We start from the raw sequence: 72,089 nt of genomic DNA on the forward strand, positions 1-72,089 counted from the left end.
AGATATTAACACCCATGAACTTGAAATTGCTCACTCTCTCCACTTCTGATCCCTCTATGAGGATTGGTTTGTGCTCCTTCGCCTCACCCTTCACAATCAGCTCTCTGGTCTCGGTGATGTTGAGTGAAATGTTGTTGCTAACTGGTATACCTCACTCCTGTACACCCTCATCTCCATCTGAAATTCTGCCAACAATGGTTGTATCATCAGTAAATTTAGAATGCTGTTTGAGCTATGCTAGCCACACTGTCATGGGTGTAGAGAGAGTAGAGCAGTGGGCCAAGAAACATTTTCCTGTGTAAACTGTCAGTGAGGTGGAGATGTCACTTCCAATCAGCACAGATGTGGCCTTTCATAGGAAGTCGAGAATCCAGTTGCACAGGGAGGTACAGAGGCCGAGGTCTTGTAGCTTTTCGATCGGGACTGTAGGAATGATGGTGTTAAATGCTGAGCTACAGTCAATGAACAGCATTCTGACAGTAGTATTTGCATTGTCCAGGACATCCAAGGCTGCCTGGAGAGCCATTCAGATCACATCTGTTGTTGGCCTGTTGTGGCTGTAGGCAAATTGCAGTGGGTCCAGGTTTTTCCTGAGCCAGGTGCTGATTCTAGCCGTGACCAACCTCTCAAAGTATTTCATAACCATACATGCACATGTGAGCTCTACTGGACAATAGTCATTGAGGCATCTCACACAGCCCTTCTTGGACACTGGTATAATTGTTGCCCTTTTGCAGCATGTGGGAAATTCTGACCGTAACAATGAAGGATTGAAAATGTCTTTGAGCACTCCTGCCAGTTGTTGGCTCAGGTTTTCAGAGCCTGGCCTGGGACTCCATTGGGCCCTGCTTCCTTGTGAGGGTTCACCCTCTTTAAAGACAGCCTGATGCCAGCCTCTGAGACAGACATCACAGTGGCATCGGATGCTGCGGGTTTTCTCATAGCTGTGGTTTTATTTTCATTTTCAAAGCGAGCATAAAAGGTGTTGAGCTCGTCTGGTACTGAAGCATCACAGCCATTCATAATGTTGGGTTTTGCTTTGTAGGAAGTAATATCCTGCAGCCCCTGCCAGAGTTGACATGTATCTAATGTCACCTCCAACCTCTCCCGGAATTGTTTCTTGGCTCTTGAAATAGTTCTTTGTAAGTCATACCTGATTTTCTTGTACAGACCTGAGTCACCAGACTTAAATGCCACTGATGTAGCCCTCAGCAGACTACAAATCTCCTGGTTCACCCACAGCTTTTGGTTTGAGAATGTACAGTAAGCTTTCATAGGCACACACTCGTCCACACGGGTTTTAATGAAGTCGGTGACAAGTGTGGCATACTCATCCAGGCTTGAAGATAACTCCCTGTACACAGTGCAAAGCAGTCCTGTAGGGGCTCCTGTGTCTTCCTGGTCCATACCTTCTTGGTCCTCATTATTGGTGCTGCAGTCTTTAGTGTCTGCCTATACTCAGGGAGTAGAAGTACAACCAGATGATTAGACTTCCCAAAGTGCAGGTGTGGGACACGATTGCACTTAGTGTAATAGTGGTTCAGTGTGTTATTTCCTCTATACTAGTTACTCAGGTGATTCAATCAAGACTATTATTAAATTACCAATGAATTGATTTTCGATTTAAGTAGGGAGTGCTTAGAGAAAGAGTTGCATTTATGGGTTACAGTGATTAAGGGGCACATTGCACAGAGTCAGAAACAGAATGAGAAGGTCTCAGGATAGAGAGTACTCTCTGAAGTCAAGGAGAGTCAGAGAATAGACAATATCTAGAGATGGAAGGTAGCTTACAAGGCACCTGAAAACAGGATTAACTACATGCAGGGAGAGAGAGGCCAGCAAGTGCATTTAAACACAGAAAGGACAGTATAAATCTGGCATTTCATCCAGTTTTAATGAACTACGTGAATGAGTTCTGAGCTGTGCTGTTTGAGCCTTACCTCATTTCCCCTGATGTAGAAGTTCCAACCAAACTTAGAAAGAGAATCATTGTGGGAGAAACCACCTACGTACCACTGATCACCTTCAGAGAATCTCCAAATTATAGAGCAGAGTTTGCACCAATCCAGACCTCAATCCATCCATGTTCAACAAAAGCCAGACTTGAAGGATTCAGAATGCAAGTTGAAGGAAGTTGTGGAGAAGTGGACGGGCACATTTAAGGTTCAATGTACTGTATTACAGAGAGATAATGCAGACGCGCATGGTGAAAGATGGAATGAGAGTGGGACTTGCCCATGACATCCAGGGAAAACTGGCATATTAGATTCTGAACTGGCACGTGTGGATGATGAAGTGGTTGGTTTTGTGGTTGGAAGCTTGTGACCTGTGGTATACCACAGGAATCGCTGCTGGCATTCCTACCTTCTGCTATAAGTATGAACTTGGAGGTGAATGCAGTTGGTTAGTGTGCAGATGAGACGAATGTTGACTGTTTTGTTGACAGGAGTGTTATTGGCTGCTGGATGATATTGATGAGTTGGTAATGTGGGCAGAGCCATGACTGATGGAATTTAATCTCAGTTGGCATGAACACAGTGGCCAATGGGAACATCTCTGTGTTGTGTCACTCTGTGACCAACTTACTACTGAACAGGACAAGGGCCATGACTACTTTCAAGGCAATCCAGGAGTAACAGATTTTAACTGGAGGACGTGACTCAACAAAGAACTTAATGTGGCTGAGTTGATGAAGACCAGAGACTGGTGTCTAGAGAGATTGATGGGGGTAGTGCAGTGGATGTTGTCTCCATGGATTTTAGTAAGGAATTTGACCAAGTCTCTCATGGGAGGCTAATCCAGGAGATTAAGATGCATGGGGTCCACAGCAAATTGGCTGTTTGGATTCAGAACTGGCTTTCCCATAGAATTCAGAGGGTAGTGGTTGAAGAGACTTATTTGAACTGGAGGTCTGTGTGTGGTGGAGTTCCGCAGGGATCTGTGCCCAGTATTACTCTGATTAGGCCACATCTGGAGAATTACCTACCGTTCTGGTTGCCCCACGATATGAAGGATGTTGAGGCTTTGAAGAGGCTGCAGAAGAGGTTTACCAGGATGCTGCCTGGTTCAGAGGGCATGTGCTATCAAGACAGGCTGGATAAACTTGGGTTGCTTTTACTGGATTGCCCACGGCTAAGGGGTAGTCTGATAGAGAAGTACAAGAGAGGCAGACATAGGGTGGACAAACAGTATCTGTTTTCCGGGGTTGAAACATCTAGTGCCAGACGGGTGGCATTGAATGTGAGAGGGGACAGGTTCCAGGTGGATGTGAGGGGTCAGTTTTTACACAGAGTGGTGAATGCCTGGTATGGTGGTAGATGCAAATACATTAGAGGTTTTGAAGAGACGTTTGAATAGGCACATGGATGTAAGGAAGATGGAGGAGGAATATGGACGTGGTGTAGATCGGAGGAATGGACGTTTGGGTGTTTTTGATTTGCTTTTTATGTGGTTCAGGCCAAATGGCCAGTTCCTGTGCTGTTGCTTCTATGTTCTATGAAGCACTGGGTGGCTGGTTCTGGTGCACAGTCTTGAGGGGACCACAATGGCCTAGCGGTTGGCACAACGCTATTACAGATCGGGGCATCAGGAGTTCAGTCCTAACGTCCTCTGTAAGGCGTCTGTACGTCCTCCCCGTGGAGTGCATGGGTTTTCCCCGGGTGCTCTGGTTTCCTCCCACAGTCCAAACGTGTACTGGTTATGAGGTTAATTGTTCTTTGTAAACTGTCCCGTGATGAGGCTAGGATTAAATGGGTGGGTTGCTGGTTATGAGGTTAATTGGTCATTGTAAACTGTCCCGTGATGAGGCTAGGATTAAATCGGTAGGTTGCTGGTGGTGTGGCTCGAAGGGCCAGATGAGCCTGTTCTGTACTGTATCGTCTGCAGAACCCTGTGGGTGTTGGCCATTGTGCCTGATGTGTGATCAAGCACACCCGAGTGAGACATGGCTTCAGTTACTTCCAACACCAGCCATGGTGTGAAAAGATTCTTTTTACCAACATTGTTGTTTAATCGTGCTTCACTGACAAAACACATTTTCTTCAAAATACACATTCATTTCATTAAAATTTACTTATACAAACGTGTTGACTAGAAACACCCTTTTATATCAATATCGACAATGTTGCTGAGTGGTAGGAACAGGAACAGCAGTGCTGAAAATATTGTCTGCACAAGACATGGTTTATGGGTGTCTATGTAATGAAACACACAGTAAATATCCAGTCACCGGCTGCAACAAAAGCTTAAAGATATGACAGTGAAACACGTACTGATATACCTGTAATGCTGTAACAGAAACTGTTTATAATACAGTATAAAGTATTTGCAGTTCGATTGAGTCCACAATGTAGTTATGTAAAAACAGTAAGCTCCAGGCAGTGAGCCTGATTATTTCGAAAACAGAACTGGGTGAATCCAAAACTGAGGCAGAAATGAGATGAATTTAACACGAAAAGTAATTCAGCAAAAGTTAGGAGATACAGGAATAAAATGGACATCTGACAGTTAATGTATCACACTCGGGTACAGTAATGGTGAGAAAGTGTATGTAATTGTGTAATATGGGTACAGTACAGGTGGGGAATGGTCTGTAATTGTGTAATGCTGGGGTACAGAAACAGTGGGGATGGGTCTGTAATTGTTTAATATTGGAGTACAGTACTGGTGAGGACAGCTATGTAATTGTTTAACACTGGGGTACAATACCGGTGGGGCAGGTCTGTAATTGTGTAACACTGGGGTACAGTAATGATGGGGAAGAGACTGCAATTCTCTAACACTGGGATACAGTACTGTTGGAGAAGGGTCTGTAATTGTGTGATGCTAGGGTACAGTACTGGTGGGGACAGGTCAGTAATTGTGTAACACTCTGGGGTACAGTAATAGTGGAGAAGGGTATGTAATTTTGTAACACAGGGGTAAAGTAATAATGGAGAAGGGTCTGTCATTGTGTAACATTGGGGTATAGTATTAGTGCAGACAGGTCTGTAATTGTGTAACACTGGGGTACAGTAATGGTGGGGACAGGTCTGTAATTGTGTAATACTGGGTACAGTAATGGTGGGGATGTGTTTGTCACTGTATAACACTGGTGTAGAGCATTCCACACTCTGCCAGATTCTGCTCTAACTCCACTCATACCAGTGGTTCCCAGCTGGGGGTTCACGGACCCCTCAGTTAATGGTAGGGGTCTATGGCATCAAAAAGTTTGGGAACACCTGACTAATAGGTTGCATAGTGGGCTGTATCTCACTGAGTCAGTGTACAGGAAGGAGACAGAGAGAGAAATAACTGAATCAGCATACAGGAAGGAGACAGATAGACAAATAACTGCATCAGTGTACAGGAAGGAGACAGATAGACAAATAACAGCATCAGTGTACAGGAAGGAGACAGATAGACAAACAACTGAGTCAGTGTACAGGAAGGAGACAGATAGACAACAACCCTTCCCAGTGCAGGCAACACCAAAGAGCTGGTCATTGACTTCAGGAGGTCTGGGTGGGAGTTGGCCGGTGGAGGGTGGTGGGGTGCACACGCACCTGTCTGCATAACCTGTGGTTGAGACTGTTAAGGACTTGAAGTTCCCAGCAGCGTGGATGAGTCTGTCCTTGCCCATCCTCACAGATCCCATGGCCAGGAAATGTCACCAATGCCTCTACTTCCCCAGGAGGCTAAGGAAAGTAGATTTGTCCCTGTTGATGCTGACCGATTTTTAATATGGTGCAGCATGGGAAACAGCCTCTCTTGGCTTGGTACGACAACTGCTCTGCCCATGAACACAAGAAACTGCAAAGGGCGTTGTCATGTGATTGGCAACAATGAATATATTGAGTCAGGATTTATAAACAAACAAACATTTATTAAACCCTGATAAACAATGAAAAAGAAAACGAAAACCCTAACCGGAAGTAAACGGCAATGCGGCCATTCGGTAAGTCACTACTCAGTACTAGTTCTTAAAGCGATAAATTCAAACACAGTTCTTTGAATGGTAAATTTTAAAGTCCAAGAGATTTATGCAGTCAATTATGAGAGACTTCCATGAAGTAACGAGTTCCTCGCAGACATGACATCACTGCCACTCCCAGTCGGATCCTGCCTTTTCCACAGGATTCATGATGACGGAAATAAAACAGTTTTAAAGGCACTGACCTTTCTCCTTCGTAGAATAAATCTTGCACAGCCTTTCTGCCACTTTTAGCAGAGGCTATCTCATGCAGATCACTCTTTCTTGAACGAATTCAATAATGGTCGATCCTTTCCAAACCCGTCAAACGTCTCCTTCAGGGTCCCGTCTTCACTCTCCAATGTTACTGAAAAGATACTTTAACAAACCGGGCAGTGATTGTCAGACTGCCGGTCCAGACTTCTGTACCTTACATTAGAACATAAAACTCCATTTAAAATCAAAACTGCGTCATACTGCAAATACACAGCGGAGCGGAGTATCTCCTTGACTTTCTAACTGGAAAACTAACTGCATCACCAGGGGTCTTCCCCTTTTATACCTGTGGTGAACATGTCATCACGTAACCTCACATCGGCAGGAAAATTACATCAGGTGACCTCCAAAAAAAAATCATTACATCATTCTCACAAGAAAGTCACAAGATCTCCTAGAGGTATGTAACACCTCCCACCAAAAAAAATTGGTCTCTTAAAGAACAAAATTTTAACAATTGACAATTTACAAAAAAAATACAAAGGTATAAAATTTACAATGTACACAATATACACAGTATTATCTTTCAGCATTTTACAAACTAATATACAGTAGGAGTCTTACAAATGTTAAAATACCACTCCATAAAAAAAATTACATTGTACATTTAACATCTAGATAGACAATCAGCAATTACATTATCTTTACCTTTAATATGAGTGGTCAAAATATTGTACTCCCGTAACATTAAACTCCAATTTAGTAATCTTCTATTTTTGTTTTTCATCTTACTCAAAAGCACTAACGGATTATGATTGGTATAAACTGTGAGTGGTTTATGAGTAGTACTGACATACACTTTAAAATGTTGTAAAGCCAAAACAAGAGATAATAATTCCTTTTCTATTGTTGAATAATTTCTTTGATGGACATGAAATTTCTTAGAAAAATAAGCTACCGGACGATCAACTTCATCACCCTCATCTCTTTGAAGTAACACTGCTTCTGCAGCTTCATCACTAGCATCTACAGCTAATGAAAATGGTTTTTCAAAGTCAGGAGATTTGAGCACAGGTTGAAAACATACAATAGTTTTGAATTTATCAAAGGCCTCTTGATAAAGCTCTGTCCAAACAAATTTTTCATTTTTCTTCAAGAGGTTAGTTAATAGAAGAGCAATGTTCGCAAAATCCTTACAAAATTTTCTGTAATATCCTATCATACCCAAGAATCTTCTGAGAGTTTTTCTACCAGTTGGACTGGGTACTTCTAAAATTGCCTGAACTTTCGCCTGAACAGGTGCTAATTTTCCCTGACCCACAACATAATCAAGGTAGGTCACTGTGGCATGACCAAATTCACTTTTAGCTAAGTTAATAGTTAAGTTAGCTTTTGAAAGTCTTTCAAATAGTTTCTCCACCACCGCAGTACTATGTGTTTTCCATGTATTATTTCCCGTAACTAAATAATCAATATAGGCATCTGTATCTTTTATCCCATGAATCACCTTATTAATCATCCTCTGGAAAGTACCTGGTGCATTCTTCATCCCAAATGGAAGAACATTATATTCATATAACCCAGATGGAGTTACAAATGCAGAAACCTCCCTACCTCTATCCATCAATGGAACACACCAAAAACCTTTTAACAAATCAATCTTTGTAAGGAACTTGGCTTGTCCAACCTTATCCACACAATCATCTACCCTAGGGACTGGTTATGCATCAGTCTTTGTCACAGCATTCACCTTCCTGTAATCTGTACAAAACCTAATACTATTGTCTGGCTTAGGCACCATAACACATAGTGAACTCCCATTCGAATTTGAAGGTCCAGTAATATTATTCTCTAACATATACTTAATTTCTTGTTCAGCAAGTTCACATTTTCCCTATTCATTCTATATGGATGTTGTTTTATAGGCTTTGAATCTCCCACATCTACATGATGTGTAGCTATGGTGGTTCTTCTAGGAACATCTTGAAATAAATCCCTGTATTTAAAAATTAATTGTTTCATCTGCTCTCTCTGCTCTGGCTGGCAATGAGCTAATTTTTCATCAATATTTTCCAGAACTTCTGAGTTTGGTAATCCAGCTGAAATAACGTTGGGTTTAAAATGAATTTCAGATGAATCATCCATTAAGTTTTCAGTGGGATCAAATTCATTATTATTGACCACAACAGTCATAGTAGCATTTTGTTTCTCATAATACAGTTTTATCATATTTATATGACACAGCTGTGTTGGTTTTCTTCAATCTGGAGTTTTTAATCACGTAATCTACATCATTTACTTGGGATTTAATCTCATAAGGACCATGAAATTTAGCTTGTAATGGGTTTGTTTGCACTAGGAAAAGAACCAACACTTTATCTCCAGGTTTAAATGACCTCATCCTAGCTTCCTTATCATACCAAGTCTTCATCTTTTCTTGAATTGATTTTAAATTTTCTTTGGCCAACCTACAAACTTTATGTAATCTTTCTTTAAATTTTAAAACATAATCCAGCAAATTAGTGTGTACCTCTTTATTAATCCACTGTTCCTTCAACAAGGCCAAAGGTCCTCGAACTCTGTGCCCAAACACAAGTTAAAAAGGACTAAAACCTAATGATTCCTGCACTGCCTCTCGTACTGCAAAAAGTAATAAATGTACGCCTTCATCCCAATCCTTTTCATTTTCCACACAATATGTCCTCATCATATTTTTAAGGGTAGAATTTAATCTCTCCAAGGCTCCTTGTGATTCTGGATGATATGCAGATGAGGCAATCTGTTTTGCTCCCAGTTTATAAACTATCTGCTGAAACAATCCAGACATAAAATTACTACCTTGATCCGATTGTATTTCCTTAGGCAACCCAAAATAAGTGAAGAATTTTATAAGAACCTTTTTCACAGTTTTGGCTGTTATATTCCTAAGAGGTACTGCCTCTGGAAACCTAGACTCTGTGCACATAATAGTTAATAAATATTGATGTCTAATTTTAGCTTTTGGCAAAGGACCTACACAGTCTACAATGATTTTTGAGAATGGCTCACCAAATGCTGGAACTGGTTGCAGTGGGGCCACTGGAGTAACCTGATTAGGTTTACCCACAAGTTGACATGTATGACACGTTCTACAAAATGTCGCTACATCTTTTCTTAAACTAGGCCAGTAAAAATGTTCAGAAACCTTGTTCATAGTTTTCTTCCCTTTTTATACCCATGGTGAACATGTCATCACATGACCTCACATCGGCAGGAAATTACCTCAGGTGATCTCCAAAAAAAACCCATTACATCATTCTCACAAGAAAGTCACAAGATCTCCTTGAGGGACGTAACAGTGTGGACACAGCCCAGCACATCATGGAAACCAGCCTCCCTTTCAGAGACTCTGTCTACACGTCTCACTGCCTGAGTACAGCAACTTGCATCGTCAAAGACCCCTCCCACCCCGGACATTCTCTCTTCACCCCTCTCCGTATGGGCAGGAGATACAAGAGTCTGAAAGCACATAGCACAGGCTCAGGGACTGCTTCTACCCTGCTGTTTCAGTACAATAGACTCTTGACCTCACAACCTGTCTCGTTATGCTCTTGTACCTTATTTTCTGCCTGCACTACACCCTCTGTCACTGTTACACCTAACTCTGCGTTCTGATATTGTTTTTCCTCGTACTGCCTCAGTGCATTGTGTGATGAATTGATCTGTATGTACAGTAACCAAGACAAGCTTTTCACTGTATCTCTGTACATACGACGATAATGCACTCATTCCAATTCCAGTTCCAGAGCACAAGCTCCTCTGGCAGTAACCACAATTTCAATGGACTCTCAGAACTATTCTGGCTGCAAGATTATTGGAATTACTCTCCCTCCCAGATCCGACCTTGTTCTAAATGCAGAGCATGAATGGTAGTCAAGTGTTTAACAAAGCTAGACAAATATATGCCAATATTTATGCATATTTGACACCATATCTCTACTTTGAACTTTAATTTTATATTAGTTTTTACTATTGTTGTTTTTGTTGCAGGTCACACCAACACACAGAAAATTCCTAATTGTATATGGCAAATAAAATTGATTCTCTCTTTATTAAGATATTTCTTTAAAATGAATATTGCTTTGTCCTTGGCTTTTCACACCTGCCTATCACCTCCCCCTGGTGCTCCTCCTCTCTCCCTTTCTCCTCTGGTCAACGAACCTGTCCTATCGGATTCCTCCTTCTCCAGCCCTATACCATTCCCACCCACCTGGCTTCACCTCTCATCTTCTAAATATTTTCCTTCCCCTCACCCTATGTTTAATTCTGCTCCTCCCAGAACCAGACACCGATCGACACCAGGGGATGATTAAAAAGCAAGAGAGAGACACCTTGTGGTCTGGGAAGGGAACTGCAGAGTTTAACACTGAAGGCAGCTGCAGGCACAGCTCCCCCTAGTGCAGGGATGAATCAGCAATGGGCAGTCAGAAAGTCCTCGGGGAGTTGTGTAACTGGAGGAGATTACAGGGATAGAAAGCAATCCAATATCGACTATTTAAACCAGAGGATGAGAATGTTGCGAAAGGTGTTGCCTCACATTTTATCCACTTGTAACATAATATAAAGACAATATTTGTGTCATTTAAGCAAATAGTTACCACAGAAGTAGATGATTGCAACACGTGAACAAGTCTGTGATCCAACGGTAATTTCCATGAGTGGGACGGAAGGTTGTCAGGCTCAGATGGCCTTACTGCTAAAATAGCCTTGATGCCCATGTTCAGGGGGTGACTCCGTGTTCGTAGAAATCCAAATCAACTTTTGAATGAATTGATTTAAAACAGCCCGGAAATCAACACTCTTGGGAATGTCCCTGCATTTAGCACAGTATATGTTGCCGGTAGACTGTAGTATTAGAATCAGTAGTCTCCCTCAGTAACAATATTCATTAAATTATTGTTTTATCTGTGCAGAATTGATCGGTGTAACATCATGTATATTAGTTTATGAGTGGTTATTGTTTAGAACTCCGTCTGAATTCACTTCTGTTAAAGGAAAAGATTCCTGATCAATCCCAGAAGGGGTTTCCTGATTGTTATGGGGTGCTGCATTCTGGACCACATAATGCCCTGTTTTCTGAGCTCTGTTTCTTAGGATGCAGACGATGACCAGCACGACTAACAGTATTAGGATGAGTACCAAGATTACCAGCACCACCTTCCAAACATTATCTGGGGAACCTGCACAAAAGCCATTACACAATCATTAACCATCTCAGGCAAATACATCAATTGTCAAACCACTAATCCTTCTGAGAATCCCGGAATCTTGCAGATTGCATGTACCTTACTGTTTACTCTCCCATGCTTTCTCAGATTTTCTAAAAAACACATACTACACATGAAACATTTTGACATGGTACTTCACAACCAATGAAAATCATTTCTGAGGAGTAATGACTGTGAAGGCCAAATTTCACCCAGCAAGACCAGAAACAAACATGTGGCAACGCCATAATCTGCTTTAATAATGCTGATTGAGGGGCAAGTAGTGACCAGGATTCCATTGGAAACCATCTGCTGTTCTTTGCGTTTGTCATTTTGTTTTAGCTACGAGCCTGAGAAAGCAGGCTGTTTAATCCCTCAGCTGGAAGGCAGCACCTCGGAGAGTGCTCCCTCAGGTTGGAAGCCCGTGATGAGCTGTGTGCCCAGGGTTCAGAGCTAGGCCCATTGCTGTTTGGTCAAGAACATACAGGGACATGTTTAGGAAGTTTGCAGATGACAAGAAGAATAGGTGGCATTATGGACAGTGAAGATGGTTATTGGGAATTACAGGGAAATCTTGATCAGCTACGTAAGTAGACAGAGGAATAGCAAATGGAGTTTAATTCAGATACGGAGGCAGGGTAACATTGTGGTTAGCACAGCGCTTTACAGGACCAGCAACCCAGGTTCAGTTCCTGCCGCTGTCTGTAAGGAGTTTGCATGATCCCACTGTGACCGTGTGTGTTTCCTCTGAGTTCCTCCCACAGTCCAAAGACGTACCAGCTGGTAGGTTAACTGGTCATTGTAAATTGTCCTGTGATTAGGCTAGGGTTCAATCAGGGGTTGCTAGGCACCGCGGCTCAAAAGGCCGGAAAGGGCTGCTTCGTGCTGGAACTCAATCAATCAATAAGTGTGAGGTGTTGCATTTTGGAAAGTGAAGTTAGTGTAGGACTTTTCACAGTGAACGGCAGAGCCTTGCAGTGTGTTGTGGAACAGAGAGATCGAGGGATCTCAGTTCCTTAAAGTGGTGTCACAGGCAGACAGTATGGTGACAAAGGCTTTTGGCACACTGACCTTCATCAGTCAGAGTATCGAGGGTGGCGGGTGTACAGGATGTCAGTGGGGCCACATTTGGAATAGTTTTCCGTTCTGCTTGTCCTTCCATAGGAAAGATGTTGTCACCTTCACCCACATCTCCTGCATTTCCCGAACATCTCCATCATCTCACCACCTTAACAGTGATCAGATCCGCTTGTCCTTACCCACAACGCCATGAGCCTCTGCATCCAACACATCATTCCCCTCAACATCCGCCATCTCCAAAACGACCCTACTGCTAAACATATCGTTACCTCCTCACTCTCTCTGCAGAGATCAATCCCTCAGTGATTCCCTTCTCCATTTGTCCCTCCCCACTAAACTTTCTCCTGGCACATATCCCTGCAAGTGGCCAAAGTGCTACACCTGCCCATTCACATCCCCGCTCACCTCCATTCAGGGCCACAAACAGTCCTTCCAGGTGAGGCAACACGTCCCCTGTGAATCTGCTGGGTTGTCTATTCTGTCCGGGGCTCCCAATGTGACCTCTCCCACACTGATGAGATCCATCGTTCATTGGGGGACAGCTTTGTCGAGCACCTCCGCTCCATCTGTCAAGACCTTTTAATTCTGATTCCCATTCCCATTCATGTCCATCCATGGTCTCCATTGTTCCAAGATGAGGCCGCCCTCAGAGTGAAGGAGCATCACCTGGGTAGCCATTCCTCCTGGGTAGCCTCCAACCTGATGGCATGAATCTCGATTTCTCCTTCCGGTTCAAAAACATTCACTCCCACTTTCCTCTTTTGCTATTCCCTCCTGAGAGCCATTACCTCTTCTCACTTGCCTATCAGCTCCCCCTGGGTCTCCTCCTCGTTCCCTTTCTCCTGTGGTCCACCGTCTTCTATCGGATTCCTTCTTCCCCAGTCCTTCATCTTTCCCATCCACTTAGAATCACCTTTCACCATCTCTATTATCCCTCCCCTCCACCCACCTTTTTAGTCTGGTTTCTTCCCCTTCCTTTTCAGGCCTGAAGAAGGGTGTCAGCCCGAAACGTAGACTGGTATGAACAGTGAAGAGGCCATTTACAAAGCAACACTGTTTGAGGCACAGATCTCAAAGCAAAACACTGCAGATGCTGAAAATCTGAAATAAATACACTAGAATGGGAATACTTAGAAGTAAACAGGGTTAACCTTCCAGACCTTTCATTTGATCCAACTTGAAGCTCTGTTTCTCTGTTCCAAGATGCTGTTGGACCTGCTGAGTATCCCAACATTTTCTGTCTTCATTACTCTTAAAGGTAGTTTGCCCATTTCAACACACACAAAATGCAGGAGGAACTCAGCAGGCCAGGCAGAATCTGTGGAAGAGAGTAAACAGTCGATGTTTTGGACCGAGACCCTTCAATAGGACTCACGAAGGGACCTGATGAAGAGTCTCAGCCTGAAACATCGACTGTGTACTCTGTTCCACAGATGCTGCCTGGCCTGCTGAGTTCCTCCAGCACTTTGTGTTGTTGCTTTGGGTTTCCAGCATCTACAGACTTTCTCACGTTTGCCCATTTGCTCCTTTGCTGTTGGTGTGCAGAGGAATAGGGGAAAATAATGAATAACAGGATGTCAATCTCAGGAATCAGACAGAAGCTCAGTTTAACACCCCATCTGACAGCTGGTATGTCTGAGACTGCTTTCTCAGTACTGCTCAGGACACTAGCCTGGTTTTAATGCCCAAGATACTCAAGAGAGATTGAACCGCCAATCTCCCGACTCGAGGCAGGAGTACCATCCGACAAGTCACACGCAGTCTGATGTAGAGAGAGATTGTACACCTTTGTTTATCCTGGGCATGTCATAACTCTCAGCATTTACTGGTGATCACTCAGGGATGATATCTTGGCTCTGAAAGGGTTATTTATTTTCTCATCAATGCACTGTGACAAAGGTAACTTACTGACCTTCCAGCTTGATTTCCACTTGCTTCTCATCTGTTCCAAGTTTATTCCTGGCTCTACACTTGTAAATTCCTTGATGTTCTGATGTTGCCTGGGGAATGTGGAGAACCCCAGGAAGGTCGGTTTCCCCTGCGACTCCCTGACCGGGTCTTTCCCACGTCAGTGTTACCTGGGGGTTTCCACTGGAGTCACAGGTGATTGTAACTTCATCATCTACTCTGATGAAGACTGAAAACCCGGACACGGTTTTGTTATTTACTGATATAGTTGTGTTTTGTGGTTTATCTGGAAAAGAGTGAAAAGAGTGAAATTAACCAGCCCCTCCCATAGGACATAGAACAGTACAGCACGGGGTGGGCCCTTTGTCCCATGATGTTGTACCGACCTTTATAAACCTATTCCATCGACAACCCAACCCCTCCCTCCTGCACAGCCCATCGTCCTCCATTCTTCTTTCATTCACGTGCCTATCTAAGTCTCTTAAATGTCCCTTATATATCCGTCTCAACACCCACCCCTGACAGTGCAGTCCAGACACTTCCTACTGACTATGTAAAAACTTGCCTCTGACTCCGTGGCTCATCATAAAAGGATGTCCTCTGCTATAGTCATTACCCCCGGGGAATTACGTGCTGGCTGTCCACTCTTCCTACGTCTCTTACAATCTTACACAATCATCCTCCTTGGCTCCAAAGAGCTCACTCAACCTTTCCACAGAAGACATGCTCTCTAATCCAGGCAGCGTCCTGGTAAATCTCCCCTGCACCATTTCTAAAGCTTCTTCATTTTTCCTATAATGAGGTGACTGGACTTCACTACACTGTGACTCCAAAAGGCTGGAAAATCGAATTTGACTGTGTGCTGAGCTCACTTCAGAGCAGCTGTGGTCAAAGTCCCGAGAGCCTTCAATCCAGAGTTCACTCTCAGTAAACAAACCATCTCGCTCTGCAATGAGCCCAGAACTCTCGTTGTCGTCAGGCTGAGAAACAACAGATTCTTTCGAGCCGCATGAGCTCCTTTTAACCAGAAGCATTTTAAGAGAGCCTTGTGCAGGGAGCAGTCCCACTGTCTGCTTCTCTGGTAGGGGGTGGGGGTGTGATTCACCACCAGGCCACAGTTTTCTCCAGGAAACACCAACCCTCATTCATGCCACAAGGTGAAGTATCTCAGCACTAACTCACTGTGTCCACTGTGGCTCATGGGAGCACCACCAGTCTTGTTTCAAACCGTTCTGGATTGAAGTTGTACGCCAGAGACTGGAGCACAATATCGAGGCCGGAGTGGTGGTGAACCTGTGGCATGTGTGCCCAGGATGGCACAGGAAGAAACTTTGTTGGCATGCAGCAATGCCCCTCGATTCTTCTGATTTTTTCATTTATTTCAATGTCTCTGTTATACTTTTATTAATAGTAACTTAATGAATGCACAAATTGTTACTTATGTGTAAATAACAATTACACATTGTAATAGAGTCAGAGAAAAGTACAGCACAGGAATAGGCCCTTCGGCCCATCTAGTCCATGCCAAAACTTTGTAAACGGCCTTCTCCCATCGACCTGCACCAGGACCATAGCCCTCCATATCCCTACCATCCATGAACTGATCCAAACTTTGCATAAACATTGAAGTCAAGCTTGTAAACATCACTTGTGCTGGCAGCTTGATCCACACCATCACGTCCCTCTAAGTGAAGAAAGTTCCCCTCATGTTTGCATTAAACCTCACCTTTTACGCTAACCCCATGACCTCTGGTTGTAATCACTCCAACTTCAGTGGAAAAAGCCTGCTTGCATTTACCCTATCGACCCTTCATAACTTTGGATTCCTCCATACAATCTCTTCTCAACCTTCTATCTACAGAGTAATAAAGTCCCAGTCATAAATAAAGGTATTGACTCTAGAAAATAGGACTCATCCTTTTTCTTTCGTAGAGTTCATAACTATTTTAACTGATTTAGTAATCAATGATATCTATTAACCCCATCATGTCACTGCACTGAAAACACTTTAAGCCATTTTTGATAATGCTGTTCACATTGTAAATCCATGATTGTATTTAAATATTTATGCATGTTTTATTCCACATTCATGCTTTAAACTTTATCTTTGATATTATTCTCTTGTAGTGTTGAATGCTGTTGTACTTTGTCACAGTCACTCACTCACCAACACACCAGAGCAAATTCCTAATCCATATTGTGTATATGGTGAATGAAATTGATCCCTGATAATCTCGGCACAAAATTACCATGGCACCCAACAGACATTTTTCAGAAGATCATCACCAGTTTAGACAGACGACCCCAAAAGGGTTTGTCACCCCTCATTTCGGCTGACTTTACAGTGATGTTCTCAGGAGGTCCCACATTGACACAGTGCCGTCCTTTAACTCAGATATTAAGCTGAAGTTTCATTTTGTAGAGTTGCCATTCTGAAGAGGAACAGAATTCACCCTTGTGCCCTGGGCATATTTTGCTTCTGTTTTTGATCTGACTGTGTAATGATATTGTACAGACAGGGAATAAAGCAACTTATTCTGATCTCATGTCTTATGGTCTTATGGTCTATTCCACAAAGAAACCTCCTATACTTACACAAAATCTCTGCACGATGAGAGGAGTTGGTGGAACCAATATCATTGCGGACTCTGCACATGTACTGACCACTGTCTCCCAGTTGGACTGAGTGGATGTGCAGTGTCTCACCACTACTGATCGTTTTTCCATCTTTGATCCAGCGCACCTCCGGAACTGGGTTGGCATCTGCGCGACAGGTTAAAATCTGGGATTTCCCTTCAATCCAGTCCTGCTTTCCAGAGATCTGTGCTTTCCTTGGAGAATCTGTAAAGTTGGTTAGAAATAGAAATTAAAAGCTGAAAGTTAAGAGCACAGAATCATTTCTTGGTGATTTTTGGTGCTGACCAAGTTCCACTTCTCAGAGTAGAGAGACTTTTACTTTAATAGCCTGTGCTACCACCAAGCACAGCAAGTCAAACACACTCGGTGGCCACTTTATTAGGTATACCTGAAGACCCCAGTTTGGTCTTCTGCTGCTGTAGCCCATCCTCTTCACAGTTCAACATGTTGTGCATTCAGAGATGCTCTTCTGCACACCACTGTTGTAACACCTGGTTATTTGAGTTCCTGTCACTTTCCTGTCAGCTTGAACCAGTCTGGCACTCTCCTCTGACCTCTCCTGTTAACAAGGTGATTTTGACCACTGAAGCACCGCCTACTGGATAGTTTTTGTTTTTTGCACCAATCTCTGCAACTCCTTGTGCATGAAAATCTCTGGAGGTTGGCAGCTTGAGATACTCAAACCACCCTGTCTGGCACCAACAATCATTCCATAGTCAATGTCACTTACATGCTAATGTTTGATCTAAATGTGACTAAACCTTTCCTATCCATGGACCTGCCCAAGTGCCTTTCAGACCATTTTGAGAGGACTCAAATATCAAAGCAAAGAGGTAATGTTAAGGCTTTATGAAGCACTGGTGAGGCCTCACGGAGTATTATGAGCAGTTTTAGGCCCCTTATCTGAGAAAGGATGTACTGAAACTGGAGAAGGTACAAAGGAGGTTCACGAAAATGATTCCTGCGTTGAAAGGCTTGTCAGATGAGGAGCTTTTGATGGGTCTGAACTCACTGGAATTCAATAAGATGAGGGGAATCTCATTGAAACCCATCGTATGTTGAACGGTCTCGATAGAGTGGATTTGGAGAGGAGAGTGGCAGAGTCCAGGGCCAGAGGACACGGCCACAGAATAGAGGGGTGTCCTTTTCGAATGGGGATAAGGAAGAACTTCTTCAGCCAGAGAGAGGTGAATCTGTTGAATTTGTTGCCACAGACAGTTGTGGAGGCCAAGTCACTGGGTATATTTAAGGCGAAGGTTGATAGATTCTTGATTAGTTGCGGCGTGAAGGGATAAGGGGAGAAGGCAGGAGATTGAGGCTGAGAGGCAAAATGGATCAGCCATGATGAAATGACGGAGCAGACACAATGGGCCAAATGGCCTAATTCTGCTCCTATATCTTATGGTTTTTTAATTGTTATCAACATAGTTACTGAGGCTCTGTGATTTATCGACTCTTTTCCGTTTTATGTCTTTCATAATCTGTGTTTTTGCACGATCTTTCTTTATGCCGTATAAGTGATTTAATTTTGATGTTTGATCATCTTGTTGCCACTGTGCAACTTAAATTTGGCCCGATTTGTAAGTTTTTCATTGCGAGGGGGGTTGATGTTCTGGCAGTTCAGTGATTTGTTTTTCTGCATGGGGGAGGGAGGATTTGATGCTTGTTGCCGTTGCCATTGAAATTTGGGGAGATTTGTAAGTTCTGTTCTGTGGCATGAACGGCTTCCATATTTTACTTTGTTTCCTGCCTATCTGGAGAATACGAATCTCAGAGTCATGCTGCGTACATACTGTGATAATAAATGAACTTTTGAAACTTTTTCATCTGGTAGCTCATTCCATGTAACCTCTTGATGAAAATGTTGCTCCTTGGGTTCCTGTTGCTTCTCCCCCCTCTCAGCTTAAACCAATGCCTGCAATGGGATAAGCATCACAATCAATACCAGTACAGTATAACAGTTATCCCTAATGGAATTACTTTGTCATCTACTGAATAATTTGCTGAACTCTGTCAGGGGTTAACAACAGTAAGCTTCATGCCTGTAGTTGGCAGTGGTTCACATTTAGAACAGTGAAAGATGTGCATTACAGCTTTAATGCCTGCTGAGCATTGGGAACTTCGTGCTTTTGAGGAGAGCTGAGGAAGTCTGCAGTTCATAGTGATCCCACAAGGTGGCAGTGCATCATGCATTTTGATATTGAGCTTCGCCTCTTTTAAACCTCCCTACACTGAGCCCATTTATTCCCTGAGATCCTCAAAGGAGAGAAAATGAGCATTGTTACTTCAATATTGGTAGAAATTGTATAATTCCAATACTCCCACCTTGGATATAGCAACAGAAAGGAAAGGTGAAAAGTTACAGACCAGATTTAATATCACCGGTACAGCTCAGTGACGATTTGTTAACCGTAACGGCAGCAGAACAATGAAGCAGATTACCAATAATTATAAAGAAACAAAGCTGATTTACACCAACTATATATATTTATTTATATGTCTACTAAATAGTTAAATTAAAATAAGTAGTATCGAACAAAAAGTAGTGAGGTAGTGTTCATGGGCTCAATGTCATTTAGAAATCAGATACCACCTTCTAGAAGTTTTGGGCAGGTATCAGAACCCATCCTGGACTTGGTTCAGGATCTCTTATTCCCTCGAACCTCTCCCCACTCCATGTTCTCTGGAACATCCAGCATTAGCCAAGCTGAGGTCCCGAGAAGTGCCTGACGAAGAGTTGATCTGAAATGTTAACTTGGACCGACTTGTGTGTTGCTAACGTTTTGTGTGTTTTGTTTCTGAAGCGTCCCAGTGCACCCGCACCTCTTCATTTGCTCCTTGAAAAGTCCTGTTGAACTGAGTCACAGGGACATAATGGACAGCCTCTGACTGTATTATCTGGAGTGTATGAGACTGAGAGCTGTTCTTATAAAGGTGTATAAAATCACAACCATTATCTCATGTTCTGGTTATTTATTGCTATTTATTTCAATTTGTATTTGCACAGTTCATTGACGTCTGATTGATCCTGTTATGGTTACTATTCTGTGGATTTGCTGAGGATGCCCAGAGGCAAATGATCTCAGGGTTCTATGTGGTGACATGTATGAACTCTGATAGTAAATTTACTTTGAACTTTCAACACGAGGGCACATGTCCGAGATGAGTGGGAACATGAGACGAGTTTCTCTAGTTTGTGACAAGTTACAAAACCAGTTGTCACAGAATAGGGGAACTTCGGGTTCAGAAGGGAACGTACAAAGGACAGAGTTATGTTGACCTTTGTTATCAGGCTGGCCAGGTGACAGGAAACCTCGAGACGAAATGTTTCAGTGAGTTACAGTATCGCAACGTGGAAAGTTGACCAGGTACGCTCCATCCACAAAGAGCAGAACAAAGCCAACACAATCATTTGGTGTTTGCTCCCTGACGTGGGAATACTGTATATTCCAGTTGTTCACCGGTTACTGAGTTACCAAAAGCTTTGCACAATTACCTTCACCAGACCGACGCCATTAGTTCACGAGAGAAACTTAGCAGCGCCATAAGGGAAATCAGAAACAGGTAACAGATGTTGGCCATGTCAGTGTTGCCTGATTCCAAAGAAACGAATCGGCAAAACAAAAAATACAAGATTTTGATTGGGAAGGGTGAGGGGGGAGGGGGGTAGGTCAGGAAATGGAGTCGTTGGAGGTGGGGGTCACAGAGGGGTCGCAGGAGGTTGGGGGCAAAGAGCGGTCACGGGAGGGTCGGTCAGACAGGGGTCATGGGAAGGGGGTCAGAGAAGGCACGGGGAGTCAAAGAGGGGGCACTGAATGAACTCAGGCCTCACGCCGCGGGGTCACTTGCTTTTCCGCCGCTGGGGGTGAGGTGTCTGAGCCGTCATGAGCAGCACAGCGCTGTTGTGGTTGACTGAAGATTCCATTTGAACTGAGGGGTCTGGACTATATGCATATACATTTGTCTGCTTGTGTCTTTATTTTTTTTTGATATATTCCTCTATTTGTGAGGACTGGACCTCTACGCCACATATCGCCGTGCGGCCGTTGGGCATCAGGGCCAGTCGAAAGATGATCACAGTGACTGGGGGTCTGGACTATACATGTGCATAATCTGTGTCGTTGCAATTTACTGATGTTCTGTATGGGTTTGTTGATCTGTACATGTAGGAACTGGGCATCAAACAGCGGTGATTCCGGGTGGGGGGGGGAGTGTGGGAGGCAAACCTGGACTCTTTCATTCGGTGAATGTGTTCTTGCGTGTGACTGCCGGTAATGTGTTTTAGCACCTTGGCCCCATTAGTAACGCTCTCTCGTTTGGCTGTACTCATCTGTGGTTGAATGACAATTAAACTTGAACTCAATTGAAGATGATTTGACTTGGTTCGGGTTTAGACAGAGCAAATAGTGATCAGGTGACCCTGTCAGTGGATAGTTGGAAGTCCCTCAAGTCAGAGTCCCAGGCAACCGTGGGGAGTTGAGCAGAACTCGTTCATGTGGAGTGTGTTTGTGAGGTGGAACTCTCTTCCTGAAGGCTGAGGGAGCAGAATCAATCAGGCTGAAGGATTGGCTCGAGGGAAAGTAGGTTGGAAGGCTAATGGGGGCTAAATGGATTAATTTGAAAAGAGCAGGGAGGGTCTTGATGGGCTGAATGGCCTCTGTTGTAATGATTCTAGGATATAATTTTTATTTTATTTAGAGATATATTACGGTTACAAGCCATTCGGCATCTACAAGCCTGCACCACCCAATTACTCACATGTGACTACATATCTATGTCTATGAAGGTGACTCTTTGGCAGCCGCTGCCTGTTCAATACTTGTTCCACTACACTCGCCAGGGTGGTTCCATTCATTGTATGAGCCCCACCCTCAAATGGATCGGGATTGAACACCATTGTCCAGCCCTCGGCCCACTCTCTTAGATAACCAGGATGACCCTGTAAGTTACTGATAACTCTTTACTGCCTACAATATCACTGGTACCATCTGCAAACTCACGCCTTCTCACACAAATATAAGTAATGAACAACAAAGATGCCATTGGCAGTCTCTGCGGGATACCATTAACCACAGGCCTTCAGCGAAGAAACAGGTTTCCACCATTTCCCTCTGCTTCCGACTGGCAAACCATTTGTGAATCCAGTTAACCATCTCTGCCCTGTCCCTCCTGACCACCATCCTCATGGTCTCCTCTTTGGAAAAACTCTAACCAATTTTTCAGTCAGGGTTTGCCACATACAGAGCCATGCTGATTCTCCCAAATCATAACTTGTCCATCCAAACCCCAGATTCCTATCCCGACACTGATGTCGGATGTGTTCCCTTATTATTTGTCATATTAACCCAGATTGGATGAATTGCTTTAATATTTCCTTCTAATTAACCCTCAGCTAATTTAACATGGGACATGATGGTTAGCACAACACTTTACAGTACAGGCCAACGGGGTTTAATTCCTGCAACTGCCTGTAAGGATTCTGTACATTCTCCCTGTCACCGTGTGGGTCCCCTCCGGGTGCCCTGGTTTCCTCCCACAGTCCAAAGACATATCGGTTGGGAGGTTAATTGTTCATTATAAAGTGTCCCATGATCATGCTAGGGTTAAATCAGGGTATTACTGGGCAGTGAGGCTTAAAGGGCCAGAATGGCCTATTCTGTGCTGTATCTCAATAAATAAAAATAAATATAACACAGTACAAAATAAAAATAAGATAACTCAGTACAGCCCTTCAGTCCATCTTGTGCACACTGACCATGATACCATTCTAACTGCCTGCACATGGCCTGTGTCCCTCTATTCCCTGCCAGTCTAAATATTATTAAAAGTTAAATCATACCTGCTTCTGCGAGCACGTTCCAGGAAGCTACCACTCTCTATGCAACAAAAAATGACCTTGCACATCTTAAAGTCTTCACTCTGTCATTCACCCTTTCTCCCATCCCGCAAACGGTCAGGTCCGCATTGGGACCTTGCTGTGTGTGGACTGAGAATACTGCTCACCATTGTACAACAGGACACTAATGTACAATGGCCCCATGTGTCTCCACAGTACTGATGCATCAAAATAGGAGAAATGATTGATCCAGTTAAACACTCTCAAAGCAACACACACACAATGCTGGAGGGACTCAGCAGGTCAGGCAGCATCTATGGAAATGACATTTCAGGCCGAGACCCTTCTTCAGCACTGGAAAGGAAGGGGGAAGACTGCAGGACACTCCCGTAGTTTGAAGAGTTCTGTATGGAGTGGGAGGAGAGCTGGTTGTTCGTTCATCTGCATTTGAAATAAAGAACTCAACAGCCTTTAGTGTTGATAATCAGATCACTTACACTGGACATCGAGAGTGGCTGACTGTCGTTTAACAATGGTGTTGGAGTGATGGTGAAGTGTCAGCTCGGCCTCACAGGTGAACTGCTGTCCATTCAACTCTGCTCGTGGATTCACAGTGTGGTAGATAGTCAGCCCAGTACTGGCTGACCTGTTCACTAATATCTCACTTCCCTCCTTCAGTCTGAGTTGAAGTTCCCCTGAGACGTTAAACACACTGCAGGTAATATTCACTGGAATTCCCTCAGTGGTGATCGGGATTTGGATTTCAGGGTTGGAGAAAACTGTAACAACAGAAAACATTGTCAGAAACTTTCTCAAAGTGAGTTCTGCAGCCCTTCTGTACCACTAGACTGAGGTAGCAAATGGAACTCTTTTGAAGTCTGTCTGTGGTACAGCACCCACCTCCCTCGCTGTGTGTCTAGTGGCTAAAGAAGGTGCTGCAGGAATTATCAAAATCCCCCCCCCCCCCGCCACAGTTCCCAGCATCATTCACTGCTGACCCAATCTCATCAAAGCAAACGACACATTGGTTCAGTGCATCCGACAGAGTGGAACTTTGCAGCACACACACACACATATACACACACGTAAACACACACATATACACACGCATAAACACACACATAAACACGCATAAACACACATGTAGTCCCCCTGGCCAGCCTCAGGGTCACTCAGCTCACTGTCATCTAGGGAAACAGTCCTCGGCCCCGCCAAACTGGGTAATCAGTTTGTGTGGATGCTGTGTGATGTACCACACCCCACCCAAATTACAAACAATACACCAGGTACGATTAAATGATTTACAGTTTATAGATGTTACTGGAAATATATAATTAATAGAGAATAAAATATAAAAGGAAAGTAAAAGGTACCACACTTCTCGAAGTTCAATCACTACGTGCACAAGCAGTTGGAGCTCAGGACCCTCCTTCTTCACCCAGCGTCTCCCCTCGGACCTCCTCGACCTGCTGCCTGGGACCAACAACGGTGGTCGACCAGATGCTCCACACGACTCCGTCTCCGTCTCCTCTCCTCGCCGAACACTCTGGACCTCGGACTCCTGCTCGGGGTCGGACCCCGTTAGCGGACTTACAGCACCCAGTCCATCCTCTGTCTCTCTCTCTCTCTCTTCTGCCTTCTCCCCAAAAACCCGCACAACACACTAACTTACAGACACACAGAAAGCATAACATCCATCCCAATTGGTTTGTTCACCTTCCCATCAGTAACATAATCCAAATAAACTGCTAGCGGGAGGACTTTCTCAGCAGTTAACATAACAAAGAAGCCATTTGAAGTAGACTACGCAGTAACATAAAAGAAACCCCTTACACACTCATATACACACATGTAAACACACACACATACACACATGTAAACACGCACATATACACACAGATTTATTTACAATGTCTTTGAGTCTGAACAATCCTGGAAAATTGTCATTCACCACCACAACAGGGTTGACTTGGCCAGTAACCAGCCTTCAAATGTTTCTCAGACATTTCAGATGGCACTTTGCCTTCAAAGCAATGGTAAATAATCCACAGAATTAATTCCTTGGGTATGAAGTACTTCGGTGTATTGTGAGGGTGGAATATATTTTACTGACAATATGTATATGTTGTGACATTTGTGGATTTATAGCAGTAGTACAGTGCAATACATAAATTAAACGATAAATTGCAATTAGATACACACACAATACCTAATTGTGACTTATAGATTATTTTATCTATTGCACTGTACTGCTGCCACAAATCAACAAAATTCACAACACATATCAATAATAATAAACCTGATTCTGATTTAACTTTGCTGCAAACTTCTGTCTCCTTTCTATCTAATGATACGTTTGCTGGCAGCCTTTGATCCCACATTCAGTTTCTATCTCTGACAAATTCAATTGCCGGTCGCTGCTTCTGCAACACGATCTTATCCTGGTACACAGATTTCCGAATGGATGTGCACTACCTCAGTATTTGATTTTTGCTCTCTTTTTGCAATACTATATAGATATGTACATCTTACTGTAATTTATAATTTGTTCTTGTTATTCTGCTTAATATTGTACTGCTGCTGCAAAACAATAAATTTCATGACATGTGCCAATGGTGTTGAACCAGATTCTGATTAATGTCTAGGCTCAGTCTCATGCTCCATTGAACCTGCTCCATTGATAATCCCATGGCTAAATAACTACAACTGATTCAAAGGTTCATTTTATTGTCAAAGTTTGTATTCAGAATACAGCTCTGATATTTGTCTTCCCCAGATAGCCATGAATTTCAGAAAAACTGTGGGAGTTGAAAGAAAAGACATTGACCACCTCCAACTGACCTACCCACTCCCTGCATGAAAAAGGAAAAGAAACAAATCTGGGCAAACACCCCACCCCTCCCTTTTACAAAATAAACTAACAGATCGCCCACATAGAAAACAGCAGCTGAAACTTCAAACCCCAAACCTCCCAACCCCTGCCGCACACAAAAGCTATCAGATCGCCAACATGGAAAACGGCAGCTAGAACAAATCCCAAACTCCCAATGCCCTCCCTCATGAAGATAAACAGGAATAATAACATCAACCCCCCCCCCCCCGGCCAGCTCCCTCCCCTAAAGCCTATATTCCTTTTTCCCCAGAATTCTATTGATTTTTGTTTGAAATACCGGTTGACTGCAAATCTGCTCCATGTTGCTGCCTGTTGACTGTCTAGGAGCAGGAAGGAAACTCTAAAACATTACTGTCTAGTCAAAGTGCTCAATTATCCAGCATACTTACCATACACGTCAATGGTAATGCTATCATTCTTTGATGAAACTGATGGATAGTCCTGAAAATCTGCCACGCAGTTGAGTTCAGTCAGACCGGTCTCTCGTGGTGTCCATGTAGCTGTTGTCTGGACTGTGGTGGGATTTGATCTACTGGCAACTGAATTCCATTCCTCACCATCCTGAAACCACCTTAATCTCACCTTCTCAGCAGGGTAGATGTTTGAGACCTCACATGACAATGTGGTCTCCTGATTTACTTCTACAGGGTCTCTGTTGAGGATCCTTGGAGGCTCTGGAAAAGCTACAATACACACAAGAAATTCACTGCATATTGGTTTGCCTTGGCCTGTTTCAGATACTGATGGAATGATGCAAAACTGACCAAATCCTATAAGCCTCTATACACAACCAGGAGTTCATCAAACCCACGTCGGTATCAGCAGGTTCCATACTTTGCTCTTCCTCTGACTCATATCCCTGCAGGACTCACGAAGGGATCTGATTAAGGGTGGCGCAAAACATCGACTGTTTGCTCTTTTCCACAGATTCTGCCTGGCCTGCTGAGTTCCTCCAGCACTTTGTTAGTGTTGCTTTGGATTTCTAGCATCTACAGAATTTCCTGTGTTTTCCCATTTGCTGCTTTGCTATTAGTGTGCAGAGGAATAGGGGAAAATAATGTATTACAGGACGTCAATCGAAGGAACCAGACAGAAGCTGAGTTTAAGACCCCATATGACAGCTGGTATGTCTGAGACTGCTTTCTCGGTGCTGCACGAGACACTAGCCTGGTCTTAATGCCCAAGGGGACTCTCTTGGCGGTGCTAGATGGAGTAGGTCATTTTTGGCTGGGCTCTGGACATTTTCAATTTTTCTATCACCCTTCTATTATATATATTAAAGTGTCTTTAATACCTTTATATGTTTGAATTTTGAACTTTAATCGATGGAAATGTCTAGACTAAGGAAGGCATTAGCCGAAGGCAAAGAAACTGAGAATGGAAACAGGATGAGGAAGGTACCTTCGAACAACCTAAACAGCCTCAACTTACTTTGCAAGCTATCTTTAACCTATTGGATGAAAAACTCAACAAGAGATTCGTTACACTGGAAGTAATGTTGAAGGAGAATCACAGTAAATCGATAGCACTTGGAAAAGAGAGAGAGGAACAGCAACGGCAAATTTCAGAGCTTACTGAAGCAGGCAAACAGAGGAATTCCAGAATGAACTCTTTGGAAAAGTAATTAAATTTGCCTACTCATACATTGGAGCAGTACAAAGCCAAGATTATTGAATTGGAGAGACATAGTCGCAGACAGAATTCACAAATAATAGGATTCAGTGAAGACGTTGAGAGCAGGGACCACATTAAATTTTTTTTCTCAATTTTAAATGAAAGTCTTTGGCTCAGAAGTCTTCTCTTCTCCTCTGGTACTCGATCGCGCATCCATCGTTAAAAACAAAACCCTCGAAAGAGTTACATCCGCATCTTGTAATTCTCCAGTTTCACTATGTGGGTATTAAGGAGCACTTAATTCGAATTGCTTGTCAGAAGGGAATTATTGTTCATCAAAATCTTAAGTTTCATTTGGTTGAAGATTATTGCCCTGAGGTATTCCAAGAAAGATTGTGTTTTAAATTGGTGATGTCGGATTTATATCAAAGGAATTTTCGACCGGCGTTGTTATACCCCGCCCGCTTAAGAGTTGTTTTACCCGATAACTCGTTTAAGTGGTTTAAAACCGTAGACAATGCACAACAATTTCTCGAAGAACATTCCTTGAGCTGGATATTTAACTAATTTACTGTTCTTTTGAGTTTGTATACACCTGGTTTATTAGTTAATAACCAGCATATAGATTCGGACATTTTACATTCGTAGAGCTTTGGCCTTGGGCTGAGTCTTCTGATACTTTGTTTTCACTTATCTCTGCTCTATGTTAATATCCCTTTTCACTTCCTTGATTATTTTATTTTTCTTTTATTTTTAAACGTCCATTTTAGAAAATTATTACGACTTTGACTTGGTGATCATTTGATTTTTCTAGAAATATTATTAAGATTGTACTCTGTTTTATTTCTGAAGACCAGGTTTTTTAAAATGGTCTGTAAAGGGTTGTTCTTTTTTCATCTAACTGTGCTTGGCATTCCATTTGCAATGTTTAGACTATGGGTGGTTTTTATTTTATTTTTTATAATTGGAGATTTGCCATCAAGAGAGATGGGGATTGGTTGTTCTTAGTTAGTTTCCTGGCTGCCTATTAGCCAGGTTTTGGGGCTTTGTGGGAGGGGCAGGGGGTTATTTTTACTTTAGTTTTTTTCATTTGGGCTGACTTGCAACTACAAAAATGTCTGTATTGTCGTAACTTCCGGTTCCTCTTTAAACTTTTGTTCCTCTTCCTGATTCGTGAGTTTCCTGTGCAATTTGTTTAATCCTTTACTTACCATGTGGTTTATTTAAGGAAAATGGATAATATTATTAACTTTGTTTCATGGGACACGAATTGTTTGAAACATCCAATTAAATGGAAGAAGATTTTTTAAATTTTTCAGAGATTGAATGCTCAGATTATTTTTGCTCAGGAGACTCATGTGAGGAAGGAGGATAATCAACGTTTTTTTAGGTTTTGGAAAGAATAACAGTTTCATTCAAACTCATCGACCAAAGAGAAGGTGTTTCCATTTTTATAGATTCTTCGATCTCATTTGTTCATTATGGTGTAATCTCAGACCCATATGGTAGATTTCTATTAATTACTGGTTTACTTCATAACCAAAAAGTAGTTTTGGTTAATGTTTATGTACCAAATATTGATTATCCTGAATTCTTTAAACATTTATTTGTACCTCTTCCTAATTTAAATGAATATATGTTAATGGGTGGTGATTTTAATTGTTCTTTGAATCTTATGATGGATAGATCTGCGCCCAATCAGGCACTTTCAAACAAATCTGCTATTTTTATTAATTCCTTTTTAGCTCACTCAGGAACTTTAGACGTTTGGAGGTTTTTATATCCTAATGATAAAGAGTTCTCTTTCTTTTCTCATGTATATCATAATTACTCTAGAATCGATTACTTTTTTATTGATTCTCGATTAGTTTCATTTGTCACTACCTGTGAGTATTACACAGTCACCATTTCCGATCATGCGCCTTTGAAACTATCAATTAAATTTAGGGATGCAGTTTTTAGTACTAGACAATGGTGGTTCAACTCTATTTTGCTTCAAGATTTAAATTTTGATAATTTTATTAAAGAACAGTTTGCAGTTTTCTTTTCATCTAACTCAACGGAAGAAATTTCCAGTGGGATATTATGGGATACCTTTAAAGTATATATTCGCGGACAAATAATTTCATACTCTGCTGGAATGAAAAAACGTATTAATAGTGAAATATATACATTGGCTGATAAGATTACAGAAATTGATAAAAAAAAATTCCATTGCTCCTAATTTGGAGCTTTATAAAGAGAGAGTTGAACTTCAGATGCAACATAGTTTGTTATTAACAGCCCCGATTGAAAATCAGTTATTTAAAACTAAGAGTCAATTTTACATACATGGTGATAAAACAGGTAAATTACTGGCTAATCAATTGAAAGCTGCTTTGGCGAAACTTCAGATTAATAAAGTTCGTAGACGGGATGGTAATTTGATGGTTGACCATGATGAAATTAATAAATCTTTTCAAGAATCTTATACCAATTTATATCAATCAGAATTTCCTGATGATCCTACCATAATGCATGATTTTTTAAGGATACTAAACATTCCAAAATTACCAGCTGATGAACGTTTAACATTAGATGCACCCATTACTGAAGAGGAAATAAGGAAAGCAATTTTTTCGATGAATTCTGGTAAAGCACCTGGCCCGGATGGGTATACAGTTGAATTTTATAAATCTTTTTCAGATGTACTTTCTCCCTGGTTATGTAAAATTTTTAAAGCTGCTTTATCTGTAGGTAAATTACCACAATCCTTTTATGAAGCATCTATCTCATTAATTCCAAAAAAAGATAAAGATCCCACTGACTGTGCATCATATGGACCTATATCTTTGTTGACTGTGGATTCTAAAATCTTTTCCAAAATATTAGCAATACTACCACAAATTGTCTCTGAAGATCAGACAGGATTTATTAAAAACCGTTACTCACATTTTAATGTTAGGAGGCTAATGAACATTGTATACATTACTTCAGTTAAAACTCCAGAATGTGCTATTTCGCTTGACTCTGAGAAGACAGTTGACAGACTTGAATTGGAATATTTATTTGATATACTTCAGGAATTTAAATTCAACTCAAAATTTATATCCTGGATTCAACTGATATATCGTACACCTCTGGCTGCTGTATTTACCAATAATCAGAGATCCCCGTTCTTCAGGCATTTTCGAGGTACTAGACAGGGCTGTCCTTTAAGCTTTTTACTTTTTCATATTGCCCTGGAGCCCTTGGCAATTGCTATTTGTCATTCACCTAATATATTTGGTATTATTCATGGGAATGGGACACATAAAGCATCACTATATGCAGATGATCTGTTACTATATATCTCTAACCCAGAGAAATCCATCCCTGCAGTAATCACACTATTTGCTCAGTTTAGTAGATTTTTCTGGTTATAAATTGAATCTTAAAAAGAGTGATGACTCCTCATTTAAATTTGAACAGACTTGGAGATCTTTTATTCAATATTTTCATTTAATGTAATATATACCCTTCTTGTTTTTTTCACTGTTTTTAATGGAGGTCGGGATTGAGGACGTGATTTTAAGTTTAACTCTGTTTGGTTTCAAGTTAGCCCATTGCTTTGCGTTGCTTTTAGTTAGTTGCACGGTGGGTTTTTTTTGGGGGGGGGTTTTCTTTTTCTCTATTGATATATATATAAAATTAGTATACTATTATGTTACCTCGGTATGTTATGTTTAAATTACATTGTTTGTAGTATTTTTTTTGTATTAATATCTTCTGTAATTTTATTATATTCTAACAATGTATTAGTGTCTATTTGGCTTACCTTTTTGTATACTTATTTAATAAAAAGATTTAAAAAAGAGTGTGCTTTTCCCATTAAGTATGAAAGTTCCAATTTATAGACAATCACCATTTAGATTAGTTACTGATTATTTTACTTACTTGGGCATTAAAATTACTAAGAAGCACAATTTTTTACCCTTAATTGATCATGTTAAACAACTGTTCACTAAATGGTCCCCTTTGTCCTTATCTTTGATTGGTCAAATTAATATTATTAAGATGATTATTTTACCTAAATTTTTGTATCTACTTCAGGCGGCATCAATTTTTATCCCTAAATCTTTTTTTGATATTATCGATTCTAAAATTTCTTCATATATACGGCAGAATAGAAATCCCAGGTTAAGTAAGAAATATTTACAGAAATCAAAAAAAGAAGGCGGTTTGGCTTTGCCGAATCTTAGATTTTACTACTGGGCAATCAACATTCGATATTTAACGTCTTGGACACAAGAATTGGATGAAACTCAACGTCCACGATGGATGAACCTTGAGAAGGAGTCTGTACAGTGTCTTTCACTGGCTTCTATTCTAGGAGCTGTGCTTCCCTTTGCACTTACTAAATTGAATAAACAAATGATAAATCCAATAATTAAACATACAATACGAATATGGTTTAAATTTCGTAAATTCTTTGGATTGAACAAATTTATCCTGTCAAGTTCTATTATATATAACTTTTTCTTTCAACCATCTAAAATTGATCAAGCTTTTCTTCTATCGAAAACAAAGGGAATAACATGTTTTTGTGATTTATTCATGGATGATTGTCTTGTGTCTTTTGAACAGTCGTCTAATAAATATAATTTGCCTAGATCACATTTTTTCAGATATTTACAGATTAGAAACTTTTTGAACACTACTTCATCTACCGTTCCGATATCACATCAAATTGAAATTACAGAAAAAAAATTTAGGTTAAACCCCTATCAGAAGAGTTTAATAGCAATTATTTATGATCTGATTATGAAAATACGTCTAGGTAAATCTGATTAAATTAAGTATGAGTGGGAAAGAGAACTTCAAATATCTTTCCCTACAGAGAAATGGGAAAAAAATTCTTCAGTTAGTCAATACTTCCTCAATGTGTGCCAGACATGCCTTGATACAATTTAAGGTATTTCACAGGGCTCATATGTCCAAGGATAAGCTAGCTTGTTTTTATTGCCATATAAATCTTGTTTGTGATAGATGTAATTCTGAGGTAGCTTCCTTGACATATATGTTCTGGTCTTGTTCTCTTCCAGAAAAATATTGGAAAGATATTTTTGATATTATTTCAGTAGTTCTGCGTATTGACTTACAACCTCATCCTATTACTGCAATTTTTGGACTACCAGTGATAGACTCTAGTCATTTATACTTGTCAGCTTGTCGTCTAATTGCATTTGTTACATTAATAGCCAGAAGATCCATTATATTTAAATAGAAAGATTCTAATCCCCCCACTACATTTCAATGGTTTTACCAAACGATAGCATGCCTAAACTTGGAAAAAATTAGGAGTGGTACTATGGATCCTTTGGTTAAATTTGAAGAAACTTAGAGGCCATTTATTCAATATTTTCACATGATGTAAGTTGACCCTTTCTGGATCCTTTGCAGTAAGATTTTTGTTCATGAATAGAGGAGTGGAGTTAACGACAAATAATAATTTTAGCTGATGTGGTATGACAGCCCCTGCTTTGTTTGTTTTTTTTTTAGTTTAGTTTTTTTTTCAGTTTAGGGGGCTTTCTTTTTCTTTAATTATAAAATATCTTTTTCATGGTCAGATACTATGAGATTGGGAGGTTAAACTATATTTGTTACTTGGAATCTGTGCTTGTACATGCTAATTGTTACTATTGTAATCCCAATCTCTATATATCATTACTATTCCTGTTATGTTTAATTTTGAAACTTAATAAAAAGATTGAAAAAGAAAGGATTTAAAGCCCAAGATACAAGAGAGGGATTGAACCTCCAATCTCCCAACTCGAGGCAGGAGCACCATCCGACGAGCAACACACCGTCTGGTGTGGAGAGAGATTGTACACCTTTGCTTATCCTGGGCACGTCATAACTCTCAGCATTTACTCGTGATCACACAGGGATGATATCTCTGCTCTGAAAGGGTTAATTATTTATTTTCTCACCATGCACTGCGACCAAGGTAACTTACTGACCTTCCACCTTGATTTCCACTTGCTTCTCATCTGTTCCAAGTTTGTTCCTGGCTCTACACTTGTAAATTCCTTGATGTTCTGATGTTGCCTGGGGAATGTGGAGAACCCCAGGAAGGTCGGTTTCCCCTGCGACTCCCTGACCGGGTCTTTCCCACGTCAGTGTTACCTGGGGGTTTCCACTGGAGTCACAGGTGATTGTAACTTCATCATCTACTCTGATGAAGACTGAAAACCCGGACACGGTTTTGTTATTTACTGATATAGTTGTGTTTTGTGGTTTATCTGGAAAAGAGTGAAAAGAGTGAAATTAACCAGCCCCTCCCATAGGACATAGAACAGTACAGCACAGGGTGGGCCCTTTGTCCCATGATGTTGTACCAACCTTTATAAACCTATTCCATCGACAACCCAACCCCTCCCTCCTGCACAGCCCATCGTCCTCCATTCTTCTTTTATTCACGTGCCTATCTAAGTCTCTTAAATGTCCCTTATATATCCGTCTCAACACCCACCCCTGACAGTGCAGTCCAGACACTTCCTACTGACTATGTAAAAACTTGCCTCTGACTCCGTGGCTCATCATAAAAGGATGTCCTCTGCTATAGTCATTACCCCCGGGGAATTACGTGCTGGCTGTCCACTCTTCCTACGTCTCTTACAATCTTACACAATCATCCTCCTTGGCTCCAAAGAGCTCACTCAACCTTTCCACAGAAGACATGCTCTCTAATCCAGTTAGCGTCCTGGTAAATCTCCCCTGCACCATTTCTAAAGCTTCTTCATTTTTCCTATAATGAGGTGACTGGACATCACTACACTGTGACTCCAAAAGGCTGGAAAATCGAATTTGACTGTGTGCTGAGCTCACTTGTGCCTGGCAGCTCATTCCACACTGTCACAACTCCTCTGAGTGAAGAATGTTCCCCTCATGTTGACCTTAAACTTCTCAGCTTTCACCCCTACCTCATGACTTCTGGTTGTGACCCACCCAACCTCAATGGAAAAAGCCTGCTTACATTTACTCTAACAATACCCCTCATAATTTTGTATACCTCTATACAATTCTTCTCAATCGTCTACATTTAAGGAATAAACTCCTAGTAATAAATAAAGGTATTTATTACAGCATTTTTCCTTCCTGGAGTCTATAACTATTTTACCTGATTTAGTAATCAATGATATCTATTAACCCCATCACGTTACTGCACTGAAAACACTTTAAACCATTTTTGATAATGTTGTTCACATTGTAAATCCATGCGTGTATTTCAATATTTATGTAAGTTTTATTCCACATTCATGCTTTAAAATTTATTTTTATATAATTCTCTGTAAGTGTTGAATGTTGTGTATTTTGTCACAGTCACACACTCACCAACACACCAGAGCAAATCCCTAATCCATATTGTGTATATGGTGAATGAAATTGATCCCTGATAATCTCAGTGCAAAACTATGATGGCACCCAACAGATATTTTTCAGAAGATTATCACCAATTTAGACACGCGACCCCCAAAGGGATTTGGCACCCCTCACTTAGGCTGACTTTACTGTGGTGTTCTGAGGAGGTCCCACATTGGCACTGTCACATTGGGGTGCTGGGAACGGACCCAAATGCAAGACACAGACTCTGAAGTACACGGAACAGGACTGGACTGGAGTAGGGACGTGACAGGATACAGGCAAGGAGCAGGGACAAGAACGCAGACTTGGGCTAGGGAAAGCGGGACCAGGACTAGGAACCATGGACTAGGTGACAAGGCTTGGACTGCGAGCCTGAGACTGGACAAGGACCCAGAACCTAGGTCTTGCCTCGGGCTCGGACCCCAGAACCGGGCAAGGACATGACATAGGTGCTCCCGATGTGGCCTTTTATATATTGGCGAGACCCGACGCAGACTGGGAGACCGCTTTGCCGAACACCTACGCTCTGTCCGCCAGAGAAAGCAGGCCACACATTTTAGTTCCACATCCCATTCCCATTCTGACATGTCTATCCACGGCCTCCTCTACTGTAAAGATGAAGCCACACTCAGGTTGGAGGAACAACACCTTATATTCCGTCTGGGTAGCCTCCAACCAGATGGCATGAACATCGACTTCTCTAACTTCCTCTAATGCCCCAACCCCCCCGCCATACCCCATCTGTTACTTATTTTTATACACACATTCTTTCTCTCACTCTCCTTTTTCTCCCTCTGTCCCTCTGAATATACCTCTTGCCCATCCTCTGGGTCACCCCCCCCCTTGTCTTTCTTCCCGGACCTCCTGTCCCATGATCCTCTCGTATCCCCTTTTGCCTATCACCTGTCTAGCTCTCGGCTCTATCCCTCCCCCTCCTGTCTTCTCCTATCATTTTGGATCTCCCCCTCCCCCTCCCACTTTCAAATCTCTTACTCACTCTTCCTTCAGTTAGTCCTGACGAAGGGTCTCGGCCTGAAATGTCGACTGCACCTCTTCCTGGAGAAGCTGCCTGGCCTGCTGCGTTCACCAGCAACTTTTATGTGTGTGTTGAATGATGAAAGGCCTCGATAGAGTGGATTTGGGGAGGAAAGTGGCAGAGTTTAGGGCTAGAATGGAGAGATGAGGAAGTGAGGGGGGTTGGGAGTTGATGTTCTCACAAATCACAGATTTGTTTTACCACCTGGGATTGGCGTGGGGAGGTTTAAATGCTCGTTACCGTTGCCATTTAAACTGGGGTGATTTGTCAGCTTTCTGTGTTGGGGGCGTGGTTTGAAGAGCTTCCATATTTTTCATTGTTTCCTGGCTATCTGGAGAAGACGAATCTCAGAGTTATATACTTCATAATAAATGAACCTTTGCATCTTGATTTGCATTGAATCGAATTAACTTTATTCCTTACATCCTTCATATATATGAGGAGTAACAATCTTTATGTTATGTCTCTGTCTGAACGTGCAATGTGCAGTTTATAGTAATTTATAATAAATAGTGTGTACAACAGGATAGTCAATATAAGATAGAAATACAGTTGTGTCAGCATAAGTTAAGCAGTCTGATGGCCTGGTGGAAGAAGCTGTGTTAGGGTGATGACGTCTCTGTAGGCTGCCTCATTATCATTATTTGAGATTAAGCCAAGCAGTGTAGTGTCATCAGAAAATTTAATTAGCAGTTTGGAGCTGTGGGTGGTGACACAGTCATGGGTATACAGAGAGTAAAGGAGAGTAAAAATCTTTTTCGTCTGGTAGCTCATTCCATTTAGCCTCTAGATGAAAAGGTGCCTCTCAGGTTCCTGTTGCATCTTCCCCCTCTCAGCTTAAACCAATGCCTGGGAGAAGCATCACAATCGATACCAGTACAGTCTAACAGTGGCTGTGTTATCCCTAATATTGTCATCTACTGAGTCATTTGCTAAGGGTTAACAGCAGTAAGCTTCATGCCTGTAGTTGGCACTGATTCACATTTAGAACAGAGAAAGATGTGCATTACAGCTTTAATGCCTGCTGAGCATTGGTAACATCCTGCTTTTGAGGAGAGCTGAGGAAGTCTGCAGTTCATAGTGATCCCACAAGGTGGCAGTGCATCATGCATTTTGATATTGAGCTTTGCCTCTTTTAAACCTCCCTACACTGAGCCCATTCATTCACTGAGATCCTCAAAGGAGAGAAAATGAGCATTGTTACTTCAATATTGGTGGAAATTGTATAATTCCAATACTCCCACCTTGGAAATAGCAACAGAAAGGAAAGGTGACAAGTTACAGATCAGAATCAGAATCAGATTTAATATCACAGGTATAGCTCAAAAACGATTTGTTAACTTTACGGAAGCAGAACAACGAAACAGATTACCAATAAATATATAGAAGGAAAGCTGAATTACACCAAATATATATATATGTCTATTAAATAGTTAAATTAAAGTTAGTAGTGCAGAATAAAAAGTAGTGAAAGTGTTCAGGTTCAATGTCATTTAGAAATCAGGTACCACCTTCTAGAAGTTTTGGGTAGATAGCAGAACCCATCTTGGACTGGATTCAGGATCTCTTATTTCCCCAAACCTCTCCCTACTCCATGCTCTCTGGAACACCCGGCATTAGCCAACCTGAGGTCCCCAAAAGTGCCTGACGAAGAGTCAAAAGCCTGAGTAAAACTCAACAGCCTTTAGTGTTGATAACAAGATCACTTACACTGGACATCGAGAGTGGCTGACTGTCGTTTAACAATGGTGTTGGAGCGATGGTGAAGTGTCAGCTCGGCCTCACAGGTGAACTGCTGTCCATTCAGCTCTGCTCGTGGATTCACAGTGTGGTAGATAGTCAGCCCAGTACTGGCTGACCTGCTCACTGATATCTCACTTCCCTTCTTCAGTCTGAGTTGAAGTTCCCCTGAGATGTTAAACACACTGCAGGTAATATTCACTGGAATTCCCTCAGTGGTGATCGGGATTTGGATTTCAGGGTTGGAGAAAACTGTAACAACAGAGAACATTGTCAGAAACTTTCTCTGAGTGAGTTCTGCAGCCCTTCTGTACCACTAGACTGAGGTAGTCAACCTTAAGCACAAATGATTTACTAGCATGCATTATTCATTAATTTGAGGAAAAGCATAACAAGATGTATTTAAATGCGTAATTCCCATGTTTCAAGTTTTTATGGCATTTATCTGTCCCACCGTCTGCTCATTAATACGCGATCTTACCCACAGAGGCAAAAACCCCTGACCCCTGCACTAGACTGAGGTAGCAAATGGAACTCTTTTGAAGTCTGTCTGTGGTACAGCACCCACCTCCCTCACTGTGTGTCTAGTGGCTAAAGAAGGTGCTGCAGGAATTATCAAAATCCCCCCCCCCCCCGCCACAGTTCCCAGCATCATTCACTGCTGACCCAATCTCATCAAAGCAAACGACACATTGGTTCAGTGCATCCGACAGAGTGGAACTTTGCAGCACACACACACACATATACACACACGTAAACACACACATATACACACAGATTTATTTACAACATCTTTGAGTCTGAGCAATCCTGGTAAACGTATCATTCACCATCACAACAGGGTTGACTTAGCTAGTAACCAGCCAGTGGTTTCTCAGTCATTTCAGATGGCACTTTGCCTTCGAAGCAATGGTAAATAATCCACAGAATTAATTTCTTGGGTATGAAACACACACAGACACAGACACACACACACACACACAATATCTAATTGCAACTTATAGATTATTTTATGTATTGCGCTGTACTGCTGCCACAAATCAACAAAATTCACAGCGCATATCAGTAATGATAAACTGATTCTGATTTAACTTTGCTGCAAACTTCTGTCTCCTTTCTATCTAATGATACGTTTGCTGGCAGCCTTAGATTCCACATTCAGTTTCTATCTCTGACAAATTCAATTGCCGGTCGCTGCTTCTGCAACACAATCTTATCCTGGTACACAGATTTCCGAATGGATGTACACTACCTCAGTATTTGATTTTTTGCTCTCTTTTTGCAATACCATGCAGATATATATATCTTATTGTAATTTATAATTTGTTCTCGTTCTTCTACATGACACTGTACCGCTGCTGCAAAACAATACATTTCATGACATGTGCCAATGGTGTTGAACCAGATTCTGATTAATGTCCAGGCTTAGTCTCATGCTCCATGGAACCTGCTCCATTGATAAACCCATGGCTAAATAACTACATCTGATTCAAAGATTCAAAGGTTCATTTTATTGTCAATGTTTGTATGCAGAATACATCTCTCACATTCGTCTTCTCCAGATAGCCATGACATTCAGAAAAACTGTGGGAGTTGTTGAAAGAAAGGATGTTGACCACCTCCCATCCACCCCTCCCCACATGAAAAGGAAATCTGCTCCGTGTTGCTGCCAGTAGACTGTTTAGGAGCAGGTGGGAAACTCTGAAAGATTACTGTCTAGTCAAAGTGCTCAATTATCCAGCATGCTTACCGTACACATTAATGGCAATGCTATCATTCTTTGATGAAACTGATGGATAGTCCTCAAAATCTGCCATGCATTTCAGTTCAGTCACACCGGTCTCTCGTGGTGTCCATGTAGCTGTTGCCTGGAGTGTGGTGGGATTTGATCTACTGGCAACTGAATTCCATTCCTCACCATCCTGAAACCACCTTAATCTCACCTTCTCAGCAGGGTAGATGTTTGAGACCTCACACGTCAATGTGGTCTCCTGATTTACTTCTACAGAGTCTCTGTTGAGGATCCTTGGAGGCTCTGGAAAAGCTGCAATACACACAAGAAATTCACTGCACATTGGTTTGCCTTGGCCTGTTTCAGATACGGATGGAATGATGCAAAACTGACCAAACCCCTATAAGCCTCTGTACACAACCAGGAGTTCATCAAACCCACGTCGGTATCAGCAGGTTGCATACTATGCTCTTCCTCTGACTCTTCCTGCTCTTCAGGCATCCCAAAAATCTAACTCTTTGCTCCTCCCGTGGGCAGTGATACAGGAGTAAACTCTCACTGACTTATCAAGAGTGTGGTCTCAGTGAGCAGCTAGTTTGGGGTGGCACGGTAGTGTAGTGGTTAGCACAACGCTTTACAGTGCAGGTGATCCATGTTCAATTCCCGATGCTGCCTGTAAGGAGTTTGTACATTTTCCTGTGACCGTGTGGATTTCCTCCGACAGTCCAAAGACGTACTGGTTGGTGGGTGAACTGGTCATTGTAAAATATAGTGTGATTAGGCTCGGGTTAAAATGGTGGATTGGTGGGCAGCGTGACTCGAAGGGCTGGGAGGGCATATTCTGCATTGCAGTCTTTCAATCTATTTTGTTCTGCCCGTACTGGCCCAAGAGAAGGGCTGATCCCTAAAGAATGGTCATAAAGAAAACTTTAGGCACATTTGCCTTCATAAATCCAAGTACTGAGTACAGGAGATGGAACATTATGTTGAAGTTTTATTAGGCATTGGTGAAGCCTAATTTGGAGTACTTTATACTTTATACTTTATTGTCACCAAACAATTGATACTAGAATGTACAATCATCACAGCGATATTTGATTCTGCACTTCCCGCTCCCTGGATTACAAAGATTAAATATTTAAAATATTTAAAATAGTAAAAATTAGTAAATATTAAACATTTAAATTATAAATCATAAATAGAAAATAGGAAAATGGAAAGTAAGGTAGTGCAAAAAATCCGAGAGGCAGGTATTGTGTGTAGTTCTGGTCACCTACCTATTGGAAAGATGTAAATGAGGTTGAAAAAGTACAGATAAAATTTACAAGGATTTTGCAAACAACAGGAATTCTGCAGATGCTGGAAATTCAAGCAACACACACAAAAGTTGCTGGTGAACACAGCAGGCCAGGCAGGACCTGACGAAGGGTCTTGGCCTGAAACGTCGGCTGCACCTCTTCCTAGAGATGCTGCCTGGCCTGCTGCGTTCACCAGCAACTTTTTATGTGTGTTACAAGGATTTTGCCCTGGATTGCAGGACCTGAGTTATGTGGGAAGATTGAATAGGTTAGGACTTTATTCCTTGGAAAGCCGTAGACTAAGAGGAGATTTCATAGAGTTACACAAAATTATGAGGGGCAAGCTTTTCCCACAGAGGTTGGGTGGGACTGCAACTGGAGGTCATGGGTTAAGGGTGAAAGGTGAAAAGTTCATTGGGAAAACGAGAGGAAACTTCTTCGTTCAAATGGCTGTGAGAATGTGGAATGAGCTGCCAGTGCAAGTGGTGCATGTGAGCTCGATTTGAACATTTAAGAGAAGTTAGGATAGGTACATGGATGGTAGGAGTATGGAGGGCTGTGGTGCTGATGCAGATTGATGGGAGCAGGTAGATTAAATGGTTCAGCACAAACTAGGTGGGCTGTACTTTTCTATGACTCTGTCTATTACCACCACCTGCACTGACCACCAAGAGGGACATGGGAGTATCAGGTAAGTGTGCAGAATTTGCAGGAGTTTGGAATTGTTTCAGTGACCTTCAGCCAAATAATCTCTTCTACTTCCATGATTCTCTGAAGTTGTAAACTTTCAGTCTTGGTTGAAGATAAACAAGTTTTGCTGAACGGATAAAACAAGAACTAAATGTGAAAACTTTCAAAACAGGACCGCTCATTGCTTATTCTTGCCAATCTTTAACCAATGTGGGGAGAGGTTAAGGGGCAGTTCGATTTCAAAATGGAACTCACAGTAAGTTTGCAGAGTCACAGATGCATTTGCGATTTGTTTGGTCCTGTTCGGGTCCAAGTTCAACTCTGCCAAGCAGGTGTACACCAGTCCATCGTCTGAAATACTTGGAGTGAAATGAAGGACGTTCTTCAGTGGACCATCATCTGGGTAACCTGGTTTCTCTGTGGAAATATTTGCTACAGTCTCACTCCCTCTGAGCCAGGTGAGTACGAGTTTGTTCCTTGGATAGACCTTCAGGCCAGTACACTCCAGCTGATATGGTTTGTTAACTTCCAGCACGTCAGGAGGTGTAACAATGCTTAAGTTTCGATCTGTCAAAGGAGAATCATGATTGACAATGGAGATTGGAAAATTCCAAATCAAAAATTACCCTGACCAATGTGCTTGTGGATCATCCCAGCCTGTGACATTCCCAGATTCTGTGTAACACTTTCAAGTTATACTTAATTTTATATTGCTGCCTTTCATCCTGTTATACTCTGCTATTGGATGTATTTAGAACAAAAGTTTTCACTTACTGTATATGGGGACCACCCGTTTGTCCTCCTTCACTGAATTTTGACATTTTACAGTACAGGGCACTGTGAAATCCCATTTCTGGACACTCGGAAATCGGTCTGTAATCCATTTATCACCCTTAGTTCTGTTGGGATTTATCCCTGGTTTATATTCCAGAGTTATCGATGGATTGTTACACGTTGTACTGCAGTTCACCTCCAGGGAGTGTCCAAATTCCGCCACTAGGGAGTTTGTTTTGACCGAAACCTCAAATCCATTCAGTTTATCTGCCAGAGACACACAGGGAAATGGAATCTGTTCAGTGAAGTGTTGTGTGCAGTTCAATGGATAGACTTACCATTCAGACAGTAAGGGGACGGTTCACCAGACTGATTCCCGGGATGGCAGGACTGGCACATGAAGAGAGATTGAGTCAACTATGCCCATGTACATTGAGGTTTGGAAAATTAGAGAAAATTGAATCAAACTTATGACGTTTTGACAGATCTCAAGAGGTTGGATGCAGGATATACGTTTTCCCCAGCTGATGAGTGTAAACAAGGGATTGCAGTCTCAGGATGGAGAGATCGAGCTCTGGAGAAAAATCTTCACACACATGTAGTGAAGACCAAATCACTAAATGTATTTAAATAGGAAGACAGACTTTGAGGCACCAGTGGCATTTATATAGAGAACGCGGGCATCTCTTGTGTGCAACAGTTTGAATGAACTTCATTGCAGTCTGTTCCACACAAAATAAATGTTTGGTTCAATGGTTCCATTTAAAATCAGACAATGTATATAGTATACAACCTGAAATTCTTGCTCTTCGCAGACGTCCACGAAACAGAAGGGAAAAAAACTCAAAGAATGAATGACAGAAAATGTTTTAACCCTAAAGCGCCCCCTCCTCCCATGAACAAGCAGCAAAAACTTCAGTCTCTCCATCCCTCTGACCCCACTTGATGCAGCAAACATCAACCACGCCCCTCCTCCTACCACCCCGCCCCCCCCCATGCAAGCAAAAGTAAAGCCCCCAGAGCCCAAGATCTAGAGTTCATCAGGCAGGATAATTTCATCAGCATAATTTTAGCCCTTGCAATTCAATCTGATGGAATATTTTCAGTCAAAGACCTTAAAGACTACTAAAAAGGGTGGATCTGATGTCAAACAGTATTACTGACCCCTGAATTCTGCAAAAGTTTTGCCTGGAGATAATTAAGCTCCATCTTTCCAAGCATTATTCAGTAGAAATTACCCGATTCAGATTTAATATCAACATCATATGTTGTGAGATTTGTTAACTTTGCGGCAGCAGCACAATGAAATACATGATAAATATAGAAAACAACTATATTACAGTAAAGATATGTGGATATTAAATAGTTAAATTAAAATAAGTGCTAAATCAGAGATACTGAGGTAGTGTTCATGGGTCAATGTCCATTTAGGAATTGGATGGCGGAGAGGAAGAAGCTATTCCTGAATCGCTGAGTGTGTGCCTTCAGGCTCCTGTACTTCCTTTCTGATGGTAACAATGAGAAGAGGGCATGTCCTGGGTGATTTGTCGGCTTAATGCTGGACGCTGCCTTTCTGAAGCACCAGTCCTTGAAGATGTCTTGGATACTACGGAGCCTACTACCCCCGATGGAGCTGACTAACTTTACAATATAAAGTAATGATAAATTTCTGTCAGTTTTTATAAAGTGAAGCCAAAAACTGAGATAGGAAGCCACATCTTATAGAACACACTCGTGCTGGAAAGTTTGTGAACCCTGTAGAATTTTCTGTATTTCTGCATGAATATGACCTAAAATATGATCAGATCTTCATGCAAATCATAAAACTAGATAATTAGAACCCAATTAAATAAGTAACATCAAAAATATTATACTTATTGGGAAAAATGACCCAATATTACATGTATTTGCTGGGAAAAGTATGTGAATCTCTGGAGTAATGCCTTCTACAAAAGTTATTTAGAGTCAGGTGCTGCAATCAATGAGATGAGATCGGAGGTGTGGGTTGTAGAGGTGTGCTGCCCTATAAAACAGACACACAAAGTCAGGTTACTGACAGAGCCTGCTCTTCTCATGAAAGATCTGTTATGTGCACCATGCCTCAGTCGAAACAACTTTCAGAGGACCTCAAAAGAAGAATTGTAGAGATGCATGAAGCTCGAAAAGGCTGCAAAAGCATTTCTAAAGACCTACGTGTTCATCAGTCGACAGTAAGAGAAATCGTCTACAAATGCAGGAAACTGTTGCTACTGTCCCTGGGAATGGGCGTCCTGCAAAGATCACACCAAGAGCTTGAAGTGCAGGGCTGAAGGAGATGAAAAAGAACCCGAGAGTAACAGCAAAAGATCTGCAGAAATCTCTAGAACTCACTAAAGTCTCTGTACATGTGTCCACTATAAGAAAAACAAGAATGGTGTTCCTAGAAAAACACCACGGAGGAAATTACTGTTCTCCAAAGAAAAAAAGTCATTGCTGCATGTCTGAAGTTTGCAAAAGACCACCTGCATGTTTTACAGCACTTCTGGGGCAATGTTCTGTGGACAGATGAGACAAAAGTTGAGCTTTTTGGCAGAAACTGTTCGGAGGAGAAATGGCACGGCACACCAACACCAAACTCTGATCCGAAATGTGAAACATGGTGAAAGGATCGTCATGGTTTGGGGCTGCTTTGCTGCATCAGTGCCTGGACAGTTTGCAATCGTTGAGGGAACGATGAATTCAAAATTGTGCCAGGACATTTTACAGGAGAATGTCAGGGTAGCAGTCCGTCACCTGAAGCTTAATAGAAGTTGGATAACACAGAGAACAGGAAGGAGCCCAACGAAGCGTGGCGTCTGCGACCTGCTAAGCTTTCGCCCAGCGTAAAACAGAGAACGTGAAAAAAGGAACGAGTAACCGTGAAACGGTCTGAAACGCTCCCGGCAAGTTATGCAGAATAAAGGGACACTTTCATCAAATGTGGCCGGTTGAAGATCCGTTCACGAGACGCACTCTAACCGCCTCGCAGAAACATACAGTTGTAAACATTCAGCTTCTCATTCTGCGAGCTCAAACAGATGAATGAACAGTTATTACGTTTAAAGGTATTTGACCTACCTGTTATGAGGGAAAGTGCTGTGAGAAATAAAACATAACCGCCCGCGGAAATCGGCGTGTAATCCATACTGAGTGCATGTAAAGGAGGGCGTGATCCGGAGCTGGCGAGGTTCGGGCTCTTGTACTGGTGATCCGCGGCTGTCGATGTCGGTGGATGGGACCAAACATATCCGTCCGGCCATCAATCAGCGTCCGTGATGGTGGAACAGAGTTAGTTACTCATGGTCACGAGGTATCCCGGGAGCTCAGTGCGACTTCACTTTGTGGGTGGATTCAGAGATTCGAAGTACATTTATTATCGAAGTACTTATGCAGTGTACAACTCTTGAGATTCATCGTCCGCGCAGACAGCCACGAAATAAAGAAAACCGTGGAACCCGTTCAGAGAAAAATATCAACCGCCCCACGAGCAGAATAAAAAAAAACAAATTGCGCAAATGTAACAAATAAAAGAGCGAAAAATACAGAAATTGAAACGCACAATTAAGAGTCCAGGCATATTCAGGTCAGCTGTGTTGGCTATCTGCAAGCTGCCCCAATTCAAAAACGCCCAAAGTAGCAAGAAAAAAAAAGCGGTGACCAGAAACCACAACGTCAAGATGATGAAAGTCATTATAAGGCGATGAGAGGCATTGATCGTGTGGATAGTCAGAGGCTTTTTCCCAGGGCTGAAATGGTTGCCACAAGAGGACACAGGTTTATGGCGCTGGGGAGTGGGTACAGAGGAAATGTCAGGGGTAAGTTTTTTTTACTCAAAGAGTGGTGAGCGCGTGGAATGGGCTACCGGCACCGGTGATGGAGGCAGATACGATAAGGTCTTTTAAGAGACTTTTGTTTAGCTTAGATAACTAGAGGGCTATGGGTAAGCCTAGTAATTTCTATGGTAGGGACATGTTCGGCACAACTTTGTGGGCCGAACGGCCTGTATTGTGCTGTAGGTTTTCTATGTTTCTATGTTTCAACTACAGAGTCCAGTCCATAAACCGGAACTCCGGCACCATTCTCCGACTGGATCGAGGGTGAAAGAGAGAGACGGTCACACGCAAACAATTTCCTCGGGCGGCAAAGAGCAAGAGGCCGGTAGACTGGGCTGAACATCTGCAAGATTTGACAAACTTCAGTAGATGTGTAATGGAGAGTGGTGACTGGCTGCATCAATGCCTTTGAACGAGAACATCAATGCCCTTGGACGAGAATCCTCCAGAAAGTAGTCGCTACTTCCCAGTACATCACAGGTAAAGCCGTCCCCACCACTGAGCACATCTACATGAAATGTTGTCAGAGGAAAGCAGCATCCATCATCCTGGACCTCTAGTAACCAGGACATGCTCTCTTCTCACTGTTGTCATCAGGAAAAAAAGGTACAGGAGCCTCAGGACTCACACCACCATGTTCAGGAACTGTTATTACCCCTCAACCATCAGGCTTTTGAACCAGAGGGAATAACTTCACTTGCCCCATCATTGTAATGTAAACACAACCAATGGACTCACTTTCCAGGACTCTTCATCTCATGTTCTCGATATTTATTGCTTATTTATTTATTACTATTATTACTTCTTTTCTTCTTCTTTTTGTATTTGCACAATTTGCTGTCTTTTGGTCATCATTTGAACTCCCAAGCTGGTGTAGTCTTCACTGATTCTGTTTTGGTTATTATTCTAACGATGTATTGAGTATGCCCACAAAGAAATGAATCTCTGGGTTGTACATGTTGTCATATATGTACTTTGACAATAAATTTTACTTTGAACTTTGCTCAACTTTTCCATCTTGGCTGGCCCAGTTAATCGCTCCCGTACTAGTCTTGTTTTTCCAGGCGCTTTGGTTTCCTTCCACAGTCCAAACAAATACCGATGGTAGAGTCATTCTAAATTGTTCAAACTGTTACGTACCCCGTAACTGGGTTGCCAAACCAGCAGAAATGGATCACTCAGTTGGAGTCTGGATTACTAGAACTAAGAAAGTTTTATTAAAGAAACAAGCAACACAGTAATCGAAAGGATAATAAATGCAACAGTTCAGCAATGATAACCACACATGTGCACAGAATTAAGATAACAGCATCAATCAAGCTCTATCGTTGTCTAGGGGTAAATGACCAAATTTCAAAGTGACTCAAAGTTCAGTCGAGTTTAGTAGTTCAGTTCGCAGTAATCGTTGCCATGGCAATGGACAACATGGGGGAAGAGAGAGAGGGAACAGGAACAACTGATCATTCAGACATGGCTTCACTCACAGACCGGCGAGATGGCTCACAAGCAACTTTTGGGCGGGTCCTTGGTGATGTCACCTGAGGTCACCGACTGTGACCCCCTCCTCCAGATGTGGTCGATCCTCTGCAGCGAACCCGGCACCCAGGCAAGGGCGGACACACACCAGGTTCCCGCTGATCGTACCTTTCCACCCTGGCCGTTGTCTGGTACTTCCCACCGACTCGTGAGAAGCGTACCGCTTCCAGGGTCTCGCTACCTCGGGTGGCGTGTGTCCTGCCTTAGCGAACCTGTCCCTTTTTATCCCCCTGCTGGGGTATCGCCTGTCCATCACTTCAAACAGTTCAAGGTTCAAAGGGGGGAGCCGCTCCAGACAGCTCTCTCTCCCCCGTCCCTTCATTACACATCTCCAGACGTTGCTCCATTGTTCCTTATCTCTCCTTCCCCTGAGGGCAGGTGGCAGACCACTTGCTGATGTCACTGATGCTAGCCCAGGCCAGCAAACATCTTAATTTTATGTGTATTCTCGTCACAGAACACACACCGGTGGTAGGGTCATCGTAAATTGTCCAAACACACACCGGTGGTAGGGTCATTGTAAATTGTCCAAACACACACCGGTGGTAGAGTCAAGTCATCGTAAATTGTCCAAACACACACCGGTGGTAGGGTCATTGTAAATTGTCCAAACACACACCGGTGGTAGAGTCAAGTCATCGTAAATTGTCCAAACACACACCGGTGGTAGGGTCATTGTAAATTGTCCAAACACACACCGGTGGTAGAGTCATTGTAAATTGTCCAAACACACACCGGTGGTAGAGTCATTGTAAATTGTCCAAACACACACCGGTGGTAGAGTCATTGTAAATTGTCCAAACACACACCGGTGGTAGAGTCATTGTAAATTGTCCAAACACATACTAGTGGTAGAGTCATTGTAAATTGTCCAAACACACACCGGTGGTAGGGTCATTGTAAATTGTCCAAACACACACCGGTGGTACAGTCATTGTAAATTGTCCAAACACACACCGGTGGTAGAGTCAAGTCATCGTAAATTGTCCAAACACACACCAGTGGTAGGGTAATTGGTCATTGTAAATTGTCCCATGATTAGTCTGGAGTTAAATTGGGGGTTGCTGTATGGTGTGACTCGAAGGCCTTAAAGGACTACTCCACACTGTATCTCAATCAATAAATATATATACATATTAAACATTTAGATGATAATGTGGTAAAGTAGATCAGCAAATTTGTGGTTGACACCAAGATACTGGACATCAAAGTATGCAGTGTGATCTGGACCAGTTGGAAAAATGGACTGAGAAGTGGGAGATGGAATTTAATGCAGACAAGTGTGAGGTGTTGCACGTTGGGAGGACAAACCAGAATAGGACTTACACAGTGAGGAGTGTACAAGAAACGGATCAGCAAATTATCGGATTGATAATTCCTAGAAAGTGGCATCACAAGTACATGGGGTCGTAAAGTGATCTCTTGGCTCAATGGCCTTCGTAAATCAGAGCACTGAGTATAGTAGTTTGGATGTTATATTAAAATTGTAGAAGAACATAGAACATAGACATAGACATCTACAGCATGTTACAGGCCATTCGGTCCACAATGTTATGCCAACCATTTAACCTAGTCTAGAAACTGCCTAGAATTTCCTACCACATAACCCTCTACTTTTCTAAGCTCCGTGTACATATCTAAGAGGCTCTTAAAAGACCCTGTTGTATCAGCTTCCACCACTGCCGCTGGCAGTGCATTCCACACACCCATCACTCTGTGTGGAAAAACTTACCCCTGACAACCCCCCTGTAGCTACTCCCAAGCACCTTAAAACTACGTCCTGTTGTGTTAGCCATTTCAGCCCTGGAGAAAGCCTCTGGATGTCCACATGATCAATGCCTCTCACCAACTTATTCACCTCTATCAAGTCACCTCTCATCCTCCGTCACTCCAAGGAGAAAAGGCAAGTTCACTCAATCTATTCTCATATGGCATGCTCTCCAAATCCAGGCAACATCCTTGTGAATTGTCATGATCCAGTCCATAAAGCCCACATTCTGGTTCACAGTCCGGTCCGTCGTTACCTTATTTCGGGGTTTTCCTATTTTCCCTTGTTCCATTGGGTGCCTTAATTGAGGCACCTGATTCTCATCATGGGCTGGCACATAAATACCTCTCAAACCAAGGATTCTCTGCTGGACTGTTCCCTTCCCCATCCCCAACAGTTACCTCACCTGCCACTTTGTCAGAATCCTTGTCAAGTATCCTCGGCAGTCATCCCAGCCCTGCGTCCTAAAAAGGGTCCTGGCCCTGCATCCTGGAAAGTATCCCAGCCCTGCATCCTAGAAGAGTCCTGGTGTCTCTGAGCCCAAGTAGGAGTTCCGGGCTCTGTACCCTAGAGCCTAGCTCAGCCAAGTCCAAGGGCCGAGCCAAATCTAGTTCAAGAAACACGTCCTGTGCTGGAGTCTCCTCGTCCTGTGGTGGAGTTCCCTGGCCCAGCCCAAGAGTTCCCTTGCCCAGCCTTGTGCTGGAGATCCCTCGTCCAGTCCAGGAGTCTCTCGTCTAATCCAAGCCACGTCCAAGTACCACGTCAGGTCCCAGTCCAGGCTTTGTATTCCCAGTACTATCTAGTGTCTATGTCATGGTCCAGTCCATGAAATCCGTATTCCGGTTCAAGGTCCGGTCCATCGACTCTTCCTCTAGGTTTTCCTATCTACCCTGTTTCTGTCCTTGTTGAGCTAATTGAGGCAGCTGATGCTATTTGGGGCTGGCTGCATAAATACCTTCAGAGACCAGGGCGTGGCTGCTAGATTGTTCTTGTTTTTACTCCTTGGATCGCGCTCGTAACCCAGATCCAGGCGAGGACTTGGGACTAGGAACAGACTAGACTGTCATAAGGGCGGTGGCTGGGAACGGACCCAAGTTCAAGACACTTGCTGTCTGGTCCTGGAGCCACCCTATACCTAGCTCCCTTCCTGTCCCTTGCCTCCGCCCAGGTAAGCCAGGCCGTCTTGCCATTACCTGGGGTTGGTTCTGTCCCTTCCTGTCTCTTTCCTCTGTCGGGTGGTGAACCGCGCCCTGGCCAGGAGTACTGCGCCCTGCCCAGGAGAACCGCACCCTGCCCAGGAGGAGCCAAGCCTCGCCTCAAGTCTCAAGTCTCCAGCCTCCTGCCAAGCCTCACCTCGCCTCGTCTCCTGCCTCCAGCCTCCAGCCTCGCCTCACCTCAAGTCTCCTGCCTCCAGCCTCTAGCCTCGCCTCGCCTCAAGTCTCCTGCCTCCAGCCTCTTGCTAAGCTAAGCCAAGTCTCTAGCCTCTAGCCTCAAGCTTCAAGCCTGTAGATTTCTGCCTCATCCTGCCTGCCTGCCAAGCCTCATCCTTGCCTAGTTCTGGGGTCCGAGCTAGAGGCAAGACCCAGGAACTGGGTCTTTGACCAGTCTCTGGCTAGGAGTCCAAGCCCGGACTCCGAGCTCTTTTGTCTTGAACTTGGGTCCGTTCCCAGCCACCGCCCTTATGACAGTCTAGTCTGTTCCTAGTCCCAAGTCCTCGCCTGGATCTGGGTTACGAGCGCGATTCAAGACCCATGTTCCGGGTCCCTGTCCAGTCTCTGGCTCAGAGTCCTAGTCCAAGCTCCTAGTTCCAAGTTCCTTGTCCAGGTCCCACTTTCCTAGTCTTAGTCCTAGCCCAGGCCCTGTGTCTTTATCTCGTCCAGGGCCAGTGGCCATGGCAGGCATCATTTCTTCCCGACTTCCCTTGCATTCTTGATAATCTTAAGTCCCGTTCCTAGTACTTCAGTGTCTGTGTCTTGCATCTGGGTCCACTCCCATCGCCACCCCTTGTAAAAGAACAGTCCAGTCATACATGGACCCAGCAACGCAGACAATGTCATTTAATTCTCACCATCCTGGGTTCCCTCCTGTTGAATCCCACCCCCCCCCCCCACATACACATACACCTAGGTCGTCCATAGTCTGGGAAAGCCTGTTAGGTCGCCAGGAGGATCCCATAGTGGGGGGTGGAGTACTGTCATGGTCTGGTCCCTGAGGTCTGCATTCCAGTTCACGGTCCGGTCCGTCGATTCCTTATTCCGGGTTTTCCTGTTTCCTGTTCCATTGGGTGCCTTAATTGAGGCACCTGATTCTCGTTTTGGGCTGGCACATAAATGCCTCTCAAACCAAGGATCCCGTCCTGGACTGTTCCCTTCCCCTCCCTTCCAAATCCCCGATGGTTACCTTGCCTGCTACCTTTGTCAAGTATCCTTGGCAGTGACCTCGTTAAATATCCTCAGCAGTTACTTTGGCAAATATCCTGGGCAGTCATCCCGGCCCTGCGTCCTGGAAAGCATCCTGGCCCTGCATCCTAGAAGGGTCCCAGTGGCTCCGAGCCCAAGTAGGAGTCCCAGCTCAGTACCCTAGAGCCTAACCCAGCCAAGTCCAAGAGCCGAGCCAAATCTAGTTCAAGAGCCATGTCCTGTGCTGGAGTTCTCTCGCCCAGCCCAGGAGTCTCTCGTCTAGTCCAAGCCACGGCCTAGTACCTTGTCCAGTCCCAGTCCAGTACTATCTAGTGTCTAGTCTGTTCCTAGTCCCGAGTCCTCACCTGGATCTGGGTTCCGAGCCTGATTCAAGAGCCATGTTCCGGGTCCCTGTCCAGTCTCTGGCTCAGAATCCTAGTCCAGGCTCCTAGTTCCAAGTTCGTCGTCCAGATCCCACTTTCCTAGTCTTAGTCCTAGCCCAGGCCCTGTGTCCTTGTCTCATCCAGGGCCTGTGTCCATGGCAGGCGTCGTTTCTTCCCGACTTCCCTTGCATTCTTGGTAATCTTAGTCCAGCTCCTAGTCCTTCAGTGTCTGTGTCTTGCATTTGGGTCCACTCCCATCATCCCCCTTGTAACATAAATCTCCTCTGCACTCTGTCCATAGCATCCACATCCTTCCTGCAGTGAGGTGACCAGTACTCCAAGTGGGGTCTAATTAAGGTTTTAGATAAATGCAACATTACCTCACAGCTTTTGAATTCAATCTCATGGTTGATGAAGGTCAACACACCATACGACTTCTTAACAACACAGTCAACCAGCACAGTTTTGAGCGTCCTATGGACACGATCCCAAGATTTCTCTGATCCTCCACATTGCCAAGAGTCTTACCATTAATATACTATATTCTGTCTTCAAAGTTGACCTACCAAAATGAACCACCTCACACTTATCTGTCTTGAACTCCACCTGCCACTTCTCAGCCCAGTTCTGCATCCTATTGGTGTCCCACTGTAACCTCTGACAATCCTTCAGACTATCCACAACACCCCCAGCTTTCGTGGCATCAGCAAACTTACTAACACACCCTTCTACTTCCTCATCCAGGCCATTTATAGAAATCACAAAGAGGAGGGGCCCCAGAACAGATCCCTGCAAAACTCCTCTGATCATCGACCTTCATGCAGAATACGAACCATCTACAACCACTCTGCCTTCTGTGGGCATGCCAATTCTCAATCCACAAAGCAAGGTCTCCTTGGATCCCATGCCTGCTTACTTTCTGAATTAACCTCACATGGGGAAGTTTATCAAATGCCTTACTGAAATCCATATATATGATATCCACTGCTCTACCTTCATCAGGATTTTGGTGAGACCAAATTTGGAGCATTATATGGGGTTCTGGTCACCAGCTATGGAAAGATAGCACTAAGCTTGATAGAGTTCAGAGAAAATTTTCAAGGATATTGCCAGGACTTGAGGACCTGATTTATAGGGAGAGTTGAATAGGTTCAGACTTTATTTTTTGGAATGAGGGAGAAAGAGGGGAGATCTTATAGAAGTAAATAAAATAATAGGAGATACAGATAGGGTGAATGCATACAGACTTTTTTCTAAGACTGGAGGTCATACATCAGGGGTTCGCAACCTGGGGTCTACAGACTCCTTGCCTAATGGTATTGGTCTGTGGCACGAAAACAGTTGGGAACTCATGTCACCGAGTGAAAGATCCACCTGAGGGAGAACTTCTTCACTCAGAGGGTGTTGGGAATGTGCAACAAGCTGCCAGTGGAAATAGTAGATGCAGGTTCAATTGTAATATTTAGGAGAAGTTTAGATAGGTATTGGAGGGGTATAGAGGGGTATATGGCTGGGGGTAGATGGGATGAGGCCAACATGGACTAGAAGGGCCAAAGGGCCTGTTTCTGTGCTGTAGTGCTCAACGGCTATTTGTCATCAACTATTTCCTCCTTTTTCTTTTCAGCAGGAACAAATCACGTGATCGGAGGCTTCACCTCTATTGATTCACTGGGTATTTTGCTTCTAATTCTTGGGAAGTTCTCGTTCACCTCTTTTCTCACAACTCCAGTGCATGTCAGGTCTCTCCTTCCTCTTGACATTTCCAAGGTTACTTGGTGTTTGCAGCAGTTTCTGTTTTTGTTTTGGACTGAACTTGCCCTGGACTGGAAGGCCAGTTGTGTGATACAGATGAGTGAACTGCCCACAGTCTGGCAGCGTGTGCATTCATGGAGTCCACTCTCCTCTTCCAGAATTATTGCCCCAACAGCCTGGGAAAACAGAGTGGCAGTGAGCAGCTTCTTCAGCAGATGAGAAATGACCGGATGGGAAGCTGCTTGAGCTCTGATATGAATAGCCTGGAGAGTGGTTACAGAGCTCCATAATCAAGTTCGCAGACGACGCCACGGTCGTTGGCCTGATCACAAGGGATGACGAGACGGCCTACAGGTCCGGCACCTAGCCGAGTGGTGTACCGACAACAATCTGGCCCAAAGAGATCATTGTGAACTTCAGGCATGCTAGGAGCCACACTCATGACCCCCATCTACATCAACTGAACTGTAGTGGAGCACGTATCAAGCTTCAAATTCCTTGGTGTCCACATTTCCGAGGATCTCACCTTGTCCCTGAACTCCTCCATCCTGATCAAAAAGGCACAACAGCGCCTTTATTTCCTGCAGAGCATGAAGAAAGCTCACCTCTGTCCCAGGATACTGACGGACTTTTACCGCTGTACCATTGAGAGCATACTCACCAACTGCATCTCAGTGTGGTATGGCAATTATACTGTATCGGATGCAAAGCACTCCTGCGAGTGGTGAAAACTGCCCAGTGGATTATCCGCACCCAATTGCCCACCATTGAGAATATCTACCATAAACGCTGTCTGGGCAGGGCAATAAGCATTATCAAGGATGCATCTCACCCTAACCATGGACTCTTTACTCTCCTTCCATCAGGTAGGTGCTATAGGAGCCTCCGCTCCAGCACCAGAAGACACAGGAAGAGCTTCTTCCTTGAGGCTGTGACACTGCTCAATCTCACATCACAGCGCTAAGCAGTATTGCATCCATATTGTACTGTCTCAGTACTTTTATATTTGTGTGCTGTAGCACTTACTTTTTATTCACAGTTATTTTGTAAATAACACTATTCTTTGCATTTCTGGTCAGATGCTAACTGCATTTCATTGGCTTTGTATCTGTACTCGACACAATAACAAAAAAGTTGAATCCAATCTAATCTAATCTATTTAATGCAGGCCCTTTGGACCACAATGTTTTAACCTACTTCCCAATCAATCTAACCCTTCCCTCCTACACAGAACATAACCCTCCATTTTTGCTTTCATCCAAGTATTTAGCGAAGAGATATGGGGAGAATTCCCGAAGGATGAATGTCTTGATTGAGATCATCTTACTCTAATGCACAAAGTGTTTTTTTATTGACTTCCTGGAAAGTCAGATCCAGTTTCTGTATTTACCACATAGTTATGTTTTGTGGCGTATCTGGAAAAGGATGAGATTAAACAGCCTCTCCCATGATAGAAGCCCAAACTCAATCACAGACTGAATTCAGATCTTCCTCTTTAGAATCAGAATCTGAATTCAATATCACTGCCATATAGTGCATCATGAAGTTTGGTGTTTTGTAGCAATAAATAAAAAACTATAAATTACAATAAGTAGTCGTATACGTAAAAAGATGAATTTAATGCAAAAAGAGAGCAAAAAAAAAGTGAGATATTGTTCATGGGTTCATTCATTGTCCAGTTGTTCATATATGCAGTTCAGATCAGAGGCGATCCCTACAATCACAATAAAGTCCAAAATATATTACCGCTTGGAGTTTACTATCAGCCGCAGTGCAAAAGTGTCGTGTATAAAAACAAACTGAGCATCACACTCCTTGTCAGGAATAGCATATCAGTCCCAGTGCTCATCGGAATAAAGCACAGTCTCACCGTTAGTTATTGGTTAAAAATGCCAGTCCTCACAACCAGCAAACAGAAACTGAAAGACCACAAGATGCACCCTCCCATTTCTGAACATCTTGCACAATTTACACAGTAGTCCTTGTACACAATTTACACACAGTACTTCCACAGTTTCAACAATGCTCTTCCCCACCAACAGTGAGTTTCTCCTCTTCTCCAGTCTGCAGGTTCCAGATTGCAGCCAAGTTTGAGACTTCGGTGCTTCTTCACCCCTCTGCTGTGCTCCTATCAACAAAGTTTTCAACTTACTTCTGTGTGTATGTGATATTTTAATAATATTTGAGTAAATATGTATACTTGTTGTTTAATTAGGGATTCATCTTCATTTAAATAATTAATTACAAGTTATGAGTATAAATACATTAATTACACATGTCATTATACTACCACGTGATACGTGAGTCCCTTGCTTAAAGTAAATGAGAAGTTACGCACGCATTCTTGGACACCTGCGTCTTTTTTGAATTAGTTTAATATTTTGAAGCTACAAAACTTAACGATAGTGACGGGGATGGGATCATAGTGTGTAATTACAGCATCTGATGTCACCATTTCCTTTACCTTTTTGAAAGCCACCTCACACTGCTTTGTCCACTGCCATTTCTACTCGATCTATAGTAATGAGTTCAAGAGGTGGAGCAGGTTTGGCAGGAACCTATTATAGTCGCTTACAAATCCTAAAAAGGACTGCAGCTGTGACACGTCTTTTGGCCTTGGGCCATCCATCACTGCTTAAATTTTCTCAGTGCACTTGTGTAATCCTTGTGCATCAGTTGTGTGGCCACAGTAAGTGATGCTTGGTTTAAAGAACTCACACTCGTCGCGACATGCTCTGAGCTTTTAACACTGTTTTGAGGCTTTGGAGATGTTCCTTGTCATCCTTGCCTGTAACAATGATGTCATCCAGGTAACACTGAGCGCCTGGGCAGCCTTGCAGAACCTGGTCCATAGCTTTCTGCCAGTTTACAGGTGCAGATGTCACTCTGTTATAGCAATAAAGCCCTTTGTCAGTGGTTATGCTGAGAAACACTCTGGACTTTCTCCATCTGGGAGCCAAAGACATTGATAAAAACAAAGATGAAAATTCTGCTAAGAAACATGAACAGCTAAGGAGGAATTGGAAAAGCAGAACTTGACTACAAGGAGAATGATTTTGGAGGAGAGAATGCATGGTGCAAAAAATGCTGTGGGAGAAATATCTTCCAGTTCATGGGACACCAATACTAGGAAAGAGGGAAGTGTCACATTGGTGCTTTCACTTGAAATGGGCCAGGGCCAGAGACTAAGTAAATTAAATATCTGTGGCTTAAAACTAATTATCAGGGATTAGGATTGGAGGCATGGACAGGGGAGGAGTGGGGTGAGGGGAAACTTTAAAAGTTAAAGGACCAAGCAATAGTGTAGGTGAGCCAAATGGGTAAAGACCAGCTGAATGCATCAGGAAGGGACAGAGAGGTGTAACTCCAGTGAGAATTCGTGAAGCAAAGATAAAATTTAAGGTTCTTTATGTGGAGAAATAGCAGAATAACCAAAAGCAAAAGGGCACAATCAAATAACCATTTCATAGTTGGGTTGTAACATGGCCAAGGATGGGAATGAAGTATTTGTGTTTACTTTTAGAAGTGACAGACAAATGGAAAAGGAATTGGGCAGCAATGGTTTCAAAGGATGGGACAAAGACAGTAAAGGGAAAAAATGTCACTCAGAAAATCAAATAGTATATTGGCCTTTAAATAGTTCTCATCATGTGCGTGGGGTATAAAATTCATGAGATTAGAAGTGTGTGTAACTAGAAAAACACATTAACTATACGAGACAAGAAGCTGCATACAGGCTGGGCAAACCAATCAGCAACAATAGTGTGCAGGACAAATTTAGATTAGATTAGATTAGGTTCAACTTTATTGTCATTGTGCCGAGTACAGATACAAAGCCAATGAAATGCGCTTAGCATTTGACCAGAAATGCAAAGAATAGTGTTATTTACAAAATAACTGCAAATAAAAAAGTGCTACAGCACACAAATATAAAAGTACTGAGACAGTACAATATGGATGCTATACTGCTTAGTGCTGTGATGAGAGGTTCAGCAGGGTCACAGCCTCAGGGAAGAAGCTCTTCTTGTGCCTGCTGGTGCGGGAGCAGAGGCTCCTGTAGCGCCTACCTGATGGGAGGAGAGTAAAAAGTCCATGGTTAGGGTGAGATGCATCCTTGATAATGCTTATCGCCCTGCCCAGGTAGCGTTTATGGTAGATGTTCTCAATGGTGGGCAATTAGGTGCCGATAACCTGCTGGGCAGTTTTCACCAAATGCAGGGTGCTTTGCGGTCCGATACGGGACAATTGCCGTACCACACCGAGATGCAGTTGGTGAGTATGCTCTCAATGGTACAGCGGTAAAAGTCTGTCAGTATCCTGGGACAGAGGTGAGTTTTCCTGATGCTCCGCAGGAAATAAAGGCGCTGTTGCGCCTTTTTGATCAGGATGGAGGAGTTCAGGGACCAGGTGAGATCCTCCGAAATGTGGACACCATGGAATTTGAAGCTTGATACACGTTCCACTACAGTTCCGTTCATGTAGATGGGGACGTGAGTGTGACTCCTGGCATGCCTGAAGTCCACAATCATCTCCTTGGTCTTCTGGGTGTTAAGGGCCAGGTTGTTGTTGATCAGGTGCTGGACCTCATCCCTGTAGGCCGTCTCATCATCCCCTCTGATCAGACCAACCACTGTGGTGTCGTCTGCAAACTTGATTATGGAGTTAGAACCATGTACAGGAACGCAGTCATAGGTGAAAAGGGAGTACAGAGGAGGGCTCAGCACACAGCGTTGAGCCACGCCGGTGTTCAGGGTGAGAGTGGAGGAGGAGAGGTTGTCTAACTTCAATGATTGAGGTCTGTTAGTCAGAAAGTCCAAGGTCCAATTGCAGAGGGATACGCTGATACCAAGCTGGCGAAGTTTGGTGATCAGCTTGGAGGGGATCACAATATTGAATGCCGAACTAAAGTCAATAAACTGTATTCTGACGTAAGAGTTGGGGCTGTCCAGATGGGTCAGGGCAGAGTGAAGTGCTGTGGAGATGGCATCCTCTGTTGACCTGCTGGTGCGATAGGCAAATTAATGGGGGCCCAGGGTAGAGGGCAGACAGGATTTCAGACATGATAGAACCAGTTTACAGAGTGTATAAGATTTCTAAACCTGTTTTTTTTGATGAGATACAGTGCAGACAAGGGCCATCAGTCTCTTTGAGCCACACCGCCCAACAATCCCCTGATTTAATCCCAGCCTAATCACGGGACAATTTACAAGAACTAATAAGTTGATGAACCAATGCATCTTTGGACTTTGGGAGGAAACCAGAGCACCCAGAAGAAACCCATGTGGTCACGGGGAAAATACAAACTCCTTACAGGCAGGGGCAGGAATTGAACCTGGGACGCCTGTACTGTAAAGCATTGTGCTAACCACTATGCTACCGTGCCACCCCATGTTTCTAGATCATTGGGATCTCTTCCATGATGAGAAACCAATGAAAAAATGGATTATTTTTAAACAGTTTTTCGTTTAATGAGAAATAGTTAATTTGAAGATCTCACAAGGTCCTTCAGAATTTCACATCAAGGCCACAGTTTAGGAATTAGGGGTAGGCCATTTAGAACGGAGTTGAGGAAAAACTTTTTCACCCAGAGAGTGGTGGATATATGGAATGCTCTGCCCCAGAAGGCTGTGGAGGCCAAGTCTCTGGATGCTTTCAAGAAAGAGATGGATAGAGTTCTTAAAGATAGTGGAATCAAAGGTTATGGGGATAAGGCAGGAACTGGATACTGATAGTGGATGATCAGCCATGATCACAGTGAATGGCGATGCTGGCTCGAAGGGCCGAATGGCCTACTCCCGCACCTATGGTCTATTAAAGGTCATTTAGCTCAAATTGAAACCAGGATCTTAAATCTAAAGGAAGCAAATTGGAGAAGTCATGAGCTGTGAGATGACTAAAGTAGATTTGGAAACTAACTTAAAATATTTGACAATAAACCAGAAATGAATTTATGTAAAGTTGTAAACACTACATTTATCTCTCATGAAGGCACAAAAAAGAGAAGAGTTCTGATCGCGGCTGGCGAGAGAAGTCAAGGGTTGTATTAGATCACAGGAGAAGGCTGATTACAATGCCAGAGCCAGTTTGGGAAATCAGCAAAGGAGGACGGAGGCTTTACAGTGAAAAGTGGGGCAGAATACAGGAGCAAACTGACACAGAATATGAAAGCAGGCAGTGCTTTCAGTGAGAAAGCTCAAACCTCAAGGCCTGTGGTGGTTCAAGGAGGCAGCTCATCGTCACCATCTCAGGGCAGCGAGGGATGGGCAATCAAGTGCTGGTTCAGCCACAAAACCCACTTCCCTTGAATGAATATATAAAGAAAATTGATGTCGGTCTTTTGCAGGCTGAAGCGGGTGGGGGGAAATCCTGTGAGAGAAGGAATTGACAGAGGTGTCAGTGAAAAACACTGAGAGGGAGGGACTGAGCTAACTAAAAGGCTGCAGGTCCCCAAGTCCTGATGAACTGCATCTGACGGCTTTGAAGAGGTGACCAAGTGTGGATATGCTGGCTGACACCTGATCTGAAAGCGTTTCCTACAGGCTGGAAGATAGCAAACAGACCCCCAATATTTTAACAAGTATGAGCTAATGGCCTTTATCCTCAGCACCACTTTCCTGCACTAATCTCTACTGCTGTCTGGGTGAAGATTTCTTTTTGTTTCTGTCCTGAAAGGCTTAAAGCCTTATTTTGAGGATGTCACCCTAACAAGGTGGCAGGGGGGGGCAGCCAATAAACTTCAAATACACTAATAAGGGTCAAGCAAGGTCTCAGGAAATTCAGCACGCTCTCTGATAACTGCAGGAGGCCTGCCCACAACTGCTTGGCCTAAAGGAAGTTGGCCAAGCCCAGGGCTGTCAGAGAGCCCAGGCTGAGTCTCAGGAAACAGAGTCTGCTCCACCTTACGCACCTCTCCCTTTGTTGTTTGTCTGAAGTTGTCGTTGGTACAGTGTCCTTATGCATCAGCACCCTGGACTGTGAAATGGCAGCACCCCATCCCTGACCTGAGTTTGAGTTTTCCTTCACTTTGTTTCTGGAGAGTTGCCTCTGTTCAACGTCATTCCCCTGAACTCGTCTCAGACTGTGAACTCACTGTCTGGGTGTGAAGTGAAAATCCATTTCCTAGCATGCAATCACCATTAGACGATAAGACCATAACACAAAGGAGCAGAAGTCAGCCATTCGGCCCATCGAGTCTGCTCCGCCATTTTATCATAAGCTGATCCATTCTCCCATTTAGTCCCACTGCCCTGCCTTCTCACCATAACCTTTGATGCCCTGGCTACTCAGATACCTATCAATCTCTGCCTTAAATACACCTAAAGACTTGGCCTCCACTGCCGCCCGTGGCAACAAATTCCATAGATTCACCACCCTCTGACTAAAATTAAAAAAATTTCTTTGCATTTCTGTTCTGAATGGGTGCGTTTCAATCCTTAAGTCATGCCCTCTCGTACTAGACTCCCCCATCATGGGAAACAACTTTGCCACATCCACTCTGTCCATGCCTTTCAACATTCGAAATGTTTCTATGAGGTCTCCCCTCACTCTTCTAAACTCCAAGTAATACAGTCCAAGAGCAGACAAACATTCCTCATATGTTAACCCTCTCATTCCCTGAATCATTCGAGTGAATTTTCTCTGTACTCTCTCCAACGTCAGCACATCCTTTCTTAAATAAGGAGACCAAAACTGCCCACAGTACTCCAAGTGAGGTCTCACCAGCCCCTTATAGAGCCTCAACATCACATCCCTGCTCCTATACTGTATTCCTCTAGAAATGAATGCCAACATTGCATTTGCCTTCTTTACCACTGACTCAATCTGGAGGTTAACCTCAAGGGTATCCTGTACGAGGACTCCCAAGTCCCGTTGCTTCTCAGAACTTTGAATTGCCACCTCATACATGGCAATATCTTTCTATTCAGGTTACTTTTTATTTCTCCTTTAAATGTTCTGTTATCAGGTGTGTTTGGAACAAAAGATGGCATGATCACTTGTTCTGTCCTCTTTTTTCTGAATACACAGCAAGACAATGTGAAGCCCCACTGCTGGACATTCAGGATCTGATCTGTGATCCTGTCAGTAAGTGCAGTCCTGTTGGTCTGTACACTTGGTTAAAATCTACATCATGCCACCATTGTACAAGTCATAACTTGCAGATGCTTGCATAACTCATAGTGAAACAAAATTAGATGAAAATTTGACTGAAATTCTTATTCCTTAGGTGCTGTGGTTTCTTAGTGTCAGAGCTGAACGTTTCAAACCGACAACAGGCTGGAAAGGAAGCCTTGAGGAGTTAGTTTACTTGACAAAGAGACTTCTGGTCTGTATTAGTGCTATGTGTTACACCTGTTACCACGTCAGCACATTAACAGCAAGACGACTCTAGTGCAGCTCAAATGGTGTGAAGATTAGTGGAAAACTAGATAACAGGTTTTAACATGCTGAAAAACTCAATACAAAACTTGTTCTGCTAAGGGTTAGTTCAGAATAAGAATCAGGTTTAATATTGCTGGCATATGTCGTGAAATGTGTTAAATTTACAGCAGCAGTACAATGAAATACATGACAAATAAACAGAGAGAATTAAACTGAGTTACAGTAAGTTTATATATGTCTATTAAATAGTTACGTTAAAACAAGTAGTGCAAAAAACAAGTAAAAAAGTACTGAGGCAGTGTTCATGAACTCAATGTCCATTTAGGAATCAGATGGCAGAGGGGAAGAAGCTGTTCCTGAATCACTGAGTGTGTGCCTTCAGGCTCCTGTACCTCCTACCTGATGGTAGCAATGAGAAGAGGGCATGCCCTGGGTGGTAAGGACTCTCAGTGATGGACTCCGCCTTCCGAAGGCACCACTCTTTGAAGATGTCTTGGATACCACGATGGTTGATGCCCAGGATGGAATTGACTAATTTTACAAGTTCCTGCAACTTATTTCAATCCTGTGCTGTAGCCACCCCACCCCCCACCATCCCAGATGGTGGGAAGCCAGTTAGAATGCTCTCCGTGGTACATTTGTAGAAATTTATTTGACAAACCAAATCTCCTCAAACTCCTAATGAAGTATAGCCACTGTCTTGCCTTCTTTACAGCTGCATCAATATGTTGGGTCCAGGTTAGATCCTCACAGATATTAACACCCATGAACTTGAAATTGCTCACTCTCTCCACTTCTGATCCCTCTATGAGGATTGGTTTGTGCTCCTTCGCCTCACCCTTCACAATCAGCTCTCTGGTATCGGTGATGTTGAGTGCAATGTTGTTGCAAACTGGTATACCTCACTCCTGTACACCCTCATCTCCATCTGAAATTCTGCCAACAATGGTTGTATCATCAGTAAATTTAGAATGCTGTTTGAGCTATGCTAGCCACACTGTCATGGGTGTAGAGAGAGTAGAGCAGTGGGCCAAGAAACATATTCCTGTGTAAACTGTCAGTGAGGTGGAGATGTCACTTCCAATCAGCACAGATGTGGCCTTTCATAGGAAGTCGAGAATCCAGTTGCACAGGGAGGTACAGAGTCCGAGGTCTTGTAGCTTTTCGATCAGGACTGTAGGAATGATGGTGTTAAATGCTGAGCTACAGTCAATGAACAGCATTCTGACATTAGTATTTGCGTTGTCCAGGACATCCAAGGCTGCCTGGAGAGCCATTCAGATCACATCTGTTGTCGACCTGTTGTGGCTGTAGGCAAATTGCAGTGGGTCCAGGTTTTTCCTGAGCCAGGTGCTGATTCTAGCCGTGACCAACCTCTCAAAGTATTTCATCACCGTACATGCACATGTGAGCTCTACTGGACGATAGTCATTGAGGCATCTCACACAGCCCTTCTTGGACACTGGTATAATTGTTGCCCTTTTGCAGCATGTGGGAAATTCTGACCGTAACAATGAAGGATTGAAAATGTCTTTGAGCACTCCTGCCAGTTGTTGGCTCAGGTTTTCAGAGCCTGGCCTGGGACTCCATTGGGCCCTGCTTCCTTGTGAGGGTTCACCCTCTTTAAAGACAGCCTGATGCCAGCCTCTGAGACAGACATCACAGTGGCATCGGATGCTACGGGTTTTCTCATAGCTGTGGTTTTATTTTCATTTTCAAAGCGAGCATAAAAGGTGTTGACTCGTCTGGTACTGAAGCATCACTGCCATTCATAATGTTGGGTTTTGCTTTGTAGGAAATAATATCCTGCAGCCCCTGCCAGAGTTGACATGTATCTAATGTCACCTCCAACCTCTCCCGGAATTGTTTCTTGGCTCTTGAAATAGTTCTTTGTAAGTCATACCTGATTTTCTTGTACAGACCTGAGTCACCAGACTTAAATGCCACTGATGTAGCCCTCAGCAGACTACAAATCTCCTGGTTCACCCACAGCTTTTGGTTTGAGAATGTACAGTAAGCTTTCATAGGCACACACTCGTCCACACGGGTTTTAATGAAGTCGGTGACAAGTGTGGCATACTCATCCAGGCTTGAAGATAACTCCCTGTACACAGTGCAAAGCAGTCCTGTAGGTGCTCCTGTGTCTTCCTGGTCCATACCTTCTTGGTCCTCATTATTGGTGCTGCAGTCTTTAGTGTCTGCCTATACTCAGGGAGTAGAAGTACAACCAGATGATTAGACTTCCCAAAGTGCAGGTGTGGGACACGATTGCACTTAGTGTAATAGTGGTTCAGTGTGTTATTTCCTCTATACTAGTTATTCAGATGATTCAATCAAGACTATTATTAAATTACCAATGAATTGATTTTCGATTTAAGTAGGGAGTGCTTAGAGAAAGAGTTGCATTTATGGGTTACAGTGATTAAGGGGCACATTGCACAGAGTCAGAAACAGAATGAGAAGGTCTCAGGATAGAGAGTACTCTCTGAAATCAAGCAGAGTCAGAGAATAGACAATATCTAGAGGTGGAAGGTAGCTTACAAGGCACCTGAAAACAGGACTAACATGCAGGGAGAGAGAGGCCAGCAAGTGCATTTAAACACAGAAAGGACAGTATAAATCTGGCATTTCATCCAGTTTTAATGAACTACGTGAATGAGTTCTGAGCTGTGCTGTTTGAGCCTTACCTCATTTCCCCTGATGTAGAAATTCCAACCAAACTTAGAAAGAGAATCATTGTGGGAGAAGCCACCTACGTACCACCGATCACCTTCAGAGAATCTCCAAATTATAGAGCAGAGTTTGCACCAATCCAGACCTCAATCCATCCATGTTCAACAAAAGCCAGACTTGAAGGATTCAGAATGCAAGTTGAAGGAAGTTGTGGAGAAGTGGACGGGCACATTTAAGGTTCAATGTACTGTATTACAGAGAGATAATGCAGACGCGCATGGTGAAAGATGGAATGAGAGTGGGACTTGCCCATGACATCCAGGGAAAACTGGCATATTAGATTCTGAACTGGCACGTGTGGATGATGAAGTGTTTGGTTTTGTGGTTGGAAGCTTGTGACCTGTGGTATACCACAGGAATCGCTGCTGGCATTCCTACCTTCTGCTATAAGTATGAACTTGGAGGTGAATGCAGTTGGTTAGTGTGCAGATGATACAAAGATTGACTGTTTTGTTGACAGGAGTGTTATCGGCTGCTGGGTGATATTGATGAGCTGGTAATGTGGGCAGAGGCATGACTGATGGAATTTAATCTCAGTTGGCATGAACACAGTGGCCAATGGGAACATCTCTGTGTTGTGTCACTCTGTGACCAACTTACTACTGAACAGGACAAGGGCCATGACTACTTTTAAGGCAATCCAGGAGTAACAGATTTTAACTGGAGGACGTGACTCAGTAAAGAACTTAATGTGGCTGAGTTGAAGAAGACCAAAAACTGGTGTCTAGAGAGATTGATGGGGGTAGTGCAGTGGATGTTGTCTACATGGATTTTAGTAAGGAATCTGACCAAGTTCTTCCTGGGAGGCTAATCCAGAAGATTAAGATGCATGGGGTCTGGATTGGGCGTTTGCATTCAGAACTGGCTTGCCAATAGATGACAGAGGGTAGTGGTTGAAGAGACTTATTCGAGCTGCAGGTCTGTAATTAGTGGAGTTCTGCAGGGATCTCTGCTGGGACCTCTACTGTTTGTGATGACCTGGACAAAAATGTGGATGGGTGGGTTGTAAATTTGCAGATGATACCAAGATTGGTGGAGTTGTGGTGGGTGTAGAGGACTGGCAAAGAATACAGCACAACATAGATCAGTTGGAGATATGAGCAGATAAATGGCAGATGGAGTTTAACCCTGATAATGTGAGATGTTGTACCTTGGTAGGGCAAATGCAAGGAGACTGTACACAGTTAAGGGCAAGATCCTTAACAGTGACGCTGAGTAGAGAGACCTTGGGATCTAAGTTCACCGTTCCTTGAAAGTGGCTACACAGGTTAATGAAGTGGTTAAGAAGGTTTATGGAACGCTTGTTTTTATTAGTCGAGGCACTGAGCTCTAAAGTCAGGGGAATATGTTGCAACCTTACAAAACTGATTAGGCCACATCTGGTGTATTACATACTGTTCTGGTTGCCCCACAATATGAAGGATGTTGAGGCTTTGAAGAGGCTGCAGAAGAGGTTTACCAGGATGTTGCCTGGTTCAGAGGGCATGTGCTATCAGGACAGGCTGCATAAACTTTGTTTGCTTTCTCTGGATCGCCCAAGGCTGAGGGGTGATCTGACAGAGAACTACAAGAGAGGCAGACACAAGGTGGATAAAGAGCATCTGTTTTCCGGGGTTGAAATGACTAGTGCCAGACGGGTGGCATTGAATGTAAGAGGGGAAAGGTTCCAGGTGGATGTGAGGGGTCAGTTTTTACACAGAGTGGTGAATGCCTGGTATGGTGGTAGATGCAAATACATTGGAGGTTTTTAAGAGACGTTTGGATAGGCACATGGATGTAAGGAAGATGGAGGGATATGGACATGGTGTAGATCAGAGGGATTGGTGTTTGAGTGTTTTTGATTTGTTTTTTATCTGGCTCGGGCCAAATGGCCAGTTCCTGTGCTGTCACTTCTATGTTCTATGAAGCACTGGGTGGTTGGTTCTGTTGCACAGTCTTGAGAGCACCACAATGGCCTAGCAGTTGGCACAATGCTATTGCAGATCGAGGCATCAGGAGTTCAGTCCTAACGTCCTCTGTAAGGCGTCTGTATGTCCTCCCCGTGGAGTGCGTGGGTTTTCCCCGGGTGCTCTGGTTTCCTCCCATAGTCCAAACACATACTGGTTATGAGGTTAATTGTTCTTTGTAAACTGTCCCGTGATGAGGCTCGGATTAAATCGGTGGGGTGCTGGTTATGAGGTTAATTGTTCTTTGTAAACTGTCCCGTGATGAGGCTAGGATTAAATTGGTGGGGTGCTGGTGGTGTGGCTCGAAGGGCCAGAAGAGCCTGTTCTGTACTGTGTCTCAATAAATAAAAACAATAAAAAATAGATGGTGAGAAACGTCTGCAGAACCCTGTTGGGTGTTGGCCATTGTGCCTGATGTGTGATCAAGCACACCCGAGTGAGACATGGCTTCAGTTACTTCCAACACCAACCATGGTGTGAAAAGATTCTTCTCACCAACATTGATGTTTAATCATGCTTCACCGACAAAATACATTTTCTTCAAAATATACATTCACTTCATTAAACTTTACTTATACAAACATGTTGACTAGAAACAGCCCTTTTATATCAATATCGACAATGTTGCTGAGTGGTAGGAACATGAACAGCAGTGCTGAAAATATTGTCTGCACAAGACATGGTTTATGGGTGTCTATGTAATGAAACACACAGTAAATATCCAGTCACCGGCTGCAACAAAAGCTTAAAGATATGACAGTGAAACATGTACCGATATACCTGTAATGCTGTAACAGAAACTGTTTATAATACAGTATAAAGTGTTTGCAGTTCGATTGAGTCCACAAAGTAGTTATGTAAAAACAGTAAGCTCAAGGCAGTGATAAGTGGTGAGCCTGATTATTTCGATTTCGGAAACAGAACTGGGCGAGTCAAAAACTGAGACAGAAATGAGATGAATTTAACACGAAAAGTAATTCAGAAATAATTAAGAGTTACAGGAATAAAATGGACATCTGACAGTTAATATATCACACTGGGGTACAGTAATGGTGGAGACAGGTCTGTAGTTATAACTTTGGGGTACAGTACTGGTGGGGACAGGTCTGTAATTGTGTAACACTGGGGTACAGTAATGGTGGGGATGTGTTTGTCACTGTATAACACTGGTGCAGAGCATTCCACACACTGTCAGATTCTGCTCTAACTCCATTTTTACCGGTGGTTCCCACCTGGGGGTTCATGGACCCCTCAGTTAATGGTAGGGGTCCATGGCATCAAAAAGGTTGGGAACATCTGACTTACAGGTTGCGTAGCAGGCCGTATCACAGGAAGGAGACCGATAGAAAAATAACTGAGTCTGTGTACAGGAAGGAGTCAGATAGACAACAACCCTTCGCAGTTCAGGCAACACCAAAGAGCTGGTCATTGACTTCAGGAAGGCTGGGTGGGGGTTGGCCAGTGGAGGGGTGCACACGCACCTGTCTGCGTAACCTGTGGTTGAGACTGTTAAGAACTTCAAGTTCCCAGCAGTGTGGGTGAGCCTGTCCTTGTCCATCCTCACAGATCCCATGGCCAGGAAATGTCACCAATGCCTCTACTTCCCCAGGAGGCTAAAGAAAGAAGATTTGTCCCCATCGACTCTGACCGATTTTTAACTGGTGCAGCATGGGAAGCAGCCTCTCTCGGGCTTGGTACGACAACTGCTCTGCCCGTGAACACAAGAAACTGCAGAGGGTGTGGACACAGCTCAGCACATCATGGAAACCAGCCTCCCTTTCAGAGACTCTGTCTACACGTCTCACTGCCTGAGTAAAGCAACTGGCATCGTCAAAGACCCCTCCCACCCCGGACATTCTCTCTTCACCCCTCTCCGTATGGGCAGGAGATACAAGAGTCTGAAAGCACATAGCACAGGCTCAGGGACTGCTTCTACCCTGCTGTTTCAGTACAATAGACTCTTGACCTCACAACCTGCCTCGTTATGCTCTTGTACCTTATTTTCTGCCTGCACTACACCCTCTGTCACTGTTACACCTAACTCTGCATTCTGATATTGTTTTCCCTCGTACTGCCTCAGTGCATTGCGTGATGAATAGATCTGTATGTACAGTAACCAAGACAAGCTTTTCACTGTATCTCTGTACATACGACGATAATGCACTCATTCCAATTCCAGTCCCAGAGCACAAGCTCCTCTGGCAGTAACCACAATTTCAATGGACTCTCAGAACTATTCTGGCTGCAAGATTATTGGAATTACTCTCCCTCCCAGATCCGACCTTGTTCTAGATGCAGAGCATGAATGGTAGTCAAGTGTTTAACAAAGCTAGACAAATATATGCGAATATTTATGCACATTTGACACCATATCTCTACTTTGAACTATATTTTTATATTAGTCTTTAATAGTGTTGTTTTTTGTCACACCAACACACCACAGCAAATTCCTAATTGTATACAGCAAATAAAATTGATTCCCTCTTTATTATTGTATTTCTTTATAATGGATAATGATTTTTCATTCAGGTAAAGAGAATTTTCCCTCAACGCTCCCCTCTTCTTCTGTTCCCCACTCTGACCTTTCAGCACTTCTTACCTGCCTGTCACCTCCCCCTGGTGCTCCTCCTCATTCCCTCTCTCCTCTGAACCACTCTCCTCTCCTATCAGATTCCTCCTTCTCCAGCCCTTTACCTTTCCCACCTGGTTTCACCTCTCATTTTCTAACTATCCTCCTTCCCCTCACCCTAACATTTAATTCTGTTGTCTTCCCCCTTCCTTTCCAGTCCTGATGAAGGTTCTCCACCTGAAAAGTCGACTGTTTATTCACTTCCAGAGGTGCTGCCAGATTTGCTGTGTTCCTCCAACAATTTTTCTGTGTTGCTCAACGTATCTCCCTGCTTGTCGACTGTGTGAAATGAGAAATGTTAGCCCTGAGAATTGTGTACAGCCAGCTTTTATGGAGAAACGGACCAGCTCTTTTCCATATTTTTCTGAATGATTTGAACAAACGGAAGATAATTTGTGTAGATTATAAATGCACCTCTCGACAAACTGGTGGTGTACCACTAACCACTGGAGGTTAGAAGAACCCTTCTCAATGTGAATGGGACCAGGATGGCTGCTCTTTCTAAAAATGGAAGACTGTGGAACTGGAGGCAAAGTTTCGGGGTGAGTGGATGGTCATTTGGAACTGAATTAGGGAGGAATTTCTTCTCTCCGGTTGTGAATTTATTTCGAAGTGCGCTCGGACAGAATGCCGCTGACTTCTATTTATAACGCTCCCAGAACCGGACACCGCTCGACACCAGGGGATGATTAAAAAGCAAGAGAGAGACACCTTGTGGTCTGGGAAGGGAACTGCAGAGTTTAACACTGAAGGCAGCTGCAGGCACAGCTCCCCCTAGTGCAGGGATGAATCAGCAATGGGCAGTCAGAAAGTCCTCGGGGAGTTGTGTAACTGGAGGAGATTACAGGGATAGAAAGCAATCCAATATCGACTATTTAAACCAGAGGATGAGAATGTTGCGAAAGGTGTTGCCTCACATTTTATCCACTTGTAACATAATATAAAGACAATATTTGTGTCACTTAAGCAGATAGTTACCACAGAAGTAGATGATTGCAACACGTGAACAAGTCTGTGATCCAACGGTAATTTCCATGAGTGGGACGGCAAGTTGCCAGACTCAGATGGCCTTACTGCTGAAATAGTCTTGATGCCCATGTTCAGGTGGTGACTCCGTGTTCGTAGAAATACAAGTCAACTTTCTGATGAATTGATTCAAAACAGCCCGGAATTCAACACTCCTGGGAATGTCCTTGCATTTAGCACAGTATATGTTGCCGGTAGACTGTAGTATTAGAATCAGTAGTCTCCCTCAGTAACAATACTCATTGAATTATTGTTTTATCTGTGCAGAATTGATAGATGTAACACCATGTACATTAGTTTGTGAGTGGTTATTGTTTAGAACTCCGTCTGAATTCACTTCTGTTAAAGGAAAAGATTCCTGATCAATCCCAGAAGGGATTTCCAGATTTTTGTGGGGTGCTGCTTTCTTGACCTCATAATGCCCTGTTTTCCGAGCTCTGTTTCTTAGGATGAAGGCGATGACCAGCGCGAGTAACACTGTTAGGATGAGTAGCAAGATCAACACCATCTTCCAAACATCACCTGGGGAACATGCACAAAAGCCATTACACAATCATTAACCATCTCAGGCAAATACATCAATTATCAAACCACTAATCCTTCTGAAAATCCCAGAATTTTGTAGATTTCATGTACCTTACTGTTTACTCTCCCATGCTTTCTCAGATTTTCTAAAAAACACATACTACACATGAAACATTTTGACATGGTACTTCACAACCAATGAAAATCATTTCTGAGGAGTAATAACTGTGAAGGCCAAATTTCACCCAGCAAGACCAGAAACAAACACGTGGCAATGCCATCATCTGCTTTAATAATGCTGATTGAGGGGCAAGTAGTGACCAGGATTCCATTAGAAATCATCTGCTGTTCTTTGCGTTTGTCATTTTGTTTTAGCTACAAGCCTAAGAAAGCAGGCTGTTTAATCCCTCAGCTGGAAGGCAGCACCTCGGAGAGTGCTCCCTCAGGTTGGAAGCCCGTGATGAGCTGTGTCCAGGGTTCAGAGCTAGGCCCATTGCTGTTTCGTCGAGAACATACAGAGACATGTTTAGGAAGTTTGCAGATGACAAGAAGAATAGGTGGCATTATGGACAGTGAAGATGTTTATTGGGAATTACAGAGAAATCTTGATCAGCTACGTAAGTAGACAGAGGAATAGCAAATGGAGTTTAATTCAGATACAGTGGCAAGAGGACTATACGGTAACCTGTTTCGTGCTGGAACTCAATCAATCAATCAATAAATACGAGGTGTTGCATTTTGGAAAGTGAAATCAGTGTAGGACTTTTCACAGTGAACAGCAGAGCCCTGGGGTGTGTTGCAGAACAGAGAGATCGAGTGATCTCAGTTCCCTTAAAGTGCTGTCAGAAGCAGACAGTATGGTGACAATGGCTTTTGGCACACTGACCTTCATCAGTCAGAGTATCGAGGGTAGTGGCTCTCCAGGATGTCAGTGGGGCCACATTTGGAATAGTTTTCCGTTCTGCTTGCTCTTTCATAGGAAAGATGTTGCCACCCTCACCTACATCTCCTGCATTTCCCAAACATCTGTGCTCACTCCATCATCCCACCACCTTAACAGTGATCGAGATCCTCTTGTCCTTACCCACAACGCCATGAGCCTCTGCATCCAACACATCATTCTCCT

The 72,089-nt window shown here is 43.2% G+C and overlaps 2 protein-coding genes across 3 annotated transcripts in view; both read right to left on the reverse strand.

Moving 5' to 3' along the window:
• Positions 1 to 11,149: 11,149 nt before the first annotated feature.
• On the reverse strand, positions 11,150 to 45,683 carry LOC134339377 (vascular cell adhesion protein 1-like). Its single transcript, XM_063035824.1, has 11 exons — positions 45,133 to 45,683; positions 42,037 to 42,303; positions 41,518 to 41,829; positions 39,293 to 39,586; positions 37,513 to 37,794; positions 33,362 to 33,643; positions 26,156 to 26,449; positions 23,371 to 23,652; positions 16,996 to 17,241; positions 14,405 to 14,686; positions 11,150 to 11,385 (listed from the first exon to the last, which is right to left on the reverse strand). Exons 1-11 carry the CDS (start codon positions 45,197 to 45,199, stop codon positions 11,150 to 11,152), a joined length of 2,844 nt encoding a protein of 947 aa, XP_062891894.1. The 5' UTR covers positions 45,200 to 45,683.
• A 21,304-nt stretch (positions 45,684 to 66,987) lies between these two features.
• Positions 66,988 to 72,089, reverse strand: part of LOC134339325 (hemicentin-1-like) — a 73,120-nt gene continuing 68,018 nt past the window's right edge. The window contains exon 8 of one of the 2 annotated variants that reach the window (XM_063035729.1): positions 66,988 to 70,960. In XM_063035729.1, the coding sequence (XP_062891799.1) occupies positions 70,686 to 70,960 (275 nt within the window). In that variant the 3' untranslated portion in view covers positions 66,988 to 70,685. The remainder of the gene's footprint in view (positions 70,961 to 72,089) is intronic. The other variant, XM_063035730.1, reaches the window with a different exon arrangement.

Source organism: Mobula hypostoma, chromosome 29, assembly GCF_963921235.1.
Source record: "Mobula hypostoma chromosome 29, sMobHyp1.1, whole genome shotgun sequence".
In the NCBI taxonomy this organism is placed as follows: domain Eukaryota; kingdom Metazoa; phylum Chordata; class Chondrichthyes; order Myliobatiformes; family Myliobatidae; genus Mobula; species Mobula hypostoma.

What these genes read in the sequence shown, in the direction of transcription:
- LOC134339377 (XM_063035824.1), bottom strand. Translation starts at nt 45,199, where the DNA reads ATGGATTACACGCCGATTTCCGCGGGCGGTTATGTTTTATTTCTCACA. An exon ending in ACGGGTGGTCCCCATATACA is followed by an intron (nt 41,830 to 42,036) that starts GTAAGTGAAAAC and finishes CTCCTTTGACAG; the next exon opens with ATCGAAACTTAAGCATTGTT. An exon ending in TCATCGTGCAGAGATTTTGT is followed by an intron (nt 14,687 to 16,995) that starts GTAAGTATAGGA and finishes ACTCTTTTCCAG; the next exon opens with ATAAACCACAAAACACAACT.